General features: G+C 40.7%; 2 protein-coding genes across 8 annotated transcripts in view; one reads left to right on the top strand and one right to left on the bottom strand.

The window, feature by feature from the left end:
- Positions 1-13,748: 13,748 nt before the first annotated feature.
- Positions 13,749-56,903, top strand: COPS4 (COP9 signalosome subunit 4). 3 transcript variants are annotated; one of them, XM_055297155.2, is made up of 11 exons: positions 13,751-14,628; positions 26,191-26,270; positions 29,380-29,531; positions 30,095-30,198; positions 37,158-37,311; positions 37,487-37,637; positions 43,295-43,465; positions 46,966-47,081; positions 49,233-49,317; positions 54,299-54,446; positions 56,407-56,903. In XM_055297155.2, exons 1-11 carry the CDS (start codon positions 14,555-14,557, stop codon positions 56,465-56,467), a joined length of 1,296 nt encoding a protein of 431 aa, XP_055153130.1. In that variant the 5' UTR covers positions 13,751-14,554; the 3' UTR covers positions 56,468-56,903. The 3 variants fall into 3 exon arrangements, with proteins under 3 accessions (XP_055153131.1, XP_055153130.1, XP_055153132.1); XM_055297156.2 differs by lacking the exon at positions 54,299-54,446 and having other exon boundaries at positions 13,749-14,628; XM_055297157.2 differs by lacking the exons at positions 49,233-49,317; positions 54,299-54,446 and having other exon boundaries at positions 13,945-14,628.
- Positions 56,904-58,789: 1,886 nt separating this feature from the next.
- Positions 58,790-72,089, bottom strand: part of PLAC8 (placenta associated 8) — a 25,582-nt gene continuing 12,282 nt past the window's right edge. For all 5 annotated transcript variants that reach the window (XM_055297169.2, XM_063610335.1, XM_063610333.1 and 2 more), the window contains 2 exons: positions 62,814-62,927; positions 58,790-59,067 (listed from right to left, as the gene is read on the bottom strand). In XM_055297169.2, the coding sequence (XP_055153144.1) occupies positions 62,823-62,927 (105 nt within the window). In that variant the 3' untranslated portion in view covers positions 58,790-59,067; positions 62,814-62,822. The remainder of the gene's footprint in view (positions 59,068-62,813; positions 62,928-72,089) is intronic.

Raw genomic sequence — 72,089 nt, 5'->3', positions numbered from 1 at the left:
GCATGTGCCACCACACCTGGCTAATTTTCGTATTTTTAGTAGAGACGGGGTTTCACTGTGTTAGCCAGGATGGTCTTGATCTCCTGACCTCGTGTTCTGCCCGCCTCGGCCTCCCAAAGTGCTGGGATTACAGGTGTGAGCCACCGCACCCGGCCCGACATCTTAAACTCTCCATGAAAACACCCTTTTCTTTGACATAGAAAAGTAACTGTGGTCTTATGTAAATTGCTATGCCTATATAGCATTAACTTTCTTATCCAATCAAACTGCTGCTCTTTGCTCCTCCAGTGTAAAACTTCTGGGGCCTGGAACTCACAAAGCTACCCACAAAATTCTCTGCTACATAATTGCAGCTTACTATCTATAGTAACTAGGCTGCTTTCAGTAGCTTATACTTTATATCTCATAAAATGAATAGCATAGAAATAGGCTTTTCTAAGACAGTTCTACAGAGAAAAGATGTCATTAAAGACATCGACTTCCTTTTGCATGCTACCATCCTCAAGATTTTCCCTTTGTTCTTAGGGTTGCTTTCTCATGGTTGTCATCTAGGATCATACATAGAAATACCACACACAGCCAGGTGCGGTGGCTAACGCCTAGCACTTTGGGAGGCCGAGACGGGCAGATTGCCTAAGCTCAAGAGTTTGAGACCAGCCTGGGCAACATGGTGAAACCCCATCTCTACTAAAATGCAAAAAATCAACAGGGCATGGTGGCGGTCACCTGTAATCCCAGCTACTCAGGAGGCTGAGGTATGAGAATTGCTTGAACCTGGGAGGCAGAGGTTGCAGTGAGCCGAGATTGTACCATTGCACTCCAGCCTGGGCAACAAAGCAAACTCTGTCTCAAAAAAAGAAAGAAAGAAAAAATACTACACACAATACACAGATATCAGCCTCAGAGGAAGAGTATTCACCCCATGTGCTTCTTTCTATAAGCAAATTAAACCTGTTCCCCAGAAGGCTCTCCATCATGATGTGCTGGTCAAACCTGGACCATATATGTGTTCTCAAACCATTCACTAGCCAAAGAAAGTGGCCTAGGGCAGGGGTCAGCAAAGGAAGGCCCACAGTCCAAATCCAGCTCATTGCCTATTTTTGTCCAGACTGCACACTAAGAACGTATGTGTTTTACATTTTTAAAGGATTATAGAGGAAAAAGCAATCGCAGCAACTGCTGCAGCTGTTGCAGCACTAAAAAGACCATATGTGGTCTAAATAAAAATTTTAGATTTCTGTCCAGCCCATAAGCTAAGAACATTTTTGGTTTTGATTTTTACACTTTATAAGGATTGTAGAAGAAAAAGAAGCAGCAGCCACAGACACCACATGTGGCCTAAAGTCTACATTTTTTATTTGGCCCTTTATAGAAAATGTTTGCAGTCTCTGGCAGACTGTCATGATTCACCTGGGAGGTAAGGAAAGGCCATTACCAGCACTGGGTCAGCCACATCATATATGTGTAATTTCCTTTTGCTTTCCCCAACCCTGAGGAAAATCTTAACCATTGCTGAATGATCCTGTTTGATATGGTCAGGCTTTGTGTCCCCATCCAAATCTCATCTTGAATTGTAATCCCCATAATCCCCACATGTCAAGGGAGAGACCAGATGGAGGTAATTGAATCATGGGAGCAGTTCCCCCATGCTGTTCTCATAATAGTGAGTGAGATCTTATGAGATCTGATGGTTTCATAAGAGGCTCTTCCCCCTTTGCTCAGCATTTCTCCTTGCTGCTGCCTTGTGAAGTAGGTGCTTTGCTTCCCCTTTGCCTTTTGCCATGATTGTAATTCTCCTGAGGCCTCCCTAGTCATGCTGAACTGAGTAAATGAAACCTCTTTCCTTTATAAATAACCCAATCTCAGTCATTAGAGAAATGCAAATGAAAACCACAATGAGATACCATCTCATGCCAGTTAGAATGGTGATCGTTAAAAAGTCTGGAAACAAGAGATGCTGGTGAGGATGCAGAGCAAGAGGAATGCTTTTACGCTGTTGGTGGGAGTGTAAATTAGTTCAACCATTGTGGAAGACAGTGTGGTGATTCCTCAAGGATCTAGAACCAGAAATACCACTTGACCCAGCAATCCCATTACTGGGCATATACCCAAAGGATTATAAATCATTCTACTATAAAGACACATGCACACATATGTTTATTGCAGCACTATTTACAATAGCAAAGAGTTGGAACCAACCCAAATGCCCATCAATGTTAGACTGGATAAATAAAATGTGGCACATTTACACCATGGAATACTATGCAGCCATAAAAAAGAATGAGTTCATCTCCTTTGCAGGGACATGGATGAAGCTGGAAACCATCATCCTCAGCAAACTAACACACAAACAGAAAACCAAACACAGCATGTTCTCACTCATAGTGGGAGCTGAACAATGAAAACACATGGACACAGGGAGGGGAACATCACTGTGTGATGTGAGGGGCAAGGGGAAGGATAGCATTAGGAGAAATACCTAATTCATGTAGAGCTTAAAACATAGATGATGGGTTGATAGGTGCAGCAAACCACCATGGCACATGTATACCTATGTAACCAATCTGCACGTTCAGCACATGTATCCCAGAACTTAAAGTAAAATTTAAAAATAAATAAATAACCCAGTTTCAGGCAGTTCTTTATAGCAGTATGAAAATGGACTAATACACTGTTATTTACTGCTGCTTAGGTAAATTAAAGGAAAAGTTAATGTCCACATGTATGTCAGAATGTTATGAGAGAGCTGTGGCCATTAGTTTCTGTTTATGAGGGCAATAATGTTTAAGTGAATAATCCCTAAATGGAAGGGACATCTCAAGGGAGAACCATCAGAATGTAAGGTCCAGAAGCCTTCCCTTCCACTGCTAGCATGTCACTCCATTACCTTCTGAGGTGTATAATTTGTGACCAGAAGTCTGTTGTAATTCCTCTGTAAGTAATGTGCCTTTTTTTTTTTTTTTTCTGGCTGCCTTTAAGATTTTCTTTTTGGCTGGACACAGTGACTCATGCCTGTAATCCCAGCAATTTCGGAGGCTGAGGTGGGCGGATCACTTGAGGTCAGGAGTCCGAGACCAGCCTGGCCAACATGGTGAAACCCCATCTCTACTAAAAATACAAAAATTAGATAGGCATGCTGGTGGGCACCTGTAATCTCAGCTACTCAGGAGGCTGAGGCAGGAGAATCCCTTGGACCTGGGAGGCAGAGGTTGCAGTGAGACGAGATCATGCCTTTGCACTGCAGCCTGGGCAAAAAGGGCAAGACTCCATCTCAAAAAAAAAAAAAAAAAAAATTAACTGGGTGTGCTGGTGCACATCTGTAGTTAGTCCTGGCTACTCAGGAGGCTGAGGCAGGAAGATTGCTTGAACTCAGGTGTTTGAGGCTGCAGTGAGCTAAGAAGGTGCCACTGCATTCTCATCTGGGAGAAAGAGTGAGACTCCATCTCTTAGGAAAAAAAAAAAAAGATTTTCTCTTTATCTTTGGTTTTCAGCAATTTAAATATTATGTGCTTATGTGGGTGTGTATGCTTCATCCTTTTGGAGGTACTATGAGATTCCTGGATGTGTGGTTTGATATCTTTCATAATTTTTGGATAATTCTTTGCTACTATCTCTTCAAATCTTTTTTTCTGCATCATTTTTTCTCTCTTTTCCTTCTTGGATTCCAATTATATGTATGTTGAATCATTTTGTTCCACAGCTCTTGGAGATACTTTCTTTCTTAGTCTGTCTTAGTGTTGCTATAAAGAAATACCCAGCCAGGCACAGTGGCTCACACCTGTAATCCCAGCACTTTGGGAGGCTGAGGTGGGTGGATCACGAGGTCAGGAGATCGAGACCATCCTGGCTAACGCAGTGAAACCCCGTCTCTACTAAAAATACAAAAAATTAGCTGGGCATGGTGGTAGGCGCCTGTAGTCCCAGCTACTTGGGAGGCTGAGGCAGGAGAATGGTGTGAACCCGGGAGGCAGAGCTTGCAGTGAGCTGAGATTGTGCCACTGCACTCCAGCCTGGGCAACAGAGCGAAACTCCATCTCAAAAAATAAAAGAAATACCCAAGGCTGGGTAATTTATAAAGAAAAAAGGCTTATTTGGCTCACAGTTCTGCAGATCGTATAAGAAGCATGGCACCAGCATCTGCTCCTGGTAAGGGCTTCAGGCTGCTTCAGCTGATGGAAGAAAGGGGAGGGAAGCTAGCATGTGCACAGATCACATGGCAAGAGGAGACACAAGAGACTGAAGGGGGCAGGTGCCAGGTTCTTTTTTAACAACCAGCTCTAATGGGAACTACTAGAGCAAGAACTCACTCATTACCATGAGGACAACACCACACCAGTCATGAAGATCTGTTCCCATTAGGCCCCGCCTTCAACAATGGAGATCAGATTTCAACATGAAGTTTGAAGGGGTCAAATATCCAAACCACAGCACTCTCCCTTCTCTACCTGCTTTCACTTTTCTTTTTTTTTTACTTTAGTTCTTTTAGTTTGGGCTCTTTCTATTGACCTATCTTTAAGTTCCCTGATTCTTTCTTTGGCTGTGCTGAGTCTACTCATGAGCACATTGAAAACATTCTTTGTCTCACCGGGGGTGGTGGCTCAAGCCTGTAATCCCAGCACTTTGGGAGGCCGAGGCGGGCGGATCACGAGGTCAGGAGATCGAGACCATCCTGGCTAACACGGTGAAACCCCGTCTCTACTAAAAATAGAAAAAATTAGCCGGGCGTGTTGGCGGGTGCCTGTAGTCCCAGCTACTCAGGAGGCTGAGGCAGGAGAATGGCGTGAACCCAGGAGGTGGAGGTTGCGGTGAGCCGAGATTGCACCACTGCACTCCAGCCTGGGGGACAGAGAAAGACTCTGTCTCAAAAAAAAAAAAAAAAAAAAAAAGAAAACATTCTTAGTCTTTTTATTTTTAGCATTTCCTTTTTACATTTTCTTTTCATTTCTACCCTCTTTTTTTTGTTTGTTTTGAGACGGAATCTCGCTCTGTTGCCCAGGCAGTGGTGCGATCTTGGCTCACTGCAAGCTCCGCCTCCTGGGTTCACACCATTCTCCTGCCTCAGCCTCCCAGCAGCTGGGACTACAGGCGCCTGCCACCGTGCTCGGTTAATTTTTTGTATTTTTAGTAGAAACGGGGTTTCACTGTGGTCTTGATCTCCTGACCTTGTGATCTGCCTGCCTCGGCCTCCCAAAGTGCTGAGATTACAAGCATGAGCCACTGTGCCCAACCTCTTCCCTCTGTTTTAATTCCTCATCTGTTCATTCATGCTGTATACATTTTCTTTTCTTTTTTTTTTTGAGACATGGTCTCACTCTGTTGCCCAGGCTGGAGTACAGTGGCACAATCATGGCTCACTGCATCCTTGAACTTTCTGGGCTATGAGGGTCCTCTCACCTCAGCCTTCCAGTCCCAGCTGCTAGCTGGGACTACAGGCACATGCCACTACACTGACTAAATTTTTTGTGTGTATTTTTTGTAGAGATGGGGTTTTGCCATGTTTCCCAGGTTGGTCTCAAACTCCTGAGCTCAAGCAATTCACCTGCCTTGGCCTTCCAAAGTGCTGGAATTACTGGTGTGAGCCACCGCCCCGGCCTACATTTTTAATTGAAACTTTAACACAGTATCATAATTATCTTAAATTCCCTGTTGGATAGTTCCAACATCTTTGTTTTTTATTTTTAGAGACAGGGTCTCACTCTGTTGCCCAGGCTGGACTGCAGTGGCATGATCACAGCTCACTGCAGCCTCAACCTCCTGGGCTCAAGCTATCCTCCCACCTCAGCCTCCTGAGTAGCTGGGACTACAGGTGCATGCCACCATGCCTGGCTAATTTTTGTATTTTTTTTTGTAGAGACAGAATCTTGCCACATTGCCCAGGCTGGTCTCGACCTCCTGAAATCAAGCAATCTGCCTGCCTTAGCCTCCCAAAGTGCTGGGATTACAGGCACGAGAAAAAAAAACTTGGGACATCTAAGCAAAAAGAGTAAGTGACTTATAAGAGAAAGAAAATTGAGTGCAGTAGCTCATGACTGTAATCCCAGCACTTTGGGGGGCTGAGGTGGGAGAATTGCTTGAGCCCAAGAGTTCAAGGCCAGCCTGGGCACAAAACAAGACCCTATCCTTACAAAAAATTTAAAGAATTAGCTGGATATAGTGGCCAGTGTGCCTGTAGTCCCAGCTACTTGGAAGGCTGAGGTGGGAGGACCGCTTGAGCCCAGAAGTTCAAGGCTGCAGTGACTATGATCATGCCACTGCACTCATATAATGCTATTATTTGAATGTTTATCCCCTGCAAAACTCATATTGAACCTTAACCCCCAATGTGGTATTATTGAGAGGTGGGCCTTTAAGAGGTAACTGAGATCATGAGGGGTCTGTCCTCATGAATGGATTAATACATTAATGGGGTAATGCCTGGTGACAGAGTAAGACCCTGTCTCTTAAAAAACAGAGAGATAGAAAGTTAGACTCTCATCAGATATTTCTTAGTGATGCTTTATGCCAAAGTAAATGAAGAACCACACTTAAGATTCTTAAGAAAAGTGAATCAAAGTTTATTATATCCAAAAAAACTGATACAAACATAAAAGGCACAAGATGTTACCAATATTCAAGAACATGCAAGAATACGGATTCTGAGTCCTGCCTGAACAACCTATTAAAGAACTAGCTTCTTTAACAGACAATCAAAGACTAGAGATATATAAATAAAAGAGCTGATGGTGAACATTCAATATGTAGTGCTTACTGACCTAAGAATACATGAAGATTAGCTGGGCATGGTGGCTCACGCCTGTAATCCCAGCATTTTGGGAGGCTGAGGCGGGCAGATCACGAGGTCAAGATTGAGACCATCCTGGCCAACATGGTGAAATCCTGTCTCTACTAAAAATACAAAAACTAGCTCTGGGCGTGGTGGCACGTGCCTGTAGTCCCAGCTACTCAGGAGGCTGAGGCAGGAGAATTGATTGAACCTGGGAGGTGGAGGTTGCAGTGAGCCAAGATCACGCCACTGCACTGCACTCCAGCCTGGTGACAGAGTGAGACTCCGTCTCAAAAAAAAAAAAAAAAAAGAATACATGAAGATTAAAAGGAAGAAAATAAGGCCAGGTGTCATGGCTCACACCTGTAATCCCAGCATTTTGGGAGGAAAGGCAGGTGGATTGCTTGAGCTCAGGAGTTCGAGACCAGCCTGGGCAACATGGTGAAACCCTGTCTCTACAAAAAGTTGAAAAATTAGCTGGGCATGGTGATGGGTGAGGCATGCCTGTAGTCCCAGCTACTAAGGAGGCTGAGGTGGAAGGATCACTTGAGCCCAGGTGGTCAAGGCTACAGCGACCTGAGATCATGGCACTGCACTCCAGTTGGGACAACCGAGTGAGACCCTATCTCAAAAAATAAGAAAAAGGAAGACAATACAGTTTGTAATGGCTATATGTGTTTACAATATGGCTATTATAATAGGAAATGTGGGAAAATATTTAACTGTTATCAGTAATCATATTGGGGGTGGTAGTATAAGTATTGTTATTCTGAGGCTGTTGTGTGTATAATGTGGATGAATAAAATGAGTGATTATGGAATATTCCTTATGTGCTGTGAATCAGTATTCTGGGTGTGGAAATAAGGAGATATAGATGTAATATAGAAGAGGTTTAACTAAAACAACCTAAATTGGAATTATCAGTATGCCCTCATTAATCACTTCACCCTTAAAATATGTACATATTTCCTAGTTCTGTCCTACAAAAAAGGTCTCCAAATGACTGATATAGTAGCAACGAGCATCCTTAGCACTTGGACTGTTATTTATAATTATCATCCCCACTAAAAGGAAAAAGGCTTCTTGGAGAAATGACCGATTCTAGATCTAGGCAGGAAACACACCAGATGACTGTAAAGCCAACTGTCACACAGCACTAGCAACACATGGAGTAAGTATAGAGGAAGGATTCACGTGCAGAAAACAGCACAGTACCGTATGGACAATCACTTATGCTCTTTTCCCTTCTATAGTGAAGCATATTTGGGCTGGGCACAGTGGATGTAAAGTAGAATATGTGTCAGGAAAGAGGCTTCTGGATAACTTTCTTATCTTTGCAGGGAAGTTGTGAGAAGGTAGAGACCATCTAGTAGACTGCAACAACAGGAGATTCCTGGCCAAGGACATGGCCTTGTTAGTGGGGGTAATTTATACAATGCTATTGTTTGAATGTTTATCCCCTTCAAAACTCATGTTGAAAGTGATTCCCTAATGTGACATTATTGAGAGGTGGACCTTTAAGAGGTGACTGGATCATAAAGGGTCTGTCCTCATGAATGGATTAATCCATTAATGAATTAATGGATTTATGGATTAAGGGGTTCCCATGAGAGTTGAAATGGTGGCTTTATAAGAAGAGAAAGAGAGACCAGAGCAAGTATGCTTAGCCCCCTCACCATGTGATGCCCTGTACATCAGCAAGGAGGCCCTGATCAGATATGGCCCCTTTACCTTGGACTTCTCAGCCTCCATAACTGTAAGACATAAATTCCTTTTCTTTATAAGTTACCCAGTTTCAGGCATTCTGTTATAAGCAACAGAAAACAGACTAAGACATACACCAATGGTGTTGACATCTGCTAGATCTTCTCAAACTTTAACACGCAAGGATTGCTAGGATTTTGTTAACATGACAGTTTCTATTCAGTTTGGGCTAGAATTGAAGATTTTGCATGGTAAAAGAAGAGCTGGGATTTGTGCAGTTCCCTTGAGTTCATTAAGATGTGCCTTGCTAACCTCTTGCTAAATAACTGAAAAGGAGAGAATAAGCCTCCAGGGCCATCCAGGTTTGCTTTTCTTCACTGCTGTAAGTAAAATCTAAAAATATGTAATATTTTTTTAGAGTCAGGGCAAGCGGAATGAGCAGTCTGGAAAGAGAAGTCCTTTTTAGGTCAAAATATTTAGTAAAATTGCTGCTCCAACAATTAGGAAAGCAGGAAATCTTCCCCAGCTTGTAGCTAGTGGAAATATCTGAAAAGAGCCAGCTTGTGTATGTGGCTGCTTTTTGTTACCTTGGGTAAGGTGTTGCAAGTCAAGTGTGAAGTCAAGTTAAAAAGGGAATGAAATGTCCAGAAATTCTGAGCCTTCACTAAGTTGAAAAAGCCAACTGTTTATGTATCTTGAAATAGCAGAAGAAAAGACTTGGCTTAGAGATTTTTCATAGCCCTTTAAGACTTCTTGGCAAACACAACCAACCAACCAAACAAACAAACAAAAACAACAGAAAATAAAAATAAGCTAAAGCCAGATCAAACTGATAGAGTTCGCTTCCCATTTAAGCCTACCGTTTCAGATTATTTCACAGCTGCCACCGTTACAAAGAGGGCATTAAAAATGGGTTGACCAAAGAAGCTAGGATTTAAGGCAAGTTTGATAACTACTTCGAGAAATAACTTTGGGTGTGTTTACTGGCATCTGAAACTGTCTGGAAGCACGTAGAACTTATTGAATATTCAATGGAATTATTTAAAAAAAAAAAAAAGCAAACCCAAAAAGCCTGGCCTACAAAAGCCCTCAAGTGTTCAAGCACTAAGGCATTCTCAAAAAGGAAATATACTCAACATCCAGTTAAATTGTATTCAGAAGGTAAAGCCTGCACCCACACAATACAACAAACAATAGAAATCCTCTCAGCAGAACCAACGACTGACCAAGGAACTTATTCCACTATCAGGGCAGTGAGTATCCATACTTCCTTCCCAGGATTCTGCCACTGTCATGGATCAGTAACTGCTGTGTTTCCCATTCTTCCTTTGTCTGAGTTTTAACTGTGATTGGCCTGTTTCTGCTCCACTGTTGGTTTTTATTGGATGTATGGGCATAGGACACATCAGTTGTTTTACAGTGTATACATCTCTGGACCATGAAACACCACATCCCAATGTGATAGGTGTCTGCATCACCAGATATCCTGAATTTTTAGCTGATGTAGAAATTGAATGGGAAATTGAGCTTTCTTCCCTAGGGAAGGAAGAAGGAGGCTCTACTGTGAGAAGAAGCTATATTATTCAGGGTTCTCCAGAGAGACAGAACCAACAGGAGATATATATATATATATATATAAATATATATATATTTATAAATATATATATATTTATATATATATTTATATATAAATATATATATTTATAAATATATATATATTTATATATATATTTATATATAAATATATATATTTATAAATATATATATTTATATATGTATTTATATATAAATATATATATATTTATATATAAATATATACATATTTATATATAAATATATACATATTTATATATATAAATATATATATATATATAAAAAATACGAGAGGGGAATTATTAGGGAAATTTGATCATGTGATATGTGATTGTGGGGGCTGAGAAGTCCCGCATCAAGCAGTCTGCAAGTCAGAGACCCTGGGATGCTGGCAGCATGGCTTAATCCAAGTCCGAAAGCTTGAGAACCCAGGGCGCTGCTGGTATGAGTCCTGGAGTCCAAAGGTCAGACAGCCTGATGCCCAAGGCCAGGAGAAGAAGTGTGTTTCCCAGCTTCAGGGGAGAGAGACCAATTCACCTTTTCTCTGTTTTTGTTTTATCTGGGCCCAGCTAACTGGATGGTGCCTGCCCACACTAAGGGCAGATCTTCTTCACTTGGTCCACTCGGACTCACAAGGCAATCTCCTCTGGAAACACCCTCACAGACACACACTAATATATGCTGTAACAGTTAGTTTTCTTGGTATTCCTTAATCCAATCAAGTTGATACCTAAAATTACCATCAGAGGACATGTGGATATTCAGGTGGTCAGAGGAACATATTGTAGTAGAGACTGCTGATTGTCCCTCTAAACTCATTCTTTCCTATTTCTGGGCACAAGGCTGCCCAACTGGAAATTAAATTTCTAGTCTCATTGGTGGTCATATGATTAAGTTCTTGTCAATGGAACATGATCTGAATTGATGTGGGCAATCTCCTAACTTTCTGATATGGTTTGGCTCTGTACCCCCACTCAAATCTCATGTTGAATTGTAATCCCCGATGTTGGGGAAGGGACCTGGTAGGAGGTGATTGGATCATGGCGGCAGATTTCCCTCTTGTGTTCTGGTGATAGTGAATGAGTTCTCATTGAGATGTGGTTGTTTGAAAGTCTGTAGCACCTCCCCCTTTGTGTTCTCTCTCTCTCCTGTCGTCATGTGATGACATACTTTCTTCCCCTTTGCCCTTCCACCATGATTGTAAATTTCCTCAGGCTTCCCCAGCCATGTCTCCTGTAAGGATGTGGAACTATGAGTCATTTAAATATCTTTTCTTTTTTTTTTTTTTTTGAGAAGGAGTCTCGCTCTGTCACCCAGGCTGGAGTGCAGTGGCACGATCTTGGCTCACTGCAAGCTCCGCCTCCCGGGTTCACGCCATTCTCCTGCCTCAGCCTCCCAAGTAGCTGGGACTACAGACGCTCGCCACCACGCCTGGCTAATTTTTTTGTATTTTTAGTAGAGACAGGGTTTCACTGACGGTCTCGATCTCCTGACCTCGTGATCCACCCGCCTCGGCCTCCCAGAGTGCTGGGATTACAGGCATGAGCCACCATGCCCGGCCTAAATCTCTTTTCTTTATAAATTGCCCAGTCTTAGGTAGTTCTTTTTTTTTTTTTTTTTTGAGACAGAGTCTCGCTCTGTCGCCCAGGCTGGAGTGCAGTGGCGCAATCTCGGCTCACTGCAAGCTCAGCTTCCCGGGTTCACGCCATTCTCCTGCCTCAGCCTCTCTGAGTAGCTGGGACTACAGGCGCCCGCCACCACGCCCAGCTAATTTTTTGTATTTTTAGTAGAGATGGGGTTTCACCATGGTCTCGATCTCCTGACCTCGTGATCCGCCCGCCTCGGCCTCCCAAAGTGCTGGGATTACAAGCGTGAGCCACCGCGCCCGGCTCAGGTAGTTCTTTATAGCAGTGTGAGAACAGACTAATATACATTCTTTTTTAATTTATTTATTTATTTTTTTGAGACTTCACTCTGCCACCCAGGCTGGAGTGCAGTGGCGCGATCTCGGCTCACTGCAGCCTCTGCCTCCCGTGTTCAAGCAATTCTCCTGCCTCAGCCTCCAGAGTAGCTGGGACTACAGGCACCCGCCACCATGCCTGGTTAATCTTTTGTGTTTTTAATAGAGAAAGAGTTTCACCATGTTGACCAGGCTGGTCTCGAACTCCTGACCTCAGGTGATCCACCTGCCTTGGCCTCTTAAAGTGGTGGGATTACAGGCATGAGCCACCACACCTGGCTGAGAACAGACTAATACACATTCTTAAAAGGGATTCCTTCTTCAGTATTCTTCTGTTTCTCTTTTCCAATAGAGGGAATATGCCATTTATCACACATCAAGATGGCAAAAATCCAAAAGTTTGACATCCTTTGTAGGCAAGGCTGTAGGAAGCTGCACCCCTATATATTTCTGGTAGGAAGGCAAAATGATACCATTCCTATAAAGTGCAATTTGGCAATATCTACCAAAATTGTATGTCTATCCTTTGCCTCATTTCTGGTAATGTTTTCTACCTGTACATATATAATGTATGTAAAGGTTATTCATCGCATTGATTAAAAATAACATGTCCTATAAGGATTAAATAAACTAAGGCATACCCTCACTATGTAATATCCTCTAGCTCTAAAAAGAGTGATTTTGAAAGACTGGACAGCTGGTAAGACAGTTGTTGCTTTTACCAGAATACCTGAAACTGGGTAATTTATAAAGAAAAGGAATTTATATCTTAGAGTTATGAAGGCCAAGAAGTCTAAGGTCAAGGGGCCACATCTAGTGAGACCCTTCTTGCTGGTGGGGACTTGCTAGAGTTCAGAAGCAGTACAGGGTATCACATGGCAAGGCAGTGACCTTCCTAACATGCTAGCTCAGGTCTCTTCCTCTTCTAATAAAGCCACATGTTCTCTCCCATGATAACCCATTAATCCATGAATGGATCAACGGTTTTGCCCTCATGATCCAATCACCTATTTAAGGCCCACCTCTAAATACTGCCACATTAAAGATTAAGTTTCAACATGAGTTGTTTGTTTCTCTCTTTTTTTTTTTTTTTGAGACGGAGTTTCACTCTTGTTGCTCAGGCTGGAGTGCAGTGGTGCAATCTTGGCTCACCGCAACCTTCGCCTCCCAGCTTCAAGGGGTTCTCCTGCCTCAGCCTCCTGAGTAGCTGGGATTACAGGCATGCGCCACCACGCCCGGCTAATTTTTGTATTTTTAGTTGAGACGGGGTTTCTCAATGTTGGTCAGGCTGGTCTCGAACTCCCGACCTCAGGTGATCCATCCACCTCGGCCTCCCGAAGTGCTGGGATTACAGACGTGAGCCACGGCGCCAGCCCTCAACATGAGTTTTGGAGAAGACAATTATTTTAAACCATAGTACCAGGAAAAGTGCAAAAAAAAAAAAAAAACAAAAAACAAAAAAAACAAGGCAGAACAATTATGTGGTGTTAACTTGTGAAAGGAGAGGTAAAATTTTATATTTATTAATAGTTGCTTGTATTTGCAGAAATTCTGTAAGAATACATGAGTATTGAATGTTATACAAACGCAGGCGACCATATAATCTTCCATTGAAATGGAACGGTTTCTAGAATGAAAGGGAGGATGTTATTATTATTATTATTATTATTTTTCGAGACCGAGTCTCGCTGTGTCTCCCAGGCTGGAGTGCAGTGGCGCGATCTCGGCTCACTGCAAACTCCGCCTCCCGGGTTCACGCCATTCTCCTGCCCCAGCCTCCCGAGTAGCTGGGACTACAGAGGTGCACCACCTACGCCCGGCTAATTTTTTTGTATTTTTATTAGAGACGGGGTTTAACCGTGTTAGCCAGGATGGCCTCGATCTCCTGATCTCGTGATCCGCCCGCCTCGGCCTCCCAAAGTGCTGGGATTACCAGCGTGAGCCACCGCGCCCGGCCGAAAGGGGGGATATTAATCATTACTCCAGGACGACAGAGGGAAAATCGCTGTGTACTGGACAAACTGGAATGTCTGATCAACCATTATAAAGTGCACGGAGTGGGAGGAGGAATGGGGACTTTTTAATTGCATTTCTAAAATATCGTCTGTGGTGAATCGGAAACAAAACTGGTTCTTTACCACAGAGTGTTTAAGCGCTGCCTGAAAGATCGAAGGACGGTAAACCACAGACGTGAGAAACGGAACTTTGCGAAAACGCAGTCGTTTTATGTAGCGGCTACTTATTGGAGTTACACCAGAGACTCACTACTGGAGTTCATCAGCCAATCCAAAGTCCGAGCGTGAGAGCCAGAGCCCGTAGGAGAGGCCTGGGCAGGCCTCAGACCTGAGGAGTGGAGCTCCGCATCACTCAACCCTGGGGGCGGAGCTAGCCCAGGCTCCCACACCCGACGCTCTGGCCCACACAGACGCTACTCTGTAGCATCTCAGGTTCCCTCTGGGGGCACTCTGGAGGACCACACTCGTTTTCTTTTTGGCTGCGAGAGGCCCCGCATCCACCGCTGAGCTGGGAGAAAGATGGCGGCATCCGTGCGACAGGATTTGGCCCAGCTCATGAATTCGAGCGGCTCTCATAAAGATCTGGCTGGCAAGTGAGTATTTCCCAGGAACGCGGGAGTACAGAGGTGGGGAAAGAAAGCCACAGCCTTAATCTCCTTAGGTTGGCCACGGCTCTTGGGCGTGAAGCTAGGAGCCGGCCTGACGTCCAAGGGGGCGGGCCTGAGGTCGGCTGGGGAGGCAAATGTTGGGAGAAGCAGAAAGCTGGAGGGGACCTTGTTCAGGGGCCTTCGAGGCCATAGACTTGAGATGATTGTCAGCTTGTTCAGTTCTTGTTAGAATCCTTCTGGTCCCTTAGGATTTTGGAAGAGCGGTCTGAGAGACGACTGCTACCCTGGCCTTAGTAGCCTTTCCTGGTACTTCTTCCCATCGCTGGCCGGCCTCACACCGAATCTGGCCTCTCTTTGGACCTTCCTCCTCCTTTCTTTTGATTCAGAGAAATGTATATTCTTGGGCCTTGATGCTGCGTTTTTCGGGGAGATGGCTTCTTGGGGCTGGCTGAGGTTGAAGAGGTATGGCCGCTGTCATGTCGTCCAGACCACTCAGACTGTCTTCTGTGGGTCCTTGTGTTTCGGGTATTTCTCCGCCACCAACTCTGAAGGCACATAGGCGGAATGTGCTCATATCGTGGGTCAGGATGTCTAGAGTAGTGATGTTTGCAGGAATCTGAATTTTGTCGAAATTTATATAGAATGCTTAGGTTCACTCCAAGTTAAAATGTGTGACGTGCCTGTTCTGCAAGCAGTTGTTCAACAGTATTAAGCATAGGTAGGTAGACGTATATTGTTTATTTTCTTTTTGTAGATGTCACAGCATTGCTCTTTTGTAATGAACATGCTTTCTGCTTAAAGTATGCCTCTCTAGGCCGGGTGCAGTGGCTCACGCCTGTAATCCCAGCACTCTGAGAGGCTGAGGTGGGAGGATCATTTGAGGGCAGGAGTTCTAGACCAGCCTGGGCAACATAGTGAGATTCCCGTCTCCATAAATAAATAAATAAGTAAATAAAGTATGCCTCTCAAGTTGATCTTAATATTTACATCCTGACAGCTGAAATTACTTTGATGTATATTAATGGGATACACCTGTTCTAACCTGGTCATTGAAATTCTGATTGTTTCAAGTAGGCTAGGCTGCCTTTTCCCTGGTGGCAAGTGTAATCTACTTTTATCAGTGGGAAATTCAGCCGTATATTTTGGGCTTAACTACTTTGTGCTGCATTTTCCCACTCAGGAAAATGAAGATAATAATAGGACTTATTCTTGTCTGACATTATCTGAGGACAAGATGAGTATGTGTGTGCATATATACTTACCACACTTATATCACCTAGAACAGTACCTGACATATAGAAAGTGCAGTAAGATTGTTGTTGTTACTATTAAGCTGTCAGTAAATATATATTCACTTATTGTATGGGTTGGAAATAAGTTAAATATGTCTTCATGGCTCAATCCTTTTTGCTTGTAATTTTTATAGATATGGATGAAAGTAAAACCAGCTTATATTTTTTCCCCATGCTTCCTTTACTTTTTATTTTGTAAAAGAAAAATAAGTGCATTAGTTATCAAAAGAAATAGAGCTTTTCAAGTATTTGCAGAATTCTGAAACTTAAATATTTACTTCTTCAGGTCTGAATTGGAGATAAACAATAGTACTTAAAGGGTGCTTCAGTTATCTGTTGCTTTGTAACAAACAGAAAACTTACCAGTGTAAAACAACTATGATTTCTCAGGATTCTGTGGGTTGACTGGACTGCTTTGCTGGTCTCGTCTGGGCTCACTAATGCAGATATAGTCAGCTGGCAACTCACCTGAGGCTGGACTCACATGCATATGTTGCTCTTGGCTAGATCTCTCTCTCTATGCACATAGTCTCTCATCAGTAGTTTAGCTTGGACTTTCTTAGGTGCCTGTGAGAGGGGAAGTCGCAAGACCTCTTAAGGATAGCTTAGGAAGTCTCACATCAGTTCTCTAGTACTGGTCAAAGTAAATCAGAAGACCAGCCCAGATTCAAGGGGAGGGGAAATGGAGCTTACTGCTACCTCTTTAGTGGCAAAGTTACATTGCAAAGGAGCCTGGACAGAGAGAGACACGATTCATTGGAAGCCATTACTGTCGCAGTCTACCACATGGTGTTATTGTGAAGATTAAATGAAATAATGTGCTTGATAACTGATAGCCAGTGCAGTGTTAGCCAGTAACTCCTTCAGAGCTACTTTCTGAGAAAAGTCTTGGCCTTGCCTGCAGTTCCTATGTGGGCAAGAATGTAGCAGGGTATTTATCCTTACAACATCATCAGTTTTACCAGCTATATGCTTTAAGAGAAATACCCTTGAAGTATATCAGTGTTGTTTTTTTTTAATGTATTTTTTCTTGTATGTACTTTTTATTTTTTTTTATTTTATTTTATTTTTTTATTATTATACTTTAGGTTTTAGGGTACATGTGCACAATGTGCAGTTTTGTTACATACGTATCCATGTGCCATGTTGATTTCCTGCACCCATTAACTCGTCATTTAGCATTAGGTATATCTCCTAATGCTGTCCCTCCCCCCTCCCCCAACCCCACAACAGTCCCCGGAGTGTGATGTTCCCCTTCCTGTGTCCATGAGTTCTCATTGTTCAATTCCCACCTATGAGTGAGAACATACGGTGTTTGGTTTTTTGTCCTTGCGATAGTTTACTGAGAATGATGTTTTCCAGTTTCATCCATGTCCCTACCAAGGACGTGAACTCATCATTTTTTATGGCTGCATAGTATTCCATGGTGTATATGTGCCACATTTTCTTTTCTTTTTTTTTTTTTTTGAGACGGAGTCTCGCTCTGTCGCCCAGGCTGGAGTGCAGTGGCGCAATCTCGGCTCACTGCAAGCTCCGCCTCCCGGGTTCACGCCATTCTCCTGCCTCAGCCTCCAGAGTAGCTGGGACTACAGGCGCCCGCCAACACGCCCGGCTAATTTTTTTTGTATTTTTAGTAGAGACGGGGTTTCACTGTGGTCTCAATCTCCTGACCTCGTGATCCACCCGCCTCGGCCTCCCAAAGTGCTGGGATTACAGGCGTGAGCCACCGCGCCCGGCCTATGTGCCACATTTTCTTAATCCAGTCTATCGTTGTTGGACATTTGGGTTGGTTCCAACTCTTTGCTATTGTGAATAGTGCCGCAATAAACATACATGTGCATGTGTCTTTATAGCAGCATGATTTATAGTCCTTTGGGTATATACCCAGTAATGGGATGGCTGGGTCAAATGGTATTTCTAGTTCTAGATCCCTGAGGAATTGCCACACTGACTTCCACAATGGTTGAACTAGTTTACAGTCCCACCAACAGTGTAAAAGTGTTCCTATTTCTCCACACCCTCTCCAGCACCTGTAATCTTGTATGTACTTTTAATGAAGGTTTTTGGGTTTTTTTTTTAGGAGCGGAGTAACAAAGGATTCCATATTAAAGAATAATGGAATACATTGTTTCTAAAACATCAATACTGTGTATTCCTAGCAATTGGGATATCTATAACAGTAGTTGTTCAATAAATGTGGTTGAATTAATGAATAGCTAGAAAGGCGCAGCGCTTGTATTTGAATCCAGGTTCATCTACTTTAAAAAGCTCATTTTAAACCTACCAGACTATGCTCGTTTTCTTGTTAAAAACTCAATTAGAAATGCTTTCCCGTAACTGTGAATTAACACAGCTGTCTAAAGTTTATATAAGAAATTAGCCAGAGGAAAAGCATTTCCTCCATTTTATAGGCTGTTTTTGTGCTTATTATGCGTTGTGTTTATTATCTCACATAAAGCTTTAGAATAGGAGAGCCACAACGGAGGATAGACTATATTGAGGATAGACCTCAAAGGCCCCTTCTAACTCAGATTCTGATTCTCTCTTTGTTGTCCCAAACACAAGTTTTAGTGGTTTTCATCTCTAGAGTGAAAGTTGGTAACATCTAGAGTTTACTGTGCGAAGCACAACATTACTTACATTTAAAAATCCTTAACAAGTAGGAGTAGGTGACAGTAGGTGATATTATTTACATTATAATAAGAGAAAACCAAAGTACAGAGTTGAAATACCTTGCCCTGAGGTCACACAGCTAGTGGTGAAGCTAGAAGACAGTCCATGTCTGCTTGCCTATGAGCCCTTAACTCTAAACAAACACATCTACCTTTTTGGCCTTATTTTCACACAAAAAAATTGACTACACTTCAGATAGTGATTATTTTTGCCTAGAATGCCTGTCTTCCTACTGTTATTAAATTGAAATACTTAGAATGTTTAAAGATCAACCCCATCCAATGATTTCTCTCTCCTAAAAATTATATTAGCACTTACCTGTTTTTGTTTGTTTGTTTTGTTTTGTTTTGAGACGGAATTTCACTCTTGTTGCCTAGGCTGGAGTGCAGTGGCGTGATCTCGGCTCACTGCAACCTCTGCCTCCCGGGTTCAACCGATTCTCCTGCCTCAGCCTCCCAAGTAGCTGGGACTACAGGTGCATGCCACCACACCCGACTACTTTTTTTTTTGTATTTTTAGTAGAGACAGGGTTTCACCATGTTGGCCAGGATGGTCTCGATCTCTTGACCTTGTGATCCACCTGCCTCGGCCTCCCAAAGTGCTGGGATTACAGGCGTGAGCCACTGCGCCTGGCCAGTACTTACCTGTTTTTAAGATTTTGTCTTGAATTTTGTGTAGCTTCATTATGATATGTCTGTGGATTTGTTTTTACTTTTCTATGTCAGTTACCCTTTGCTGTGAAATAAACCCCAAAACTTAGGGCTTAAAACAAGTCACTTATTTAGCTTATAATTCTGTAGGTTGGTAGTTTGGATTGGGCCCAGCTGTATGGTTCTTTTCTGCTCCACATGGTCTTGGTTCCTCATGGGCTCCCATGTGGGTCTATAGTTAGCTGCCGGCCAAGCCAGGTAGGCAGCTCTGCTTCTGTGGATTGGCTGGCTTGTTGGCTGGGGCAATATAGTTGACTGGGCTACATATCTCATTAGCCAGTAAGTTAGTCTGGGCCTGTTCATGTGACAGCAGCAGGGTTCCAAAAGACAAACACATACAAGGCCTCTCAAGGTCTAGGCTTAGAACTAGCACTTCATTTCTACCATGTTTTATTGGTTAACCGCAGATTCAAGGGGTAGGGAAATAAACTCTACCTGTTGATATGAAGAACTACAAAGTTATATAGTAAAGGAACGTGGGTACTGGGAGTGAAATTATTGTGGCCGTTTTTTGTAAGCACTCTGTCACATTATCCTGGTTAAGCTTCACTGGGTTTCCTGAATCAATGGATTAAATTGTTTCATCAGTCTTGAGATGTCTTCAGTTATATCTCTTTATTTTATTTTAGAGACAGGGTCTTGCTCTGTTGCCCTGGCTTGAGTGCAGTAGAGAGATCATGGCTCACTGCAGCCTTAACATGCTTGGCTCAAGCAATCTTCTCGCCTTAGCCTCCTGAGTAGCTGGGACTATAGGCACAGGACACCATGCCTGGCTAATTTAAAAACTTTTTTTTGGTAGAGATGGGGTCTCCCTATGTTGCCCAGGCAGGTCTTGAACTCCTGGGCTCAAGGGATTCTCCTCCCTCGGCCTACAAAAGTGTTGGGATTACAGGTGTGGGCTACTGTGCTTGGCCTGTATCTCTTTAAATGTTGCCTCTGCCCCATTCTGTTTCTCCTCTAGGCTCCAGTGAAATCCCTGTCAGGCCCACTGACTGTAACCTCTAGGCCTCTTACTCTGTCTTTTCCATTTCAATGCTTTATTCTGGATTAGTTCTTCAGGACGACCTTCTAGTTTATCACTTCTTCAACTGTGTTTAATCTGCTAAGTACTCCATTGAGTTTCTCAGTTGGGTTGTATTTTTTAGCTCTGTAATTTCTGGTGGTTCTTTTTTCCAGTGATACTTTTTATGGTTCCTGGTCTGTTGCTGAAACTTTAAAGCTTGTCTTTATCCCCATGAACATTGTAAGCATAATTGTATCATGCTCTTTCTGATAACTCCAGTCAGTATTTGACGTCGTTGGTTGTTGCGATTGTCTGTTGCTTTTGTTGATTCTAGAGAGAAATTTCGTTACCTGAGGGTGCTAACAGTGTAGAATCAAGGCTTCAGAATTTTTTTGGTTTACCTGGATGGTCTTGGGATAGAATTTGTAACCTTACTTCCAAAGTATGTGTCTCCTCCTTTGGCAGAATATGGAACTTCCATTCTGATTTGTGCAGCTCTATTAGTCTGCCAGAAATGGCAGCTTGCTTCTCAGTGCTTCCAGCAGATTTGCAGCGAGCCTGCCTTCTCCTCCCTACAAGAAGTGCCACTCTACCTCTCAGCCATCTTTCCACAGTCAGCAAATGCCTTTAGACAGAATATATGGTTTATCTTATTTTCCTCATTTTCCCTTTCTTGTTAAGATTTTATGCAATTAAATTTTTTTTTTTCATTTCTTTCAGCTTTTTATGTTGGCTTTTTTTTTTTTTTTGAGGGAGGGTTGGTCCAGTCATTTGGTTCACCATTACTGTAAGTGGAAGATCTGTTAATACCTACCTTTACCACCCATTGTGATCTTAAATGATGACTGTGGTACATTTTCATGCTTTATTTATGCTTTATTTACCTCCAGATTCAAGTGCCAAGAAATTAGGAATCAACATACTTAACTTTGGTTTATATATGTAAAAGATGCTCAATTCGCTGATGATAAATGAATAGGAGAGATGTACGATGCCTTAGTAATAAAACTTATTTTCCTCCATAAATTTCTTTTTTTTTTGAGATGGAATCTCACTCTGTCGCCCAGGCTGGAGTGCAGTGGCACGATCTCGGCTTACTACAACCTCCACCTCCCGGGTTCAAGTGATTCTTCTGCCTCAGCCTCCCGAGTAGCTGGGACTACAGGCACACGCCACCACGCCCGGCTAATTTGTGTGTTTTTAGTAGAGACGGGGTTTCGCCATGTTGGGCAGGCTGGTCTTGAACTCCTGACCTCAGGTGATCTGCCCACCTCAGCCTCCCAAAGTGCTGAGCTTACAGGCGTGAGCCACTGCGCCTGGCCAAATTTTTTTAAGGAAGAAAATATTTGGCACTTGTCACATTCTCCATATCAGTCACATTTCTCTTTGTATACTGAGTACTCATATAAAAAGCTATTATTATCTATGAAGCCTTCTTTGACAAATCTAGTCCATTTTTGTTTTACTCTCTGTCACAGGCTGGAGTACAGTGGCTCACTGCAGCCTCCACCTCCTGGGTTCAAGTGATTTTCCTGCCTCAGCCTCCCATGCAGCTGGGACTTACAGGGGTGCACCATCACATTCGGCTAATTTTTGTATTTTTAGTAGAGATGGGGTTTCTCCATGTTGGCCAGGCTGGTCTTGAACTCCTGGCCTCAAGCGATCATCTTCCTTGGCCTCCCAAACTGCTGGGATTACAGGTGTGAGCCACTTCGCCTGGCCTTACTCTCTTTTGAGTTAGTATATTACCTCTTCATTTGTCATATTGCTTATATTGTTCAGTTTTATTGTAACTTTTGTTTTTGTATTATTGTAATTTAATACTTTTTTTTTTTTTTTTGAGATAGAATTTCGCTCTGTCACCCAGGCTGAAGTGCAGCAGCGGGATCTCAGCTCACTGCAACTTCTGCTTCCCAGGTTCAAGTGATTCTCGTGCCTCAGCCTCCCAAGTAGCTGAGACTATAGGCACGTGCCACCACACCCAGCTAATTTTTGTATTTTTAGTAGGGACAGGGTTTCACCATGTTGGCCAGGCTGGTCTCGAACTCTTGACCTCAAGTGATCTGTCCACCTCAGCCTCCTAAAGTGCTGGGATTACAGGCGTGAGCCACCGCACCTGGCCGTATTGTAATTTAACACTTGACATATTAACTTTTTATTTTTAATCTTCCCCTTTGTCTTCTCAGCCATGCGATCTTCAAATACTAAGGTCATTTAAAAACTTTTTAGCATGATACACAGAATCTCATATAGCATCTTAAAATGCCTAAGGACTCAAATAACACTTTGGGATGATTTTATATGGCAGTATTAAATTTCTGTTTAAGTTCCTGGTTTAAAACAGGTTTGTTAGTCATTTTATGTTATTGTGAAAAAGTAATCTCTGTTCTTAGATATTAGAATTTACATATTAGAGGAGCAAGGGAGCATGTAATGTAGCCACAGTGCTGTACCTCACTTTTTTTTTTTTTGAGACGGGGTCTTGCTCTGTCCAGGCACACGCCATCACACCTGGCTAATTTTTGTATTTTTTTTTATTTTTAAAATTTTTATTTTTGAGACGAGATATCACTCTGTTGCCCAGGTTGGAGTTGCAGTGGCAAGATCTCAGCTCACTGCAGCCTCCACCTCCTGGGCTCAGGCGATCCTCCCACCTCAGCCTCCCAAGTAGCTGGCACCACAGGTGCGTGCCACTGTGCCTGGCTAATTTTTTATATTTTTGGTAGAGATGAGGTTTTACTATGTTGTTCAGACTGGTCTCGAACTCCTGAGCTCAAGCCATCTGCCTGCCTTGGCCTCCCAAAGTGCTGGGATTACAGGCATGAGCCACCACGCCCAACCAATTTTTGTGTTTTTTTTGTAGAGATGGGGTTTCACCACGTTGCCCAGGCTGGTCTTGAACTCCTGCACTCAAGTGATCTACCTGCCTTGGCCTCTCAAAGTGCTAGGATTACAGGCATGAGCCACTGTGACTGGCCCTCAATTTATTCATTTATAAAATTGGGAATTTATGTAGGCAATTTCTAAGGCCTCTATAAGTTATATAATTTGATGAGTGTAAAACTTTGATCACTTTTGAGGTTGATTGGTTTTCGTTTTTTCTTCCTATTCCCAATACAGATTAGTTGATTGATTATGAAACTATCTGTTAAAACTTAGGTTAGGCCAGGCACAGTGGCTCAAGCCTGTAATCCCAGCACTTGGGGAGACCTGAGTTGGGAGGATTGCTTGAGTCCAGAAGTTGGAGACCAGTTTGGGCAATGTAGTGAGACCCCATCTCTACAAAAAGAAAAGAACAGTTAACCAGGGGTGGTGGCACATGTGTGTAGTCCTAGCTACTCAGGAGGCAGAAGCAGGAAGATTGTTTGAGCCCAGGAATTGGAGGTTACAGTGAGCTATGATCATGTCACTGCACTCTAGCCTGGACGACAGAGTGAGACCCTGTCTCAAAAAAAAAAAACACAAAAACAAAACCATAACAACCACAAAACAACTTAGGTTAATTAGCAAATTTATATAATTGAGACACTATTACCTTTGAATATAATGTTGTTAGTATAAAATAATCTAAGAGGATATAAATGTAAGAGATCTTAGCCATAACCCTTTATTTAATATAAAAAAAATAAAAAATAACAAACCATTGAATGTATAACTTATCTGAAAGCATGCCCAGGGCCATAAAGTAATTTATCTTTTAAGGACCCTCAAACTTAGCAATATTGAAAATATAATTTTCTAAAAGCTTAATATTTCCTTGCTTTCTTAGAATAATTTATTTCTTCTTTTGGAATTTGCTATCTTTTCTATCAGTATATCTGCTTTCTTAAAGTCACTTTGATTCATTGTGGTTTTGAGAAATCAGATAACCAAGGCTGTGGGAATTTTGTATGAGTTGAGAGTCAGTAATGCTGAGTGGTGGCTTGAGGGTGTGCCCTACAAAATAAAAGTCATAAGTCTGAATGAGTTCAGGCTCTATTTTTGTATATTTATTTCGTAACTCTATTCTGGATGACTTTCCGAATAATTGCAATGCTATGAGGTTTGTAAAATGTATTTAATGCTTTTAAAAAATATTACAATTGGCTGGGTGTGGCGGCTTACGCCTGTAATCCCAGCACTGTGGGAGCCCGAGGTGGGCAGATCACCTGAGGTCAGGAGTTCGAGACCAGCCTGGCCAACATGGGGAAACCCCATCTCTACAAAAAATACAAAAATTAGCCACACGTGTTGGTGCGTGCCTGTAGTCCTTGCTACTCCGGAGGCTGAGGCAGGAGAATTGCTTGAACCTGGGAGGCGGAGGTTGCAGTGAGCCGAGATCGTGCCAGTGCACTCCAGCCTGGGTGACAGAGCAAGACTCCATCTCAAAAAAAAAAAAAAAAAAAAAGATTAAGACAAAAGAGATAAAGAATAGTATAGGCTGGGCACGGTGGCTCACGCCTGTAATCCCAGCACTTTGGGAGGCCAAGGTGGGCGGATCATGAGGTCGGGAGTTTGAGACCAGCCTGACCAACATGGTGAAACCCTGTCTTTACTAAAAATAAAAAAATTAGCCGGGTGTGGTGGTGCATGCCTGTAATCCCAGCTACTCAGGAGGCTGAGGCAGGAGAATCGCTTGAACCTGGGAGGCGGAGGTTGCAGTGAGCCAAGATTGTGCCACTGCACTCCAGCCTGGGTGACAGAGCAAGACTCTGTCTTCAACAACAACAACAACAAAAACAGAAGAATAGTTTAACACTCATATACTAACCTCTCATTAAGAAATAAAATATTACTAATACCGTTGAATATTTGAGTGTTTATGATGTGCCAAGAATTGTTTGAGATAATTGTCTACATAGCAGAGAACAAAACACAAAAATTCCTGTCCTCGTGGAGCTTGTGTGGTCACAGATATTAGGTAGAATAGTTATTAGATCTGAATGCAAATAAAGAATAAATAGGTACTGTCTGACAGCATAAATGGTATTCTATCAGTGCATTTGGCTTGGTGAAGTTTATTTTGTACAGACTAAGACATTCAGTCTTTAATGTTTGGTTTTGTTGCCTGGTCAACATTATCCTATTGTTGGTGACCCTACATACATTAGGCCTGTAAGAGGAAAAGATTCAGGTCACCTCAAATAATGTTTTTGTGTGTCTGTGTATTGCACAGTTGAAGGAAATATAGCTTGTCTTTTTTTTTTTTTTTTTTTTTTTTGAGACAGAGTCTGTCTGTCGCCCAGGCTGGAGAGTGCAGTGGTGCGATCTTGGCTCACTGCAGGCTCTGCCCCCCGGGGGTTCATTCCGTTTTCCTGCCTCAGCCTCCCGAGTAGCTGGGACTACAGGCGCCCACCACGTCGCCCGGCTAATTTTTTGTATTTTTAGTAGAGACGGGGTTTCACTGTGTTAGCCAGGATGGTCTCGATCTCCTGACCTCGTGATCCGCCCGCCTCGGCCTCCCAAAGTGCTGGGATTACAGGTGTGAGCCACTGCGCCCGGCCTATAGCTTATCTTTTAAGGCATTTGAAAGGAAATTGACTTTGTAGTTTAAATTCAAAAATAAAACCTTCAAGAAAAAGTGACACCTTAGATTCAGTAACAGAATTACAGATTCACTCTTTCTTGTGATGAGCTTGAAAACTTAAAAACTTCTGGTATACTATACTGAAAACTAGATGAAGTGGTACCTTATATAATTATAGATTTAATATTTCTTGTGATAGACTAGAAACTTTAAAAAAAAATTTGTGGTATACTATAAAGAAAACCACAAACTATAGTACTATGAAAGAAACCAGGGTAAGTAGAAATGAATAAATACACGTCAAAGTTTGCATTAGAAAATATAGTACCCTCAGAACATTATTTTCATTTGGTACTGTTGTAGGTATCGTCAGATCCTGGAAAAAGCCATTCAGTTATCTGGAGCAGAACAACTAGAAGCTTTGAAAGCCTTTGTGGAAGCAAGTAAGTGAAATGGAAATTTCATGCTTGCCTTGTATTACTGAGCTAGGACTTTAAAGTTCTCTCAAGCCTTGTTTTATATCAAATTATCAATATTAAATATGCATTGAGATTGATTGATTTTAGAATTTAAAATATTTACAACTTGATTAATTTTCAGTGAATTATCTTCAGAATTACAATCCTAATTAAAGTTTTGTATGGTTATTGTTATACTAGCTGATAAGGGACAATATAGCATAATAGTAAAGAGAATAGTTTGGATTCAAATCCTGGTATGCTATTTTATGAGCTGTGTGATCTTGGGTCAATTATTTAACCTCTCTGTGCCTCCTTTTCCTCTTTAAAATGTACTCTGTAGTACATCTAATATACCTAAAATGTACTCTGTAGTACATTACTGTAGTACAGTAAAATTCTACTCTGTAGAATTATTGGGACATTAAATGAGTTAATATACATAGTAAAGTGCTTAGAATAGGACCTGGCATATAATAAATGTTATATAAGAATTAGCTGTTATTAATGTTTATGTTTGTTGAATTGGGAACTAGAAATTTTCATTCTTCCAGAAACTTTTCCACACTACCTGACTTCAAACATATCCAGTTATCTTGAAAATTACTCAAAATTCAGGCCGGAATTTTATAGTGAGTTCACATCATTAATGATATCCGATAGTGCTTTACAGTGTGTTTTCACACACATTACCTGTCACATAGGCTCCTTTTAATAACCCTGTGACTAGAACATATAGGTACAGGTATCCCTGTATACTATATTGTAAGACAAGTCTCAGGATTAAGTAACTTTTTTTCAAGGACATTTAGCTGGCAGAGCCCAGATCAGAAACTAGGTTTTCTGATACACTGCTCTTACTTGCTTATATTTCCCTCAGTAATACCAGCTTGTATGGTAACTTAAATGTCTAATAACACTTGTAATGAAACTGTTTTCTCAGTCACATCCAGTATTACCCAATAATGAATTCCAATTAATATGTGATTAATTAATTACAACTGCCTTAAAAAAATACTGCCTTAAAAAGTTACTGCCTTAAAACTTAAAAGGTTACTGCCTTAAAAAATCGTGGCCTCTGATGTGAGATAAACTAGCAATGGTTTCAAAAAAACTGTTAGGAGTGGTTTATTAAGAACTTTGCACTGTAGTAGCAGAAGAATAATGCTTTTTATAACTTTGATCTTGGCTGGGCACGGTGGCTCATGCCTGTAATCCCAACACTTTGCGATTACAGGTATGAGTCATGGCACCCAGCCAAGGGATCACTTGAGCTCAGGAGTTCAAAACCAGCTTGGGCAATGTGGAGAAATCTCGTCTCTACAAAAAAATACGAAAATTAGTCTGGCATGGTGTACATGCCTGTAGTCCCAGCTACTTGGGAAGCTGAGGTGGGAAGACTGCTTGAGCCCCGGTGGTCGAGACTGAAGTGAGCTGAGGTTGCATCACTGCACTCCAGCCTAGGCAACAGTAAGACTGTTTCAAAAAAACAATTAAAAAACATATATATATATTTTGATCTTTGTATAAGCTTTGAATCCAGTGAACCACCAGGAAAAGCAGTCTACTGTTAAAATCATTTAAATCAACTGAACAGTTTTTGAATCACTTGTTTTCATATTAACTGCTGCTTTAAGACTTGAATAATTGGCCGGGGCTGTGGCTTACGCCTGTAATCCCAGCACTTTGGGACACCAAGATGGGCGGATCACGAGGTCAGGAGATCGAGACCATTTTGGCTAACACGGTGAAACCCCGTCTCTACTAAAAATATAAAAAAATTAGCCGGGCATGGTGGTGGGTGCCTGTAGTCCCAGCTACTCGGGAGGCTGAGGCAGGAGAATGGCATGAACCCGGGAGGTGGAGCTTGCAGTGAGCCGAGATCATGCCACTGCACTCCAGCCTGGGGGACAGAGCGAGACTCTGTCTCAAAAAAAAAAAAAAAATAATAATAATAATAAAAGACTTGAATAATTTATCTAAGCAATAGTTTACAAGAATGATGCATTTAAAATGATAGTTATAATAGTAACATTTGTTGAGTGCTATGTGCCAGGTATTGTTTAAAGTGCTTTGTGTATATTATTGCATTTAAGCTTCATAACAACCTTATGAAATAGATGTTACACATAAGGAAACAGAAGCACAGAGAAGTTAAGTTTCTTGTCTGAAGTCATATAATCAGTAGTGGTAAAAGCAGTGTGGCTCCAGAGCTTAATCACATAAAATAATACCTTGTAAATGTTTGTAAATAATGTCAGTACATCTAGTGCTCACTGAAGTTCTTATTTATTGTTTTTATTGGGAAAGTATAAGTGGCAATAACTGCACTGGCAGCACTTGCTTTATTTAAATTTCATGAAAATTATTTTACTGTTTTCTTTTTTAACTCCTTTTTGGAACAAGGTAGGATATAAGCACATAAATAAAAATATAGGTGTTTTTGTGCCTTCACTTTGTAGAAAAATGAGATAAAATTATCAACTTTTAAAACTTTTTTCAATTATTTCTGTTTCTTAGAAAAGTTGTGTTATTTTTACTGTTTTTTAAAAATTTTTAATTAATTAATGAATTAATTAATTTTGAGACAGAGTCTAGCTCTGTTGCCCAGGCTGGAATACAGTGCTGCGATCTCGGCTCACTGCAACCTCAGCATCCCAGGTTCAAGTGATTCTCTTGCCTTAGCCTCCTGAGTAGCTGGGACTACAGGTGCCTGCCACCATGCCTGACTAATTTTTTTTTTTTTTTGTATTTTTAGTAGAGACAGGGTTTCACCACATTGGTCAGGCTGGTCTTGAACTCCTGACATCGTGATCCGCCTGCCTCGGCCTCCCAAAGTGCTGAGATTACAGGCGTGAGCCACCAGACCAGCCTATTTTTACTGTTTTTGTATAGTCATTGTGCAATCAAGTATTTCAGCATAAGGAAAACTGATGATGTAATATAAAATGATAGGGGTATGGAAATCCTTGAATAATGCATTGAAGGCTGCACTAATATAGATTGTTGTTAGTATTAATTTTAAGTAAAGGTTGATTGTTTAATGACAATTTATCAGCTCATGTTTTCTTATCTTTTTTTTTTTTTAAACAAGTGGTAAATGAGAATGTCAGTCTCGTGATCTCGCGGCAGTTGCTGACTGATTTTTGCACACATCTTCCTAACTTGCCTGATAGCACAGCCAAAGAAATCTATCACTTCACCTTGGAAAAGATCCAGCCTAGAGTCATTTCATTTGAGGAGCAGGTAAAAATCTAGAGCAGTGGTTTTTTAACTTGAGATAGCAGCAGTTATTTTGAGAATCTGATATTATTAAATTCTTAAAGGAGATAATCATCCAATTTCATTTTTGACAAAACAGTGTGCCAAACAGCATTTTATGATGCAAAATCAAGTAAATCTTAGGTTGTTACAACTCCAACTGACATTTGCTTATAAAGTAAAATTTGATTTTGTGAACCAAATATTGCTCTCTAGACAATTTTTTAAAATCAGTAAAATTGATATTTCAGCTGAAAACACAGGAAAACTCCAGCATCGTGTATGCAGGAACATACAAGCTAAATTTAACGTTTAAACTATAATAGTTTGCCATAATCCACATTGCAGAAATGTTTTGCTTCCGTTCACTACTTTGATATTCTGTAAATGCAAAATTCATAGGAAAACTTGGGTGGTCTTGATAAACTTTTACTGTTTACTTGGCAGCTTAGTATGTTGAATTGCCACTTTAGAATAACTTTCCTATTTATTTTAATTAGTTACTAATGTCAGTTGAAATAATTTGACATGTATACCTATTATTCCAGGTTGCTTCCATAAGACAGCATCTTGCATCTATATATGAGAAAGAAGAAGACTGGAGAAATGCAGCCCAAGTGTTGGTGGGAATTCCTTTGGAAACAGGACAAAAGTATAGTAAATAGTGGATATTGGATGACTATATATAGGATGTATATAATTGCTCACTTATATTTTTTCTTACATTCTAGTACACGAAACAGATAAATAAATACAAAATTGTGTAGTATGTTAGAAGATGATAAGTGCTGTGGAGAAAAGTAATGGGGCAAAGCGGGGACAGGTTGTATGTATATTTAAATAGGGTGATTGGGGTAGTAGGGTGGCCCTGATGTCACTTTATCAAAGACTTGAAGGAGATAAGGGAGTAGCTATGAGTGATCTGAGGAAAGAATATCACCAGATACTTTTTGTTTGTTTGTTTGTTTTGTTTTTTGAGACGGAGTCTTGCTCTGTTGCCCAGGCTGGAGTGTAGTGGCATGATCTTGGCTCACTGCAACCTCTGCCGAGGTTGGGTTCAAGCGATTCTCCTGCCTCAGCCTCCCAAGTAGCTGGGACTACAGGCACGCACCACCACACCTGGCTAATTTTTGTATTTTTACTAGATTTTCAACATGTGTTTACTAGGTTTCACCGTGTTAGCCAGACTGGTCTCAAACTCCTGACCTCAAGTGATCCGCCTACCTCAGCCTCTTTAAGTGCTGGGATTACAGGTGTGTGAGCCACTGCACCTGGCTGAATATCATCACTAGATACTCTTAGAGGGGATGGCTAGTGCAAAGGCCCTAAGATGGGAGCAAGCTTGAAGTGTTTTCTTAATAAGAGCAAGGAGGCCAGTGTGGATAGAGTAGAGTGAGCAAAGGGGCAAGAGATCAGGGATGAGAGCAGAGAGTACTAGGGACCAGGTTATGTGGAGTTTTATAAGCCATTGTAAGGAATTTGGCTTTTCACTAAGTGAAATGAGGGGGCGCCATTGGAGAATTGTGAACAAACAGTGAAATGGTCTGACTTCTGTTTTAAATAATTACTCTCACTACTGGGTTGAGAATAAACTGTAGGCAAGCAATGATACAAGTAGGGATATTGGTTAAGAGGCTTATGAGACCAGGTACGGTGGCTCACGCCTATGGTCCAAGCACTTTGGGAGGCTGAGGTGGGAGAAGATTGCTTGAACCCAGGAGTTTGAGACCGGCTTGGGCAGCATAGCTAGACCCTATCTCCACCAAAAAAAAAAAAAAAAAATGCTGGGCATGGTGGCACATGCCTGTAGTCCTAGCTACTTGGGAGGCTGAGGCAGGAGGATCGCTTGAGCCCAGGAGTTTGAGACCAACTTGGACAACATAGTGAGACCACCCCCTATCCCTACAAAAAAATTTTTTTTGTTTTAAATTAGCTGGGCCTGGTGATATGCATCTATACTCCCAGGTACTTGGGAAGCTGAGGCGAGAGGATTGTGTGAACCCGGTAATTTGAGGCTGCAGTGGGCCATGATTGCACCACTGTACTCCCACCTGGGGCACAAAGCAAGACCCTGTCTTTTTTAAAAAAGGCTTATACAGTATCACAGATAAGGTGGATGTTGTGAGAAGTATTGAATTCTAGATATGTTTTTTAAGGTAGAGTAAGGATTTCCTGATGGCTTGTATGTAGAGTGTGCAAAAAAGAGTCAAGATAAGTCCTGATTTTTGGCCTGAGCAATTGGAAAGTTGGAGTGGGGAAGAATAGGTTTGTAGGGAATATCAAGAGTTTCATTTTGGACATATGATATCCAAGTAGAAATATGTAGTGAGGAGTTGAATATATTAGTCTGGAGATTAGAAGAGATATCTTGACTAGATATACATATTTGGGAGTCATTGACATATAGATGGAATTTAAAGCCATTAGATTGGATGAGATGCCCAAAGGAGAGAACATAGATAGACAAAAGGACTGAGTATACTGAGGCCTGGAGCACTTCAACGTTAAGAGGTCAGGGACCAGGGGAAGATGTAGCAAATGAGAAGGATGTCCATTGAGGTAAGAAGGAAATCAGAATAATGTGGAGGGTGGTGTCCTAGAAGCCAAATTAGGGAAATGTATCAAGGGGCATGTGATGAGCTATGGCACTGATAGGTCAAGTAAGATAAGGAGTACAGGTTAACTGTTGGCATTAGTAGTGTAGAGGCCACTGATAACCTTAAGCAGCTGATTTTTGTGAAATGATAGTGTTTGTGAAATGATAGCCTGATTGCATGGTTTAAGAGAGAATGGGAAGAGAAGATTTGGAGATAGTGAGTATGGGCTACGCTGTGGTGGAGTTTTCAAAAAAGGTAGCAAAAAAAAACAGGGTAGAAGATGACAGCAGACGTTAGGCTAAGGGATTACTTTTTCTTTTATGATCCAGTAGAAAGCAAAAATTTGATATAGGGGAATTGGGGAGAGGATTCTTGCAGGAGTAGACGAGAGGAAGGAATCTAGCAGAGGGATAGGCTTTAGATAGGAATATGGGTAGTTAATCTGTGTCAGTTTCTCAGCCTCAGCACTACTGGCGTTTTCGGCTAGATACTTTGTTGTGGGGGCTGTCTTGTGTATTGCAGGAGGTTTTAGCAGCACCACTACTCTGCTTGCTGGATGCCAATAGTACTGCTGTTCCTAGTTGTGACAATAAAAATGTCTGTAGATATATTGGTGATATAGTGGTGGAATTTGTGCAAGTGCTCTTTCATTGCATTGCTATAGTATTCTTTTTCTGTTGGCTTTTTGGTTTTGAGAGAGGGTCTGGCTCTGTCAACCAAGCTGTAGTGCAGTGGTGTGATCTCAGCTCACTTCAACGTCCATCTCCTAGCCTCCCAAGTAGTTGGGACTACAGGTGCACGCCACTACGCCTGGCTAATTTTTGTATTTTTAGTAGAGACGGGGTTTCACCGTGTTGCCCAGGCTGGTCTCAAAGTCCAGGGCTCAAGCAATCCACCTGCCTTGGCCTCCCAAAGTGCTGGGATTACAGGTGTGAGCCACCATGCCCAGCCTTGCTTCAGTATTCTTAAGGAAGTTGAAATCAGAGACATCAGCTGGAAGAATGGATGGGGGTGGAGTGTGAGGTTGAGGAGAGACAGTAATGTGAGAAGTAATCCCCTTAGGAGAGTGGGACAATGAATGGACTCAGCATGTAAACTTGGCAATATTAAGGACTTGTTGAAGGTCATAATGATTAAAATTAGATCAGTCATGTTGGGCACAGTGGCTTCATGCTTGCAGTCCCGGCTACAAGCCTCAGTCCCGGCAGAGGTGGGAGGATCCTGTGAGCCCAGAAATTTGAGCCCAGACTGGGCAACACACTGAGACCCCATCTCTAAAGAAAATTTGATTTGGTGCTTTTTCCCATCACATTTCAGCTACATGAGTGCAGGAAAGGAGTGAGCAAACAATTAGGTTTAACCACAGTTGCGATTTTTGCCCAACAAGTATGACAGCAAGAGAGGGACAAGGGAGATGAGTGCCTATGCAATTCAATGATTATAAGTGATTACAATGAGTGACCATAGGAGTTAGGCTAGGTAAAGGGGGAAGTGAGGCCTTTATGGAGAAAGGCAGTGGCATGTAAGGGATAAGTGGTTTGGAGGGCACAGTGGGTTCACGGATTGTTGGGTTTGAGATACTAGAGAAAATGAGGTAGAAAAACAATTTAAAAAAATTAAGATGGCAGGGCGTGGTAGCTCACGCCTGTAATCCTAGCACTTTGGGAGGCTGAGGTGGGCAGATCACCTGAGGTCGGGAGCTTGAGATCAGCCTGGCCAACATGGTGAAACCTCGTTTCTACTAAAAATACAAAAATTAGCCTGGTGTGGTGGCGTGTGCCTGTAATCCCAGCTACTGGGGAGGCTGAAGCACAAGAATCGTTTGAACCCAGGAGGTGGAGGTTGCAGTGAGCCAAGATAGCACCACTGCACTCCAGCCTGGGTGACAGAGTGAGAGACTCTGTCTCAAAAAAATAAAATAAAAATAAAAATAAATTAAAATGGTTTATAACTCTTATTCAACCAGTCTTGCCTCTTGATGTATATGTTTTTTAAAATTTATAGTTCTTTATGAAACATTTCTTCTAAGTATATTGCATGAGAAGGATGAAAGGTGTGAGACTATTAGTTATTATACTGAGAACACTTCCTCTTCCAGTTGGCAAGTATAAAACGGTACCAACTATGAAGGACTTAAAAATATCTTTGGCCAGGCGTGGTGGCTCACGCCTGTAATCCCAGCACTTTGGGAGGCCGAGGTGGGTGGATCACAAGGTCAGGAGATGGAGACCATCCTGGCTAACACGGTGAAACCCCGTCTGTACTAAAAATATAAAAAATTAGCCGGGTGTGGTGGCAGGCGCCTGTAGTCCCAGCTACTTGGGAGGCTGAGGCAGGAGAATGACATGAACCCGGGAGGCGGAGCTTGCAGTGAGCCAAGATCACGCCACTGCACTCCAGCCAGGGCGACAGAGCAAGACTCTGTCTCAAAAAAAACAAAAAAACAAAAAAAAACTTCATCTGCCTTTCTACTCCTTTACCAGGTGAACAAGGGATTCTTTTTTTGTTCTTCATTAATATTTGCAATAGTGAGGCAGACACTGCTTCAGACATCTTGCCTTTTGTGCATTATTTATGAAATTACTTGGCAATGATGCTCCTTGAAAAAGCAGCCAGTTTGCAAAAAAGCCTTCATATGTAGATGTTGAATTTTGCATTTCAAGGTCCCTTGATAATTTGGTAGTTCGAAAAAGCTGGGCTTTCTTAATTGCTTTGGTCTTATTCTTTACCTAGCATTTTCTCCCTAGCACAGGGCAATTGATTTATTTTCAGTGGTAGCTGAAACAAATATAAAATTAGTTACTGTTTTTTGCAGTGGTCATAATTATCATTTTATAGTACTGTAGCATTATCTTTATCTGTGAGGAAACCAAAGAGATAAAAATGTCATTGGTTTTCTAAACGAGTTAAAGTGACTAAATGTAGACTTTGGACAAATAGGAACTTTTTCTTTCAAAAAATGATTCATTCTGATTATGAAAGTAATCGACATAATAGTTACACTTGGCAAAAAATTGGAAAATTCAACAGTATAGTGCTATGCATAGCAAGCAATGTAAATTTGAATTGTGAATGGAAAAAAGTACAGAATATTAATATATGCAAAAAATAAATTTGCATAAATTTCTCCTCCCATTCTCCTTTGCCCCCAAATCAATAAAGTATAGAATTATTTTCAAAGCTGGGGCCAAGTGAATTATAAACTCTGTGTTCTTGCCACATGGTGGCACCACTTTTACAGGTAAATAGGATTAATTTTTCTGTTAGGATTAATCTTTCATGTGAGTTTTGAATTATGTGAGGTCTTTAATTATGCATTCCTGGCATAAAATGTGACCACTGAGATGAAGACGAAAATGAAAACCACCTATAATCTGACTACCCACAGATAATTGCTATTAGTATTTTGATATATGTGTACAGAAATGCATTTTAATAGTGTTTTGCATACTGTTTTATCCAGTTTCTTTCATTTAGGAAAAATATATGGTGACTAGATTATAATTATACAGTATTCTACCTTTTTTTTTTTTTTTGAGATGGAGTCTCGCTCTGTTGCCCAGGCTGGAGTGCAGTGGCATGATCTCGGCTTACTGCAACCTCCACCCCCCGGGTTCAAGCTATTCTCTTGCCTCAGCCTCCCGAGTAGCTGGGACTGCAGGCGTGTGCCACCATGCCCGGCTAATTTTTGTATTTTAGTAGAGACGGGGTTTCACCATGTTGGTCAGGCTGGTCTTGAACTCCTGACCTCGTGATCTGCCCGCCTCGGGCTCCCAAAGTGCTGGGATTACAGGTGTGAGCCACCGCGCCCTGCCTTGTATTCTACTATTTTTACGCACCACAACTTGATCACCAATAATATCATAATGGGTGATTTCCAATTTTTTTTCTAGCATAGATATTTATAAATAAATAATTTTACAAATGAATATCCTTTTAGATGCATATGTGTGCACATCCCTGGCTATCTTTTTAGGATTTCTTTTCTTTTCTTTTTTTCTTTTTCTTTTTTTTTTTTTTTGAGACAAAGTCTCACTCTGTCACCCAGGCCAGAGTGCAATGTCACGATCTTGGCTCACTGCAACCTCTGCCTCCTGGGTTCAAGCGATTCTCTTGTCTCAGCCTCCTGTGTAGCTGTGTGCCAACCACGCCTGGCAAGTGTGTGCCAACCATGCCTGGCTAATTTTTTGTATTTTTAGTAGAGACAGGGTTTTACCATGTTGGTCAGGGAGGTCTTGAACTCCTGACCTCAGCTGATCCACCCGCCTAGGCATCCCAAATTGCTGGAAATACAGGCATGAGCCACCACGCCCAGCCTTAGGATTTGTTTTCTAAAGGTAAATGTATAGTGGGTTAAGGGTATATGCATTTTAAACGATTCAAAGGATGGTTGGAGAGCATATTTCCCAGTTATTTTCTAGGAAGGTTGTCCCACTAGTCATATATGATATACCCCTAAACTGGGCAGTTGTTCTTTTAAGATCTTTGGCTTGTGAGATTATCTGAGGATTAAAAGCAGCTAAGATATAATGTGATTAATGATAGTAAAAATTCAATAAAACTTTTTAGTTTTTGTGTAATGCAGTAAAAAGTTTGATTCCCTGCCGGGTGCGGTGGCTCACGCCTGTAATCCCAGCACTTTGGGAGGCTGAGGCGGGAGGATCACAAGGTCAGGAGATCGAGACCATCCTGGCTAACACAGTGAAACCCTGTCTCTACTAAAAAGTACAAAAAATTAGCCAGGCGTAGTGGCTGGCGCCTATAGTCCCAGCTACTTGGGAGGCTGAGCCAGGAGAATGGTGTGAACCCGGGAGGCGGAGCTTGCAGTGAGCCAATATTGCACCACTGCACTCCAGCCTGGGCGACCGAGCAATACTCCATCTCAAAAAAAAAAAAAAAGTTTGATTCCCTTACGGTACCAGAATATATATCAGGAAAGAACAACATATCTTCTATTCCTAAAATTTTCTTGACAAAATGTTGAGTCATTATGTGTTTTTCTGTTACATTCTAGACAGTACAATGTAGATTATAAACTGGAGACTTACTTGAAGATTGCTAGGCTATATCTGGAGGATGATGATCCAGTCCAGGCGGAGGCTTACATAAATCGAGCATCATTGCTTCAGAATGAATCAACCAATGAACAATTACAGATACATTATAAGGTAACAGATGAGTTGATTTGGAATTAATTTTGTATTGGAGAATTGTAACATACTAAGATGTTCCAGGACGTCTGATAGATGCTCTTAAATATTAGAAATTGTTTCTCTGTTTTGTTTCTTTTTTTAACTCTTGCTTTTTAATTTGTCCCCTAATTGAAACATTTTCCCTCTGTAGGTATGCTATGCACGTGTTCTTGATTATAGAAGGAAATTCATTGAAGCTGCACAAAGGTACAATGAGCTCTCTTACAAGACAATAGTCCACGAAAGTGAAAGACTAGAGGCCTTAAAACATGCTTTGCACTGTACGATCTTAGCATCAGCAGGTAAACACATAATAATTTATACTTAAATGAACAGTTATCTTTGCTTAATAACTTTAGGTTGGTTACTGTTGGAAAATTTAGCAAGGAACTATTCTTCAAAAGGATGTCTTTGTAATGCAGTTATGGTAAATGTTTTAAGTGTTCAAATAAAAACAAAATGATTTGTTAAAATAATTTAATATGCTCATATCAGCCTATTATGCATATGTGTTAAGAATAGTTAAAAGAGGGCCGGGCACAGTGGCTCACGCCTGTAATCCCAGCACTTTGGGAGGCCAAGGCGGGCAGATCATGAGGTCAGGAGATCGAGACCATCCTGGCTAACACGGTGAAACCCCATCTCTACTAAAAATATAAAAAATTAGCTGGGCGTGGTGGCTGGCACCTGTAGTCCCAGCTGTGGGGGAGGCTGAGGCAGGAGAATGGCGTGAACCCGGAAGATGGAGCTTGCAGTGAGCCGAGATTGCACCACTGCACTCCAGCCAGGGTGACAGAGTGAGACTGTCTCAAAAAAAAAAAAAAGGATAGTTAAAAGAGATAATGTAAAGTTCTAAAATTTCACTAAAGAAGTGGATATCAACTTAAGTGAGAATTATGCAGAGTGAAACAAAAATTAAAATCTATAGATTGATGAAATGATAATTAATGCACTACTTTTGGGTTTTTTTTTTTTTAACCTTTAAGCCTCGGTTTTAGACCTGGCATTTATCCTTTTCTTCAATACATGTAACAAATATTGTTTGTTCTTTTTACTGAATTATAGCATGTAAATCACTTATGAAGTAAAATGGGCATTAAGAGGAAATGCTAATTCTAAACCATAGCTTTTCTTCAATCGCTCTATCACCCAGGCTGGAGTGCAGTGGCGCAGTCACTGCTCACTACAGCCTCAACCTCCTGGGCTCAAGTGATCCTCCCACCTCAACCTCCCAAGTAGCTGGGACTACAGGTGCATATCACCATGCCTGGCTAATTTTTTTGTGTTTTTCTAGAGATGGGGTTTCTCCATGTTGCCCAGTCTGGTCTTGAGCTCCTGGGCTCAAGAGATCCACTTGCTTTGGCCTCCCAAAGTGCTGGGATTACAGGTGTGAGCCACCATGCCCATCCCATTTTATTCTTTCTAGACTAGTTATTTATTTTATTTTTTGTTACTGAAAAGGCAGTACATGAACATGGTACTGCTTCTTTTTCTAAAGAACTTTTTCTGGTTTCTTACCTTTCTTTCAATACAAATGGTAGCATATACACACTTCTGCAACTTGCCTTTTTATTGTAACTGTATACATCATAGTGATCTTTACATGTCAGTACATATAACTCATTCCTTTTGATTTTCTATTGTCTGGCTTTATCATAATTCATTTAGTCAATCACAACACTATAGTGATTATGCACATGTATGAGTACATGTATAGGTTAACTTTCTGGATCCAAAGGTACATACTTCTGAATTTTTGATAGACGTTCCACATTGCCCTATACTATTACACTCCAAACAGAAACATTCATGAGCACCTGATTTCTTACACAGGTATTACCACATTCTTTTATCTTTTCTGATCTGGTAGATGAAATACAGAATCTCACTTTAGTTTTAATTTGTATTTATGAATGCTCTTGAGCATTTTTTGTATGTTTAAAAAAATTGTTGAAAAATCTATATTTCTTTATTGAGTGAATTATACATTTATGTCGACTGGCCATTTTTTGAGTTGTTTGTCCTTTCTTGGTGGCTTGTGGAAGATCTTTAGATATAAAGGAAAATTAAAAATTTTCCTAACTTGTCATCTTTTTGGTTTTGTTTATGACATTTTTGCCATGCAGAACCTTTTAGTGTTTACTTAATTACATCTATTAATCTTTCTTTAATGGCTTCTAGGTTTTGTTGACTTGCTTAGAAAAGTCTTCCCTACTCTGAAATTATATGTAGTTTTAAATCCCCCCATGTTTTCTTTCAGTACTTTAGGTTCTCAAATTTCTTGGTGTCAGGACCCCTTTACACTCTGAAAAAGTATTGAGAACCCAAAAGCTCCTGTTTATGTAGATTCTATCTACTGATTATTAGAAATTAAATGAGTAATTTAAGACAATTCATTAATTTATTTTAAAGTAACAATAATAGACCCATTACATATAAAAATAAATGACATACTTTTATGAAAAACAATTATATTTTTCCAAAGCAAAAAATGTTACTGGGAATGGAATTGTTTTACATTAAAAATTTTTTTTCAATGTCTAGCTTAATAGGAAACAGCTCAATTCTTTTTTTTGTTTTGTTTTTGTTTTTGTTTTTGTTTTGAAACGAGTCTCACTCTGTTGCCCAGGCTGGAGTGCAGTGGCGTGATCTCGGCTCACTGCAAGCTCAGCTTCCTGGGTTCATGCCATTCTCCTGCCTCAGCCTCCCGAGTAGCTGGGACTGCAGGCGCCCGCCACCGCACCTGGCTAATTTTTTGTATTTTTTAGTAGAGGCGGGGTTTCACCATGTTAGCCAGGATGGTCTCGATCTCCTGACCTTGTGATCCGCCCGCCTCCGCCTCCCAAAGTGCTGGGATTACAGGTGTGAGCCACTGCACCCGGCCAAAACAGCTCCATTCTTATAGGTACTTCCGCATTCACTCCGTTTTAATAGGTTGTTTTAGTTAAAGTATATGAAGAAAATTCAGCCTCACACAGATGTGTAGCTGGAAAAGACAAGCACATTTTAATCGCATTTTCAGGTAATTGTGGATATTCTTTGATAGTATACTTGACAGATGGTATAGTTCTTTTTTTTTTTTTTTTTTTTTTTTTGAGATGGAGTCTCGCTCTTTTGCCCAGGCTGGAGTGCAGTGGCGCTATCTCGGCTCACTGCAAGCTCTGCCTCCTGGGTTCATGCCATTCTCCTGCCTCAGCCTCCCTAGTAGCTGGGACTGCAGGCGCCTGCCACCACGCCCAGCTAATTTTTTTTTTTTTTTTTTGAGACGGAGTCTTGCTCTGTCGCCCAGGCTGGAGTGCAGTGGCACGATCTCGGCTCACTGCAAGCTCCGTCTCCCAGGTTCAGCCATTCTCCTGACGCCAGGCTAATTTTTTGTATTTTTAGTAGAGATGGGGTTTCACCACGTTAGCCAGGATGGTGTCGATCTCCTGACCTCGTGATGCGCCCACCTCGGCCTCCCAAAGTGCTGGGATTACAGGCGTGAGCCACTGCGCCCGGCCGACAGATGGTATTGTTTCTTACAGATTATTTGCAATGTGGAATCTGAAACCATATCAATAAGCTTTTTGCATTCCATGACACTAAAAATTCTGTTCTCTACTTTCTTTCACATAATAAGTTAGCAGCCATTAAGAATCCTTGCTTGAGGCCAGGCACGGTGGCTCACGCCTGTAATCCCAGCACTTTTGGGAGGCCAAGGTGGGCGGATCACCTGAGGTCGGGAGTTTGAGACCAGCCTGACTAACATAGAGAAACCTCATTTCTACTAAAAATACAAAATTAGCCGGGCGTGGTGGCATATGCCTGTAATCCCAGCTACTTGGGAGGCTGAGGCAGGAGACTCATTTGAACCCGGGAGGCGGAGGTTGCGGTGAGCCGAGATCGCGCCATTGCACTCCAGCCTGGGTAACAAGAGCGAAACTCTGTCTCAAAAAAAAAAATAATAATAATCCTTGCTTGGGTCATTCATTACATTCTATGTTACAAAATGGCGATTTGCTCATTCTATTCTTCTGCATGAATTTTTTTTTCCTTTTTTGTACTTTTATTTTGAACTTTTTACTTTGTACTTTTTTTTCTGCATATTTTCTGTTGGTATGATATATACACAGGAAAAGTACACATATGAAAAGTATACAGCTTGATGAATTTTCACAAACTGAACACCTCCATGTAACCAGCATCCAGAACAAGAAACGAAATATTACCAACACCCCGCCTTCTTCATGCTTTCTTCCAGTTACTAGCCCGAACTCCTAACCCTACAAGAATAATCACTAGTATATATTAGCCTTCTTATTTTTTTATAAATGAAATCATATACTGTATTCATTCTTGTCTTCTTTTGCTCAAATTTATGAAATTTATCAATATGGCTATGTGTATTTGTACTTTCTTCATTTTCCTTGTTATTTAGTATTCCATTGTATGAATATACCACATTCATTTATCCTAATTTCTTATTGGCTGCTAGGAATAGTACTGCTATGAACATTCTTGTATATTTGACACAACTTTTTATTTATTCAGGGTATGACAATTACAGTTGTTACTCTTTTTGATGTTTAAATTGTTCCAAACATGACTAGATTATGTCTTTTTTTTTTTTTTTAAATGGAGATGAGATCTTGCTATGTTGGCCAGAGTAGTCTGGCCTCAAGTAGTCCCTCCATCTTGGTCTCTCAAAATCACGCCTGGGATTATAGGCATGAGCCACTGTGCCTGGCCAGTTATGTCCTTTTGACATGGCCCCATTAATCTTTGAATACTTCCCTGGGAATTAGCAGAAAAGGAGACTTGGATTTATCTTGTATTTTGCCTGCCTCAGACTTGAAATCAGCTATTTTTCAAGGATCCCTAGTTCCTTTTAATGGGCTACCAAGATATGGACAGTAGATATGCTCATTGCTTCTGGGTGTCATTGTGTTTAGGCTCTTTTGGTATAAAGAGCTAGAAATACATTTAGAAAGAAAACGGTTGTTGATAGGATCATTTTCATGAGTTTGTTTTTTTAATGTTATCAGTTGTCACTAAAGTTCCTTAAAAATATAAATTGAGACTATGAATATTAAGTCTCCTATCAGATAAATATTTTTTCATCTTTTATAAATTTTTATTAATGAAATCATTAATGTTTATTGTAGAAGTACAAATAAGAAAAGGAAAATAGAAATCACCTGTTCTTCCAACCGCTTGTAACATTTTGGCTCGAAATTCTTCATGTATGACTGTATAGTTGCTCTTCTTTATCTGTGGATTCCCTGTTTCTGAATTATCCTCCTTGATAAAATTTATTCATAACCCCAAAGTCAATACTTGCGGCACTTCCAATGTCGTTTGCAGATATGTGCAGGGTGGAAAAACATTTGAATGTCTTGACACATGTTTCCACCCGAGGTCGAACATGTAGATTCCCTGCTTGTTTTTTTACTTTTATACTGTACACAAATGTCCTTTTCATGGTCCATTTAAGATCATGTTTTTCACACTTTCGTTCTGTTACCAGTGATTTTGCTGTTTAAAATGGCACCCAGCCATAGTGCTGAAGTGCTGTCTGGAGGGTGTTCTTAAGTGCCCTATGGAGAAAATACGTGTGTTAGATAGCTTCATTTAAGTATGATTTATAGTGTTGGCTGTGAGTTCAATGTTAATGAATCAACAATATATATTAAATAGGATGTCTCTAAACAGAAACACACATAAAACAAAGTTAGATTAATTCATTGACAAAAATGTTGTGACCAGATGCTCACAGGAACCTAGCTTTGTGTTCCCATAGGAGCAGCAGTTTAGTGTTTGATAATTCAGCATCGGCAGTGACTGCAGACCATAATTACCATGAATAATGAGTACTGGCTGTATATTTAGTAGACAAAAATGAGGTCATAAGATAGATTTTTTTTCCTAAAGAAACATTGTGAAAATAACGTGAAATTTGATGCTCATTTATTTCTCTTAGGACAGCAGCGTTCTCGGATGCTAGCTACTCTTTTTAAGGATGAAAGGTGCCAACAACTTGCTGCCTATGGGATCCTAGAGAAAATGTATCTAGATAGGATCATCAGAGGAAATCAGCTTCAAGAATTTGCTGCCATGCTGATGCCTCACCAAAAAGCAACTACAGCTGATGGTAATGATCCTGTCTTATGTGTATATGGTAGTCAATATTTAGGTACAGACTAGTGAAAATTATGTTAAGTTAGAAGTATCTTGCTATCTTTTAATAATAATTCTATATAACACTTCCTCATAAAAAAGAGGAATTATTTTTATTTTTTTATTTTTATTTTTTTAATTTTTTTTAATTAAAAAAATTTTTTTGGAGACAGAGTCTCGCTCTGTCACCCAGGCTGGAGTGCAGTGGCACAATGGCATGATCTCGGCTCGCTGCAAACTCTGCCTCCCGGGTTCATGCCATTCTCCTGCCTCAGCCTCCCGAGTAGCTGGGACTACAGGCACCCACCACCACACTGGGCTAATTTTTTGTACTTTTAGTAGAGACGGGGTTTCACCGTGTTAGCCAGGATGGTCTCGATCTCCTGACCTCGTGATCCGCCTGCCTCGGCCTCCCAAAGTGCTGGGATTACAGGCGTGAGCCACCATGCTGGGCCTATTTTTTATTTTTTTGAAACAGAGTTTTACTCTTGTCGCCCAGGCTGGAGTGCAATGGCGCAATCTCGGTTCACCACAACCTCTGCCTCCCGGGTTCAAGTGATTCTCCTACTTCAGCCTCCCAAGTAGCTGGGATTACAGGCATGTGCCACGATGCCCAGCTAATTTTGTAATTTTAGTAGAGACAGATGTTGCTTAGGCTGATCTCGGACTCCCAACCTCAGGTGATTCGCCCCCCTCAGCCTCCCAAAGTGATGAGATTACAGGCATGTGCCACAGTGCCTGGCAATACAATCCTTTTAATTGGGTATACTGCTGTACCACTTAAAAAAACATGTATTATGGCTGGGCATGGTGGCTCATTCCTGTAATCCCAGCACTCTGGGAGGCTAAGGCGGGAGGATCTCTTGAGCCTGGGAGTTTCAGACCAACCTGTGCAACATAGTGAGGCCTCATCTCTACAAAATATAAAGAAAAACAGCTAGGGGCCAGGCGCGGTGGCTCACGCTTGTAATCCCAGCACTTTGGGAGGCCGAGGCGGGCGGATCACGAGGTCAGGAGATCGAGACCACGGTGAAACCCCGTCTCTACTAAAAATACAAAAAATTAGTCAGGCGCGGTGGCGGGCGCCTGTAGTCCCAGCTACTCGGAGAGGCTGAGGCAGGAGAATGGCGTGAACCCGGGAGGCGGAGCTTGCAGTGAGCCGAGATCGCGCCACTGCACTCTAGCCTGGGCGACAGAGCGAGACTCCGTCTCAAAAAAAAAAAAAAAAAAACAGCTAGGCATGGTGGTACATGCCTGTGGTTCTAGCTACTCGGGAGGCTGAGGTGGGAGGATTGCTTGAGCCCAGGAGGTCAAGGCTACAGTGAGCTGTGATTGCCCCACTGCACTCCGGTTTCAGTGACAGTGTAAGACCTTGTTTAAAAAAAATTGTAATAAAAATATAAAACATGAAAATTACCATTTTAACCATTTTTAGGTGTGCAGTTCTGTGGCATTAAGTACTTTCACATTGTTGTGCAAACATCACCAACATCCATCTCCAGAACTTTAACATTTTCCCAAACTGAACTCTGTACCTATTAAACAATAACTCCTTATTTTTGCCTCCCCTCTGCCTGCTGTACTACTTTTTGACATGGGATAGATTGGGAGAGGAACAGACTGAGAAGAGAAGTTTTTCTTTTTTCTTTTTTTTTTTGTTAATTACAGTCGTGTTCTGTTGTCCAGGTTAGAGTGCACTGGTGCAATCATGGCCCACTGCAGCCTGGAACAAAGTAACTGGGACTACAGGTGCACCCACCATGCCTGGTTAATATTTTAATTTTTTGTAGAGTTGAGGTCTCACTATGTTGCCCAGGCTAGTCTTGAACTCCTGGCCTCAAAGAATCTTCCCACCTCAGCCTTCCAAAGCACTGGGATTACAGACATGAGCCACTGTGCCTGGCTAAGCAGTCCCTTTTTTTTTTTTTTTTTTTTACTTTTTGAGACAAGGTCTCACTCTTTTGCCCAGACTGGGGCTGGCATGATGCCATAGCTCACTGCAGCCTCGACCTCTTGGGGATCCTTCCACCTCCACCTCCCCAGAAGCTTAGGCATGTGCCACCACACCCTGCTAATTTTTAAATTTTTTTGTAGAGACAGGGTCTCTCCATGTTGCCCAGGCTGGTCTTAAACTCTTGGGCTCAAGCAGTCCTCCCGTCTTGGCTTCCCAAAGTGCTGGGATGATAGGGGTAAGCCACTGCACCTGCCTGCTTTTTTGAACATATTAAATTTGAGATATTTATAAAATTACTGTATTGGATATTTAATTTAGGCAGTTGGCTGTGTAAGTCTGAATTCAAAAGGAAGATTTAGATTAGAGATATGTGTCTGATCATTATCAGCATTTTGATGGTATTGAGACAATGTAGGATAAAAAGAGACGAAGGTGCAAAATTAAGCCCTCTGATATTTGAGAGAAGGAAAAGAAGGAGGAAGCAGCAAGGTGGACTGGGAGATAGGAGTTAAGTGAAAAACTAGCAGATCGCAGGTGGAATTCTGGAAAAGGAGAAGTGAGGCATTGTAAGAAAAAGAGGTTCTCAGAATACTTCCCTTGAAGTCTCCAAGTATATTTTGTCCCCTGCACTCATTACAGTAGTTAAATGTTCAACAGAAATATGTAAGCACTGGGTGAACCCAGTGGTCTAATACATTCAAAGTAGGACCTTGGGTCCAGAACATTATCAGATACTGTATGATCTCACTTAAAAGAGGATTCTATGCCTGATCTCTCAGGAAGATTAGCCTGATCCTGGATCTGGATCTGGATATTTCTCACATTTGCCTTGGTTTGATGCTCGTGGAGTGCCCAAAAGAATAGAGATCACTTTATCAAGCTTGCAGAACAGGTTGCATGATTGTTGTGCTGCTGCTTGCTAGTAAAAGTTTATGCTTGTAGAAAGAAAAGTTAATGGGCTGGTGCCACGCTCATGCCTGTAATCGCAGCACATTGGGAGGCCCAGGTAGGCGCGTCACTTGAGGGTCGGTGAGACCTGCCTGGCCAACATGACGAAACCCCGTCCCTACTAAAAATACAAAAAATTAGCCGGGTGTGGTGGTGCACACCTGTAGTCCCAGCTACTCAGGATACTTAGGCATGAGAATCGCTTGAACCTGGGAGGCAGAGGTTGCAGTGAGCAGAGATTGTGCCACTACACTCCAGTCTGGGCAACAGAATGAAACTCTGTCTCAAAAAAAAAAGTTAATTTGATAGCCTAAAGAAGCAAGATTCCAAACCCAAAGGAGTTAGATCTATTTGCTTAATAATTACTTGCCAATCACTCATTTGCTAAATGTTATTTTTATTTAATTGTACATTAATGAAACTACATCATATATTGGTTACTTTTAAAATTTTGATCAGAGGAGTTAAAGAGGATGAGTTATTACGTGCCTAGACATTTTCAGAAAAAATGATGCATCTTTTTAGAGTATAAAACTAGTTTCAAACTTGTAACTGTCTTATTTATGTTTAAGGTTCTAGCATCTTGGACAGAGCTGTTATTGAACACAATTTGTTGTCTGCAAGCAAATTATATAATAATATTACCTTCGAAGAACTTGGAGCTCTTTTAGAGATCCCTGCAGCTAAGGTATCTTCTTGATTCCAATACATTTAAAAAAAAGTTAAGAGATGAAACTATTAAAATAATGAGAAAATAAAATAAATGTTGGAAACAGCAACAGAATACATGTTGGAAACAACATTTATTATCTTCCAACAAGATAAATGTTGGAAACAACAACAGAATTACACCTAAAAAGCCACAAGTAAATACATTCTTTAGAAGTTAAAATAGGCCTAGTGTTTATTAGTGGAATTGTCTTAGTGTTTTTGGTGTTTTAAATTGTGTTTTGTGATAAAGTGACCTAGAATAGAAATCTTGCAGGAGTTTCAGGTTATGACACCCATTTTCTGAGAATATCTTTGTTTGGTGTCTGTTTAAATCTACTTTATAGTGGTTTTTGACTTCTGACTAAGATTTTGATATGTCTTTTTTGTGCTCTAGATTGACTCAAAGTTTAAATATTTCATCTTTTTGAGAGAATGATATGGTAATGATATAGTACTCCAGGCTATTCTGTTGTAGCTTCTATGCTTGGATTTAACTTAAGAAGTTGACTGACTTACTAGGGAATTTAATTTTATTGTTTGTTTTAGGGTTTGGTTGGCTATGTATAAATTCCAACAAAGTACCAATGACATTCAGAGAGTATTGCAGGTATCATTTACAAAATATTCTCTTAACTTTAAATAAAATTAAGCAACCTTACTTTTAGCTAATTTGTAAACCTTAAAAGTCATGCAGTTATGGGTCGCATCCCCTTTTCTCTGGCAGTGAAATTTTTTGTCTGTTTATTTGGGTTTGTTTTGTTTTGTTTTTAGAGACAAGGTCTTGCTCTATCACCCAGGCTGGAGTGCAGTGGCACAATCATAGCTTACTGCTGCTTCAGACTGATGGGTTCAAGCAGTCTTCCTGCCTCAGACTCCCAAGTAGCTGGTACTACAAGTACGCATCACCACGCCTGGCTAATTTTTTGTTTGTTTGTTTTCTCCCGAGACAGACTCTAGCTCTGTGTTGCTCAGGCTGGAGTGCAGTGGTGCAATCTCGGTTCACTGCAACCTCTGCCTCCCAGGTTCAGGCGATTCTCCTACCTCAGCCTCCTGAGTAGCTGAGATTACACCACCACGCCCAGCTAATTTTTGTATTTTTAGTAGAGAAACTGTGTTGGCCAGGCTGGTTTCGAATTCCTGCCCTTGTGATCCACCTGCCTCAGACTCCCAAAGTGCTGGGATTACAAGTGTGAGTCACCACACCCAGCCCCCCCCGCTTTTTTTTTTTTTTTAAAGAAACAGGGTCTTGCTATGTTGCCCAGGCTAGTCTTGAACTCCTGGTCCCAAGTGATCCTCCTGCCTCGGCCTCCCAAAGTGCTGGGATTACAGGCATGAGCCATTGTGCGTGGCCTGGCAATGAAATTTTAATTAGAATTTTCTAACAATTCCTTTACTTGTACACATTCAATACACAGTAAAGGAAGAACAATTTGGGAGTCAAGGTTTAAGTTACCATTAAAAGAGACTTTCTTCTTGAGGCTTTAAGGTATGATCTCTTGCTGAGACTATTGGAGGTGAATATATTTTTAACAATAAATGCTAGTCACAGTCTATTCAGGACTGATAGGACTGATTGTGAAGATGGTCAAAATTAATAAATGACCAGGTCACAATCCAGTTTGCTTATTCATAGTAAACATTAAGTATGTCTTCAGGAGTTAGGTAGTAGACCTTTTGCTTTCTTTTAATTGTCTTTTAAACTCTTTCAATTTCTTTTTGAATTTCACCATCTACCTTTCAATTTTTAAAGAGTTTCTGGAGTAGCAAATACTGTGGAAATTGAAATAAAATAAGAAAAACTAGTTTGTTTGGGTTTTTTTGAGGTGTGGATCCCAGTAAGAAGAAAAATTGATAGTTTGCTTTTGAGCAGAGGAGAAAATGGTAAAGTTATATTCTTGTTCAGAATCTCACAAGAAAACCAGATCCCAGTTAACTTAAAATAATGGCTTATGCACAGCAAGAATTGGGAAATAGCCAGATTTACAAGATTTACTCGTCTAGTGGCAGATTAGTATATATGTAAAGTTTAGTGATGGTAGTTAAACCAGAAGCTTTCAGTTCTCTTTTCATACGTGAATAACTAACAGATATGATAAAGTTTCTGAGAGTTTTTTTTTTTCCCCAATAGGCGGAAAAGATAGCATCTCAAATGATAACCGAAGGACGTATGAATGGATTTATTGACCAGATTGATGGAATAGTTCATTTTGAAAGTAAGAGGTTTTGTGTATTTCTGTCATAAAGAAATAGCAGTGAACTGTTATATTTATGATTAAAACATGTTGGACAGTGTCCTTTGACTCAGAATCTTACTACTGGAATGAGCTTATTTCCCAAAGAAATAATTTAAAATAATTTTTAAGAAGTTGTATTCATGAGGCTGGGCATGGTGGCTCATGCCTGTAATCCCAGAACTTTGGGAGGCCGAGACAGGTGGATCACTTGAGGTCAGGAGTTTGAGATCAGCCTGGCCAACACGATGAAACCCTGTCTCTACTAAAAATATAAAAATTAGCCAGGTGTGGTGGCGGGCACCTGTAGTCCCAGCTACTCAGGAGGCTGAGACAGGAGAATCACTTGAACCTAGGAGGCAGAAGTTGCAGTGAGCCGAAATTACAGCACTGCACTCCAACCTGGGTGACAAAGCGAGAGACTGTCTCAAAAAAAAAAAAAAATTATATTCATGAATCTACTTACTGCAGGATTTTCTATGTTAAGGAAAAATTTGAAACTCAAATTGTTGTATCAGTTCATTCATTTATGCACCAAATATTTATTGACCACATACCATGTATCAGGCATATGGAAATGACAGTTGCATTTCCTGTTCAGCAACTCATTAAACTAATGGAGGCAGACGGGTAAGTGGATCCCTTGACTTTTTCATTGTCTAATACCTTCCCAACTCCTTATTCCCACCTCATTTACACCCTGGACCTTGCTGTACCCAGAACTTTTCCACTTGTAAAATTTTTATTTGAAATATCTCACTCTGGCCATAACCTTTTTCTTGTTTCTATAGTGGTCTGTGGTCTGTCTCCGTTACTCCCAGTTCAATTCTTCCTTGACCTTATTGGAGTTTCTGGTCCATTGACTCTTCTGTTTTCTTCCAGTTAGCATAATCTTTTTTTGTGCTGGAGAAGAGTCAGGCATCAGACAGGCTGATACTACCTCTCTAAATTCAAGGTCACAGGTCCTCAGCACTACATAGGATTCATGGTACATTTCTCTAGTCCACTCTTTTTTCTTTTTTTTTTTTTTTTTTTGAGACGGAGTCTGGCTCTGTCGCCCAGGCTGGAGTGCAGTGGCGCGCTCTCGGCTCACTGCAAGCTCCGCCTCCCGGGTTCACGCCATTCTCCTGCCTCAGTCTCTCCGAGTAGCTGGGACTACAGGCGCCCGCCACCACGCCCGGCTAATTTTTTTGTATTTTTAGTAGAGACGGGGTTTCACCGTGGTCTCGATCTCCTGACCTCGTGATCCGCCCGCCTCGGCCTCCCAAAGTGCTGGGATTACAAGCGTGAGCCACCGCGCCCGGCCAATCCACTCTTTTTTCTACTTTGCAATGACTATTTCAGGTTTGGTTTTTCTTAAATCTCTGACTTTTCTCCCCACTTACCCTCAGTAGAAAACTTTGTTTCCTATTTCAAAGGGGAAAAAAGCCATCAGTATGAAATATTTTAATTTCCTTTTTTAGTTTTTTTTTTCTCTCATTCAATTTGATATTTTAACTTCTTTATCAGATGTAGAAACACTGTAATTTTAGATGTAGATGTGAATCTTTTTCTTCCTTCGTGTTTTACTGCAGATGGTTTCCGTCACCCTGTCTGGCTCTTCCACTCGGCCTTTGGACCTTTTCTCTGATCCTTTCCCTTTCTCCTCCCACCAAAAAACACTGGTTTAGGAGCCTGAGGTTAGCAGTTATTTTTGTATGGTTTTATCCTTTTTTTCTACTGGCTTCTTTCCATCAATATTTACACATCCTCAGGACTCCTCCATTTTAATGAAAATCCTTATATCTTCCAAATCTCATCTTGACTTTTGAACATATCAAATAGTGTTGATCTCTCACTACTTTTTGAAGCTTCTCCCCACCACCACAGCCTTGACTTTTGTCATCTCTTCCATCCGATTCTACTTTTCCTCTTACATCTCCAGTTTGTAGAATCTGTAGTACCTTTAAATTTAAATACTAGTTACTTAGGGCTTGATCCTAGACCTTTCCCCACTTATGCTACTGAGTTTCCATGGGTAATCTCATCTATTTTCCTTTGATTCAGTTACCGTCTCTGCATAGACAGTGCCTACATTTACCTTTCTAGAGTGAATCTTCTAAGTCCCAGCCCCATGGTTCTAGTTTACTACTAAGGTGTTTCTACCTGATTGCTTCATGGGCATCTTAGCATGAACATATCAAAAACTGAATTTATCTTCCCTTGCTGTGTGTCCCCCACGACTAACCAACCAGCCACCCCAAAACTGTATTGTTAGCTTTCTCCAATATTCCTTATCCTTGGGCTCAAACCATCCTCCCACCTCAACCTCCAAAATCCCTGAAGTGCTGGGACTACAGGTGTGAGCCACTGTACCGGGTCCTTTACTTCATTTCTTACTATCACCAACCTATTCTGAACCCTACTGTTATAACCTCTTCAGGTGTTGAGAAATAACCTCTTTCTTTCTTTCTCATATCTACAATTGCTCCTTTATAGTCCAATTCCCTAGTACAGCTGGAGTGATTATTTTCTTTTAAAAAATGCAAGCATAAAAAAGAAATAGTTAAATCATGTTATTCTTTTGTTTACACTGTAATGAATGTCTTCCCCACTGCTTGTAGAACAAAGTTCTACAAAGTCTCCCAAAAGCTGGTCCTGGTCCTTTCTAGCTTTCTCTTGCATAAGTCTTCTTTTTATTTTTTTCAGCATTGCAAATTCTTCCCCCATCAAACATTCTGAAATATTTACCCCTTTCCAGCCATCTTCTCTTTGTCCCATGTCTCAATTTGAATATCCTTAATCAGTAATGATTTTCCTGACTCTCCAGATTAGATATGGCTTTAAATTATATGTTCCCATGTCAGCCTGAATTTCTTCCTAGCATTTATCTTAGTTATTTTCAGTTGTGTAACTATTTGTCTAAATGTCTGTTTCTGTTTCCAAGTTAAGCTTCCTGGTGATAGGTATTAAGTCTGTCTTATTTTCCATGGTACATCTAACATCTGTTCCAGTGTCTGCCACGTTGTAAATGAGAAATAAGTGTTGAATAAACAAACACAGCATATGATGAGTAATGTAGCATTTCCCCTTCTGTGCATTAATGTTGCTTGTCTATTTCCTCCCTTCCCTCACAATTCTCCTTCTGGCCTTCCAGTATCAATTTGCTGTAGCTTTTGTTATAGTGATTTTTTTTTTTTGAGAGACAAGGTCTTGCTCTGTTGCCCAGGCTGAGGTGCAGTGGTATGATCATAGCTCACTGTTGCCTCAACTCCTGAGCTCAAGCTGTCCTCCTGCTTCAGCCTCCCTAGTAGCTAGGACTACAGGTGTACACACCGCACCTGGCTAGTTGTTTTTCTTCTTGAGATGGGGTCTTGTGGTGTTGCCTAGGCTGGTCTTGAGCACCTGGCCTCGAGTGATCCTCCTGCCTCAGCCTCCTAAAGTGCTAGGATTATAAGTATGAGCTACTGTGCCTGGCTTTTTTTTTTTTTTTTTTTTTTTTTTTTTTTTTTTTTTTGAGATAGAGTCTTGCTCTGTTGCCAGACTGGAGTGCAGTGGCGCAATCTCGGCTCACTGCAACCTCCGCCTCTCGGGTTCAAGGGATTCCCCTGCCTCAGCCTCCTGAATGGCCGGGACTACAGGCACACGCCACCATACCCAGCTAATTTTTTGTATTTTAATAGAGACGGAGTTTCACCATGTTGGCCAGGATGGTCTTGATCTCCTGACCTCGTGATCTGTCCGCCTCGGCCTCCCAAAGTACCGGGATTACAGACGTGAGCTACCGCTCCTGGCTGCCTGGCTGATAATTTTAACTTTATCTGTAATATGTGTCACAAATATTTTTTTCCATTCTGTCAAGTTTTCTTTTTCTTTTTCTTTTTGAGATGGAGTTTCTTTCACTCTTGTTGCCCCGGCTGGAGTGCGATGGCTCAATCTCGGTTCACCGCAACCTCCACCTCCTGGGTCCAAGTGATTCTCCTGCCTCAGTCTCCCAAGTAGCTGGGACAACAGGCACGCACCACCATGCTCATGCACCACCATGCCCGGCTAATTTTGTATTTTTAGTAGAGACGGGGTTTCTCTGTGTTGGTCAGCCTGGTCTTGAACTCCCAACCTCAGGTGATCAGCCCGCCTCGGCCTCCCAAAGTGCTGGGATTACAGGCGTGCGCCACTGCACTGCACCCGGCCGAATTCTGTCAGATTTTCTTCTGGAAGACAATGCATAACATAAACACATTTTTAAATTTTTTTGCACTCAAATAGGTCAGTGTTTTATTTTATGGCTTTTGAATTTCCTGTATTGATTAAGAAAGTCTCTTCTATCTTGGAATAAAACTAGTGTTTTCCTAAATTTTTCTAATATTATTTTACATTTAGGAATTTAATCCATCTACAGTTCATTTTTGTGGATAATTTTAGGTTATGGTCTGGTTGTTTTTTTCTAGGTGAATAGCCAATTATCCAAGTATCATTTATTAAATAAAACATCCTTTGTGATTAAATTGTGATCTTTGACATATCTGATTAGGTTCCACATATATGTTTGGATCTATTTCTGTACTCTAGTTCCACTGATCTGCAAAAATATGGTAATAAATTTATAATAAATTTTAGTATTGGTGAAGCAACTCCTGCTTCCCACTACTTTTTTTTGTTAAAATTGAAATTCACATGGGCTGGGCACAGTGGCTTATGATTGTGACCCCAATGCTTTGGGAGGTTGAGGTGGAAGAATTGCTTGAGCTCAAGAGTTCAAGACTAGCCTAGACAACATAGCGAGACCCCATTTCTACAGGAAGAAAGAAAAAAAGAAGGAAATTCACCTAACAGAACAGTAGCCATTTTAAAGTAAACACTTCAGTGGCCTGTAGTATATTTACAATGTTGTACAACCTCTATGTCTAGTTTCACAACATTTTCATCTTTCCAAAGGAAGCCCTTGCCCTTTAAGCAGTTACTTTCCATTCCTTCCTTCCCCCAGCTTCTGGCAACCACCAACCCATCTTCTGTCTCTGGATTTACCTAGTCTGGATAGTTCACATAAATGGAATCATACAATATGTGACATGTGACCTTTTGGCTGATTTCACTCAGCATAGTATCTTTAGGGTTCATCCATGTCATGGCAGGTAATCAGTGCTTCATTCGTTTTTATAGCTGAATAGCATTTCATTGGATGTATATACCTCAATTCCACCACTGGTTTTCATTTTCAGAATTATCTTGGCCATTCTCAAACATCAATTTTTTTATGTTAACTTTAATAATTTTGGCCTGGTTAGAAAGCAAAATAGAAAAAAAAAAAAGGAGATCGTCTTTGGGATTTCTTTAAATTTATTTATTAAAGGAGAAGGATTGATATTTTTATGTTATTGTATATTTCCACCTGGGAATGTGATTTGTGTCTACTCAAGTTATCTTTTGCCCTTTATTAAGATTTTATAGGTTGCGGCTGGGCGTGGTGGCTCACGCCTGTAATCCCAGCACTTTGGGAGGCTGAGGCGGGTGGATCACGAGGTCAAGAGATCGAGACCGTCCTGGCCAACCAACATGGTGAAACCCCATCTCTACTAAAAATACAAAAATTAGCTGGGCATAGTGGTGCATGCCTGTAGTCCCAGCTACTTGGGAGGCTGAGGCAGGAGAATCCCTTGAACCCGGGAGTGGAGGTTGCAGTGAGCTGAGATCGCGCCACTGCACTCCAGCCCAGGTGACAGAGACTCCATCCCCCCCCAAAAAAAAAAAGATTTTATAGGTTGCTTTTTCACTAAATCTGTGCCCTTTTTTTTGTAAATTTTGGTGCTGTTTTGAATGGGACATTCCTCTCAATTTTTTATTTCTAACTATATAGTGTTGGTATAGAGAAAACCCTGGTGGATTCAAGATGACTTATTTTGAGGGATTTAAATGTTATGGTATTTATCCTTCAGTCAAGTACAGATTTGAATGTGTAAACAGACTTGCTTTCCCCAGTAGGTGGCAGTGTCTTATGAATCTGCAAGCCTTGGTGATGAAAAGACAGCCTCAGTCTTTTTTTGTTGTGGTTGAGGTTGTTGGGTTAGTCGGTTTTATTTTGTTTTCACTAGTAGTAGTAATAACATGCATCTGTATGTATTTGTTTTGTTTTGTTTTATACCTTGTGCCAGTAATTTGGGTACTTTTGAAATGCTAGAAATTTAAAAAAGAAAACACACTTTTCTTAACTGCTGTTTAAATAGCTTAGTTTTCTTAGCCAAGATTTTTTAGAGGTTTTTTTTTTTTTTGAGATGGAGTTTCACTCTTGTTGCCCAGGCTGGAGTGCAGTGGTACGATCTTGGCCCACTGCAACCTCTACCTCCTGGGTTCAAGCAATTCTCCTGTCTCAGCCTTCCGAGTAGCTGGAATTACAGGTGCCCGCCACCACGCCCAGCTAATTTTTGTATTTTTACTTTTCTTTTTTTTTTTAATTCTTTAATTTTTGTATTTTTAGTAGAGACAGGATTTTGCCATGTTGGCCGGGCTGGTCTCAAACTCCTGACCTCAGGTGATCCGCCTGCCTTGGCCTCCCAAAGTGCTGGGATTACAGGTGTGAGCCACCATGCCTGGCCTGAGTTTTAGACTTTTAAAAGCTAATAAAAGTATTGGCTGGACGCAATGGCTCATGCTTGTAATCCCAGCACTTTGGCAGGCCAAGGCGGGTGGATCAAGAGGTCAGGAGTTCGAGACCAGCCTGGCCAAGATGGTGAAACCCCATCTCTACTAAAAATACAAAAATTAGTCAGGTGCGGTGGCAGGTGCCTGTAATCTCAGCTGCTTGGGAGGCTGAGTCAGGAGAATCACTTGAACTCAGGAGGTGGAGGTTGTAGTAAGCTGAGATCATGCCACTGCAGTCTAGCCTGAGTGACAGAGCAAGACTCCATCTCAAAAAAAAAAAAAGTATTTATTATCTTTATTATTTTTTTTTTGAATAGCTTTTTTCTCTTTTTTAGGTATTTAAAAGGAACATGCCTATTCCAAGAATAGGCATGTAAAAAGTATATATCTTTTAACTCACAGTTGCTGTGAATACAAAGGAATAATTTTAATTTTGTACACTTTTTTTCCCCTTAGCACGAGAAGCCCTGCCAACGTGGGACAAGCAGATCCAATCACTTTGTTTCCAAGTGAATAACCTTTTGGAGAAAATTAGTCAAACAGCACCAGAATGGACAGCACAAGCCATGGAAGCCCAGATGGCTCAGTGAATCCTTGCAGAACTTCTGTGCACATGACATCTTTTTCCATGTTGTGCAGATCAGTTTCACTATCTCCAAAGCATTTGCATCATGACCTTATACATTTCAATCCCTTTTATGCTGGATTCCGTTTAAAGAAGACATTATTAGAGCAGGAAGTACAAGCATTTAAAAATATGTAGTTCCCGTATATTTCAGGGTCTCTGTGTATTAAGCTAACTCAGATGTTTTGAAAGCTTTTTCTTTAAACAGAGATGAAATATCTGTGGCTAAAAAGTTTGAGATTTGTGATAACTTTGTAGTCATGTAAAACTTAAGTGCTTCATGCCTCTCCAAATGTGGTTATTCTAATAAATGGAGAAATGAGCCAAATCAAAGTAGTACTTTGTTTTTAGTTAGCGAAGAGTATTTTCTTCCCTTTTCCTTCGGTTCAGCAGACATTGATTTATGCCGTATGCTAGAAATACAAAGATGAGTCATAATGCCTGTTCTCCAGGCATCCAGAGTCAAAGAGCCAAGAGACGGTAAGTATAATACTTGTATTTGCTCCAGCTACTAGAGCACACAGAGAGTAGCTCTTCGGTTAGGAGAGAGAAGTCAGGGAAGGCTCTACAGAGGGTTATTTTAGCTGAGCTTTATAGAAAAACCTGGGGAAAGGACTTGAAAAAGTATGTAGGTGACTTTTAGTATCAGCTCCAACATGTAAAGAGCTTGGAAGTCATTACATCCCTCCTCACAGCAAAAACAAAAAACTGTACAGATTGGAGTATCAATGGCTTTTCTTAGATCCATGAAAGAATTAAAGTCTTAGGGCAAACCACCACTCAAAACCCTGGAGAGACAGGCAAATACAGAGAATCACAGTTGGGATCAGCTTACTGGGAGAAGAAGCTGCTGGTCAATGACTGGTAGGAACACTAAAATGGTAATTATTTAGATATTAAACGGTAAAAATAAATATATACAAAAAAGTAAAATGGTAACAATGACAGCTACAGTAAACCTCAAATACAGCCCAGCTCCTATCCAAATTAATACAAAGCCTCATATTAAAAGCCTAGTTAATGGCTGGGTGCGGTGGCTCATGCCTGTAATCCCAGCACTTTGAGAGGCTCAGGTGGGCGGATCACTGACACCAGGAGTTCAAAACCAGCCTGGGCAACATGGCAAAACCCCATCTCTACTAAAAACAGAAAAATTAGCCAGGTGTGGTGGTGCATGCCTGTAATCCCAGCTATTCGGGAGGCTGAGGCAGGAGAATCGCTTGAACCTGGGAGGCAGAGGTTGCAGTGAGCCGAGATTGTGCCACTGCACTCCAGCTGTGGACACAGAGCAAGACTCTGTCTCAAAAAAAAAAAAAAAAAAAAGCTTTATTACCTATTACTTGATGCATCATGTCTGGCTTTCAACCAAAAAATTATAAAGCGTGCCAAAAGGTTAGAAAAAACACAATCTGAAGAGCCATACCAGCAACTGAACCAGACGAAGATCTGGCAGGAGTGCTGGAATGATCAGACCAGGAAATTAAAACAACTATGATTAACATGCTGAGGACTCTAATGGAAAAAAATAGACAACATTCAAGAACAGATAGATAATATAAGCAGAGAGATGGGAATTCTTAAGATTTGAAATGCTAGAAATAAAGAAAAAAACACTCTCACAGAAATGAATGCCTTTGATGGGCTTATCATTCGTCTACTTGGCCAAGGAAAGAAACAGCCTGATAATATGTCAATAGAAACTTCCTAAACTGAAATGCAAAGAGAAAAAGGAATGAAAAAAAAAATTGGGACAGAATATCCAAGAACTGGAGAACAATATAAAAAGTGTCACATGTGGCCAGGTGCGGTGGCTCATGCCTGTAATCCCAGTACTTCGGGAGGCCGAGGCGGGCACATCATGAGGTCAGGAGATTGAGACCAGCCTGGCTAACATGGTGAAACCCCATCTCAACTAAAAAATACAAAAAATTAGCCAGTGGTGGTGGGTGCCTGTAGTCCCAGCTACTTGGTAGGCTGAGGCAGGAGAATGGTGTGAACCCGGGAGGCAGAGCTTGCAGTGAGTCAAGATCGCGCCACTGCACTCCAGCCTGGGCAACAGAGCGAGACTCTATCTCAAAAAAAAAAAAGAAAGACCCCCAACTTTATTAAAAAAGAAAAAAGAAACCAAAGTATAAGAACAAAATTATGAGACTGACCCTTGGAATTAACTAGTGAAAAAGACATTTTAAGGAGAGCAAAGAAGCATGAAGAATCTTATCAGTAAAATCTTTTATTTGGTTTATATTTCAAATGTAATTTAAAAAGTTTATAAGCCAGGAAATTCAATAATATGAAAGCAAGGAGAAACTAAGTTGCACCATTTAGCTAAGCTCAGCGACAACATTCATTTATAATAAATCAAAAATTTGATTTTTTTCATGCCATCAGTTGTACTTAAACATATTCATCATATTTCAGTTGCAAAAGATGGTGAAGAACTCAAGCTGAAGAGGTGTCTGCTGAATTTTGTTGCTTCGGTAACAGCTTTTCACCTATAAAGGACACACAAAGAAGAGTTTTGAATTTTCTTAATGTACTTTTATAATTTTTAATACACTTTTAATTGCAGAATTATTTTTGATTGACGGAAAGGTTGCAAAGATAGTACAGCGAGCTCTCATGTATCCAGCACCCAATTTTCCTGTTGGTTAACATCTTACATTACTATGGGAGGTTTGTCAAAACTAATGAACCCATACTGATGCATTATTACTAATCAAAGCCCATACTATCTTCAGATTACTCAGTTTTTACCTACTTTAATTTTCTGTTCCAGCATCTCATCCAGCATACCACATTACATTTAATTGTCATCTTCTCTTAGGCTCCTCCAAACTGTGACTGTTTCTCAGCCTTTCCTTGTTTTTGATGACCTCGACAGTTTTCAGGAGGAATAGTCAGGTATTTTGTGGAATGTGCCTCAGTTTAGGTTTGTCTGATGTTTTTCTCACGGTTAGACTGGAGTTAAGAGGTTTCGGGAGGAAGACCACAAAGGTAAAGTGCCATTCTCATCACATCAAATCAGGGGTGCAAACTGTCAATATGACTTATTACCAATGATGGTGACATTGATTACCTGGCTCAGGTCATTGTGTCAGGTTTCTCCATTGTGGAGTTACTCCATACAGTATAGAGAGTGTACTTGTATGCTGTACTTTTCATGCTGTACTTTTTGGAAGGAAGTCACTATGCAAACCCCCACTTCAGGGTGGGGAATCATGCCGCTCTCCTTGAGGAAGGAGTATCTACCTAAATATCTGGAGTTCTGTATGGGAGATGTGTCTCTCCCCCCATACAGAAATTCTCCTGCCGCTTCTTCGCTCTTAAAATTCCCAGTTTTCCCTGCTTTCAACATACATACTTTTTTTTTTTCAATTTTCAAATTTTATTCAATCATTTATGTCAGTATAAACTCATAGATATTTTACACTTTGGGTTATAATCTAACATGACCTTATTTTGTTCCTCAAAGTGTTCCAGTTTGGACTATGCGGAGCTTTTCCAGTGGATTCCTATGTCCTTCGTCTCAATCTATTTTAACAAAAATCATGTTGTTATTCCTTGCTCTTTCTCTCTTGTTTCTCCCCATTTTGATATCTGTATGTCTAAAGTTTTATTGCCAGTGAGTGATGTAGGGTCCAAGTTGATGAGGAGGAGTCAGGACCGCCAGGGTATTTTACTTCAAACCCATCTAAAGATTCAGTGAGATATTTTCCCTGAGGTTAAAGAAAACACTTGAGCTATCAGGACTCATTACTATGAATGTGTGGGTAGATATTTGATCCAAATTATTTCATGTATTTATTTAAGTAAACAGTGTTGGAATGGTCTAACTCCCCATCTTTGCTTCTGGCCTCATCCTGTACAGTCTGTACTATATACTACTATTAAATTAATATTTATTATTTTTAAATTTTATTTATTTTTATTTTTACTTTTTAGTAGAGATGAGGTCTTGCTATGTTGCCCAGGCTGATCGCTGGTGGTGAACTCCTGAGCTCAAGTGATCCTCCCACCTCGGCCTCCCAAAGTGTTGGGATTATAGGCATGAGCCACCATGCCCAGCCTTAGATTCATATTTCTAAAGAGTAGTTCTATTCATTTACTTCAAGCCTGCAATAATTTCCCAATTCCTACCAAGTCATTAGCTTAGTATTCAGACATTGCATGCTAAGGCCCCAGCTCACTTTTTAAAATCTCTTATTTTTACATTATTTTTCTATTTATGCCATATGTTCTAGCCAAGTTGCACCTAAGCTCATAAAGATATTTTCTCTCTTTTTGCCTCTCTAGTTTCATTAATATTGCTGATTAGAAGCAACATTCCATTTCTTTTCTTTTCTTTTTCTTTTCCTTTTTTTTTTTTTTTTTTTTTTCTGAGACAGGGTCTTGTTCTGTTGCCCAGGCTGGAGTGCAGTGGTGTGATCATAGCTCACTGCAGCTTCTACCTCCCAGGCTCAAGTGATCCTCCCACCTCAGCCTCCCAAGTAGCTAGGACTATAGGTGTGCATCACCACATCTAGCTAATTTTTGTATTTTTTGAAGAGACAGGGTTTCAACATGTTCCCCAGGCTGGTCTCGAACTCCTGGGTTCAAGCAATCCTCTTGCCTTGGCCTCCCAAAGTGCTGGGATCACAGGCGTGAGCCACTGCACTCAGCCTCCATTTCTATTAATTAAAACCACATCTTGAGTCAGTGATCCTCTGTTTGCCCCTATCTGATTTACTTACTCCCTTGACCATCTTGCTGTGTGCCCTGGGAGGCGACCTGTGGACTACAGTGACACTTTGCTGCCCTCTGCCTTTCTGGTGGGTTCAGCCAATGGGAAACCCAGAAGGACATCCGAAAGTGAGGTCAGGGTACTTTTTCAGTTCTGTAGGTTGCCTCGGGCTGCTCACAACCCTCTCTTAAGAGGATACTGTTTCTTTCAGGGCAGGCTTCTTCACAGGGCTCCCTCCTTAAGGATTCAGTTCACTGCTCCCTCTTCTCCCTGGGGCTGTTGCCAGACAGGTTATTACACCATCCCTTGTCATTTCCCTACAATGCCCCATCCACACCTTTATAATTAGTCTTCATTAAATCCTTGAACTATCACAGTTTGAGTGCCATCTGTTTCTTGTTGTGAACTAATACGCACTTTCCGTTTAGAATTAAAAATCACTGCTTTCAAGTAACTTTCACTTATACATCTTACAAGACGTGATATTTTCCTCCTCTGAACATAAAATACTGCTTTGTCTATAGGCATTAATTGAATTCTGCATTTCAGCTAGGGGTTTGTCTAATCCCCCTTTTTTAGTATAAATTCTATAATGACAGAGGGACTAGCTTATTTATCTTGCTCCCCGACCCTACCACAATACCTAACAGTATCTTACCTAGTCTTAGATATTGATACATTGATACATTACTTGCTAAGATAATATATACTTGATCCTAGATCCTTGATACATTACTTGCTAAGTAAATGAACATTTGTTTACGTATCTCCCTAGAGTTATTTTTATTAACCTATACAGAGCGCTTATCACTTCAGGAAGGAAACTGCATATTACAAAGAGCAGAAAAATTGTGTTCTTCCCATAGTCAAGATATATTCTACAGGGGATGGAGTAAATCATGTTGATTTCTACTTAACTACATCCTCAATAGATAGTCCTGAGAAAAATTAGTTGAAAATGACTTGATTGAATTTCAGATGGTGAATTCTATATAACATTTCCAAACATTCTAAATTCTATGTTCACCTCTTTCGAAGTTCAACTTCTCCAATAGGAGTTTCTATTTAACCTCACCTTGCTATAATAGATGCTTTATGCCACAATCAATCCAAATATCATACAGTATGTTATTTTCATTGCTCTTCTATTTTATAATTATTTACCAATTCCATTTGTCAACTTGTTTGTCTTAGCAGGGAACATGTTTTCTAATTCTTTTGTATCTCACCATACTCTGGTATTTTACAAGTGGTAAGTGCTTCCTTAATAGATCACCAGAATTCTGAGAAGTTTAGAAAATTCACCATTCCTTTATTTACTAAAATATGGTTTCGAAGTATAGAGCTATCTTCTTCATAAGAAGAAAATTAAAGCCAATCTTGATATTATGATAGCACTTCAGGAGACTTAAGAAATAGTTATTGCTGAATTATTCAAAACAATGAATAATTGACGAAGTCTTTAGTGATATTTCTAAAAACCCACATATTCTGAGAGGCATGTTTGCATTAACTCACCATCAGTTTTTAGAAAGTACGCATGGCTCTCCTTCTGTTGATATCTCTCTTGATTTGGCAAAGAGTACAAGGAGGACAGCAAAGGGTTGCCATATAGTCATCACAAATAGATCCCTGTTTGAAAACCAAAAAGAAATAAAAATATAAAATTCACCTATTTGGAATTAAGACTTGCCACATCTTGAAGAGAAGCAGAAGGCACTGATCTTTCAGATTCGGAGTTTGGATGAATACACTTAGGAAAATGTTACCTCGCTTTTTCATATAAATGTTGTCTCATTTTATGACAGAAAATATTTTTCTATAATTTACGTTTCTGAAAACGTAAGGAGACGTCCAACCAAACTATCAAGTATGAGAGTTAAATATCTTTAGGAAGTAGAATTTCAAAACTCTTTTCTCCTGGACCTCCTCTCTGTCATAGGAAGTTAGTAGAGGATGTGCTCCACCAAAATACAGGTGTAAACCAAGAAAGAGGAAGATAAGAAGAAGGAGTCTAATACAGGAGAGAAGCTAATGGAATCTCCAGGGTCATGGTGAAGGGAGATCCCAGGATGAGAGCTAAGCACTAGGAGTAATGGGCAACTAGTTTAAAAGGTAGTAAGACTGGAAGTGATTTCATCATGAAGATGAAAATGATAAAACATCTATGTGTTGAAGGTGTTGGGAAGAAATTTAGAAAACTGGTGAACAATTTGGGGTTAAAGGACACACAAGTAAATGGAGGAAAAATACTAACAAAAACTCAATAATTACCGATACCAGGAAAAACAAAATTGAGCAGAAAAAGCAATCATATTTACTACACGACTCAGCTTTGAAGTTGAATAAAACAAATATAAGTATCATAATGTAAACACTGAATATGGAATTAACCATATAACTATATCGGAAAGAATGGGGTAGGGGGAGAGGGCACATGTGTGTGGTGGGGGAGGAGGAGAAAACAGAACTAAATTCACATCTTCCCTAGTGGGAGGTTAACAGATAATGCCTCTAACTAAAAGTCAAGAAGTAGCAATACAAGTGTGTGATTTGGAGCTATGGAGGAAAATTCCCAAGACGTCAGCTCTAGGGAAGAAGTAAGGAAGAAACTTTTGGGGACTACTTTGTAAAATTAGATGATTTTAAAAACACTTTGTTTCAGGGTTTTGATAAATAAAAAAATTAAAGCTACATTAGAAAACAGTGGCATTTACATTCCTGGCATTTAATAGACTTGAAACTGAACACAGTCATGGGCAGGGCACTAGATGAACCCTCACCTCCATCAAGTGCAGGGTCTGCAAACTATATCAAGCACTGATCTTAGGAGCAGTTTAGGGAGGGTCGGAACCTTGTAGCCTCCAGCTCCATGACTTCTAAACTATAATTTCTAATCTTGTGGCCAGTGTTAGTCCTACAAAGGCAATCTAGTCCCCAGGCAAAAGGGAGGTCTGCTTTGGGAAAGGGCTATTACCATGTTTGTTTAAACTATAAACTACGTTTCTCCCAAAGTTAGTTCAGCCTACACCCCGGAATGAACAAGGACAGCTTGGCAGTTAGAAGTAAGATGGAGTCAGTTAAGTTAGATCTCTTTCACTGTCTCAGTCATAATTTCGCACAGGCAGTTTCACAGCCTCAGCCTCCTGAAAAAGAGTTTCAGGCTAGGACTACAGGCGTGCTCAACTGCACCTAGCTGAAACTATTTTATATTTTCACTTAAAAATATTTATCATTTTGTGAATTACAAAAAAGAAATGCTTATTGACAGCACTTGTGAACAAAATTTAAATAAAAATTAAAACAATTTTAAATGCATGCTATAGATAATTTTAATGACAAATTGAAACACAGAACAATATTAAGTGAAAATAACAATCTAATCCCTTTCTACCCAATGTTACCACCAGAGATAAACTATTAATAATTTGCTGTGTATCCTCTTTCCTTAGATTTTGTTCTATGCCCATGACTCATATAAATATAGATGAGATGAAGATACAGCTATGGACATAGACATATAGAGTTTGGCATTTCAGGAGTTCTTTTGTTTTTTAAAAATGAGGTCATACTATCCTGTAACTTATTTTTCCTACTTGATATATGATAGCCAATACTGTAAGAAATTTCTATGTCTTGTTTTGTGTCCTTAAGAGCTAAATCTTGTGACCATATGGGGATACTTTCTTTTGGTTTCCACCATCCAGAGGACAGGAATTTGGGGGTTCATGTCATAGTCCAAAAAATTTTTCTTGAGCAGATAAAAGCCTTGTAAGCTTGAAATTGGCTTCTTTAGGCTCCTTCTGGAAAAAGCAGTAGAAACTGCACAATGCTATATAGCTCAGCAGCTAAGGCTTTATCTTTTTGACAGCAGTGGCCTGGGTTCAATTGTTGGCTTCTGGAATGATTCCTTTCTGGTTTGTTATTTGTGTGACTTTGCCATTTATTGAGGTGTTTTTCCACCAAAGGAGAGCTTCTGATTTCCCCTCTTGAATTTTCCTTTCTCTGAACTACCTTGTAGAGATTGTAAATCTCGTAAAAAAGAAACTGTTCACCATGTCCTTGAGGAACCTAGGAGGTTACCTTCGGTAACGTTCAGAAACCAGAAATATTGGCCGCTTGGCATGGCTAAATTCGGGTAATAAGGTATCTGAAAGGATTTATTTTTTAAAGAGTACTGTGATTAAAAATCAGCTTAATTAAAAGTGGATAAATAAGCTATAGGTATATTTAAAAGGCCTTTATGTTTTTCTCTTCTTAGAACTTGTTTTTCTGAAACAAGATTTTTTTCTTCTCAGTTGACCGAATTATTTTTCTCCATTTTTTTTTTTTTGTCATCCTTAAGGCACATGAGAGGCCCTAAGATAACTTCTGGTAGCCTAGGACTCATTGGGAAAAACAGAGGAGGCACCAGAGACCACGTTTTGGAAAAAAAACACTTTTCCTCATGAAACCCCAGGAACTGGATAGACCCAAAGTGGATAGATCCTTCTCAAAATCAAAGGCTCTGTTCTGTCTTGCACTGCGTTATGTGACGGTTTTGAGTTTGCGGGGGGGGGGGTGGGGGCGGGGGGCGGTGCAGGTGGGAGGTATCAGCAATTACTTTGCATTATGAGAGAGCTTTGGTGTATAATAACTAGGTAGGAAATGTACCTTTAAGGGGTGGCTAATAGTAGTTATGGACGGATACTTGACTCTGCACACTTGGATCAGAGAAGCATGCTCTTGGCCACCTGGAAGATAAGGCAACATCCTCACCCCTCACTGGGAGATGAGACTCTCATGAGGATGGGCTGATTACAAAATGGGCTGATTGGCTTTAGGTTGCCTTGCAATGAAAGGCACAGTCGGTAAAAGCACTGCATTGTCTTCTCCCGTAGTGTTTCCCTCCTTTTGGGGATCGAGAAACCAGTATAAAACGGCACCTTTAACTTTGGAGATCTGTCTTGCCTTCAGCTGTTTATTTGCTACTTATTTGGTCCTAGAAACGCATGCTGTCCCAGCCCTGTTCCTCCAAGGGCTCCACCCTGAAGCCAGTCATCCAATTAAGAAACTGGCAAATGGCCGGGCGCGTGGCTCACGCTTGTAATCCCAGCACTTTGGGAGGCCGAGGCGGGCGGATCACGAGGTCAGGAGATCGAGACCACGGTGAAACCCTGTCTCTACCAAAAATACAAAAAATTAGCCGGGCGTGGTGGCGGGCGCCTGTAGTCCCAGCTACTCGGAGAGGCTGAGGCAGGAGAATGGCGTGAACCCGGGAGGCGGAGCTTTCAGTGAGCCGAGATCGCGCCACTGCACTCCAGCCTGGGTGACAGAGCAAGACTCCGTCTCAAAAAAAAAAAAAAAAAAAAAAAGAAACTGGCAAATGAAAAATCTTACAAGTGCCCAATCTTCTGTCTGTCTGTATTTACATGTGGGGTGTGTGTGTGTGTGGGTGTGTATGTGTGTGTGTGTGATGTTTATATATAAAAGAGCTCTGATTAATTGGCTTAGAAAAAAGCGCTTAAATAAAATATTTTGTCAGAAAAATAGAAACTTTAATGCCTTTTTGTTCACGTGGCTTTAGTAATCTTTTGGAAATAAGGACAGTTTTAAAGATTATTGGTAAAATAAGTTGTCTTGAAAATGTAGACATTTGCCCTAAATTAAGGTCAGATTTGCTAAATGCTTTAAGGTCAAACTGTTCCTTTGACTTTTGAAAATTGTTTGATTTACCTACTTTGGAGGCTTAGATAATATATAAGGCCTGGGGACATATGGAGAGCCATGCCCGCTAGCTATGCTAAAAAGAGTCTGACCTTATCTTCATTTCTGTCTAATGTCCTAGGCTCCACCCCTAATACATAATTAAAATCTCTTACTTATCAGAGTTTTCACTAAAAATGAAAGTTGCTAAGAATTAATATTGTAACATGTAATTGAGACCACTGGAGAAACAGTTTTACATACGAGGTGTGTAGGCAATGTGTTTTTGGTAAAAGATTATAAGAAGGCATAGGAATATGGCTTTTGTTGAAGGGAATGTAATTTTGTCTAGTTTTGAGGGTTTTTTTTTTTTTTTTTTGAGATGGAGTCTTGCTCTGTCACCAGGCTAGAGTGCAGTGGCGTGATCTCGGCTTACCACAACCTCCGCCTCCTGGGTTCAAGCGATTCTCCTATCTCAGCCTCCCGAGTAGCTGGGACTACAGGTGCGCGCCATCGTGTTCAGCTAATTTTTGTATTTTTAGTAGAGATGGGGTTTCACCATGTTGGGCAGGATGGTCTCAATGTCCTGACCTTGTGATCTGCCCACCTTGGCCTCCCAAAGTGCTGAGATTACAGGCGTGAGCCACCGAGCCGGGTCTGAGGGTTTTAAAGATTGTCTTAACCTAAAAGAGTAACGGGACGAAACTGAAGGTTTAAGCAAAGTGAAAAGGGTTCGTAAAGGGTTGATCTTGTAAAAAATTCTGTGGGTATAAACAAGTTGGCCAAGAGCTAAAAAAAATTATTTAGCATTTTTCCATAGGTTAAAACATTAAAATCACACTGATGTGGGGCCAGAATCTGGGCCCATGTGTCCAAATAACAGGGTTTTCTTAGAAAATGGATTTTCTGTTTGATGGAAAATTATAAAGCATTCTAAAAAGTTTATGAAAATCTTACCTTACAGTCAAACTAATTAAAACTGGATAGATATATACAATTTCATGTAAAAACTAGCTTTAGCATTAAAGATGCACTAATGCAAACATGAAATTTGGTTTTCTCTTTCAAAGATGATTTTTATGTATGTTAAAAGATAATGAAAGAGTTTTGTTTTCTCCTTTGGGTAAATGGCAGGCAAAAAAAGCAGGACAGAAAGAAGAGACAGATTCAGCTGGCTTCATGCTATCTTCATTGAGTCTTATTTGGAAAGCTAAGTCTCCTCTATCAGAATAAAGGTTTTTTTTTTTTTTAAATTTTTTGAGTTATTTTTGCCAAATGAATGACTTATGGTGACTTGGGATTCTATTTTGTGATATCTGGTGTTTTAAACCTTTGATATTTGACAAACTTTCCAAAATCAAATTATAAATTATGTCTGTTTCTAACCTAATATTTAGATATTAGGTCCTCTAAAGTCTCAAAATGGCTTATTTGGTACAAAAATCACACAGGAAGCATTGTCAAATACCAAATGACTTTCTTTGGTCTGTATTTGTGTAAATGTGTTATTGGTGTATGTTCCAAAATTATATAAAACTGCTATAATTCTACATGTTAACAATAATAATTATAATTATTATGTTAAATGACTGTGTGCCACAGAAGTAAATTTCCTTGTCAATTGTGCCTTTAACTGAGGCTGCCCTAAAATGTTTTTGTCATCCACAGACAATTGTTTTCTCACTTTGGGTAGGCTGCCCTAAAATGTTTTTGTCATCCACAGACAATTGTTTTCTCACTTTGGGTAGGCTGCCCTAAAATGTTTTTGTCATCCACAGACAATTGTTTTCTCACTTTGGGTAGGCTGCCCTAAAATGTTTTTGTCATCCACAGACAATTGTTTTCTCACTTTGGGTCCTCTTTAAAACATGATTTTATAATCAGCTATAACTTTTTTTTTTTTTTGAGATAGAGTTTCATTCTTGTCCAGGCTGGAGTACAATGATGCAATCTCGGCTCACTGCAATTTACAAATTGAAGGTTTGTGGCAACCCTGCATCAAGCAAGTCTAAGGGTGCCATTTTTTCCAGTAGCATGTGCTCACTTTGTGTCTCTGTGTCACAGTTTGGAAATTCTTGCAATATTTCAATTTTTTTCATTCTTATTATATCTGTTATGGCCACCTGTGATCATTAAGAGTTTGATGTTACTATTTATTTTGGGGCACCATGAACTGCACCCATCCATATAAGATGGTGATAGAGTTTGGATGTTGTCCCCACCCAAATCTCACATCAAATGTAATCCCCAATGTTGGAGGTGGGGCCTGGTGGAAGGTGACTGGATCATAGCAGCAGATTTTCCCCTTAGTACTGTGTTCCAGTAGTGAGTGAGTTCTCATGAGATCTGGTTGTTTTAAAGTGTGTAGCAGAGGCTGGGCATGGTGGCTCACACCTGTAATCCCAGCACTTTGGAAGGCCAAGGCAGGCAGATCACAAGGTCAAGAGATCTAGACCATCCTGGCCAACATGGTGAAACCCCATCTCTACTAAAAATACAAAAAAAAAAAAAAAAGTTAGATGGGTGTGGTGGTGCACGCCCGTACTCCCAGCTACTCAGGAGGGTGAGGCAGGAGAATCGCTTGAACCTGGGAGGCAGAGGTTGCAGTGAGACGAGATCACACCACTGCACTCCAGCCTGGTGACAGAGCGAGACTCCATCTCAAAAAAAAAAAAAAAAAAATGTGCAGCACCTCTGTCCCCCTTCCTCCTGCTCCAGTCATGTGAAGTGCTGGCTCCCCCTTTGCTTTCTGCCATAATTGTAAGCTTCCAGAGGTCTCCCTAGAAGCAGATGCCACCATGCTTCCTATGCAGCCTGTGGAACCATGAGCCAATTAAACCTCTTTTCTTTATAAATTACCCAGTCTCAGGTACTTCTTTATAGCAATGAGAGAACGGACTAATACCGACAGCAAATTTAATTGATAAATGTGTGTATTCTGACTGCTCCACTGACCAGCTGTTCTGTTCTCCTATCTCTCTTCCTCTCCTTGGGCCTCTCTATTCCCTGAGACACAACAATACCGAAATTAGGTCAACCAATAACCCTACAATGGCCTCCTAAATGTTCAAATGAAAGGAAGAGTCACATATCTCCTACTTAAATCAAAAGCTAGAAATAATTAAGCTTAGTGAGAAAATCATATTGAAACCAGAGAGAGGCTGGAAGTTAGTCCTCTTGTGCCAAATGGTTAGCCAAGTTGTGAATGCAGTGGAAAATCTCTTGAAGGAAATTAAACATGCTACTCCAGTGAACATACAAATGATAGGAAAGCAAAACAACCTTACTGCTGATCTGGAGAAAGTTTGAGTGGTCTGGATAGGAGATCAAACCAGCCACAACATTCCCATAAGTCAAAGCCTAATCCACAGCAAGGCCCCAATGCTCTTCGGGTTCTATGAAGGATAAGAGAGACAAAGCTGCAGAAGAAGCTGGGCGCGGTGGCTCACGCCTATAATCCCAGCACTTTGGGAGGCCGAGGTGGGCAGATCACGAAGTCAGGAGATTGAGACCATCCTGGCCAACATGGTGAAATCCTGTCTCTACTAAAAATACAAAAAAAATTAGCTGGGTGTGGCGGCACATGCCTGTAATCCCACCTACTGGGGAGGCTGAGGCAGGAGAATCGCTTGAACCCGGGAGGCACAGTTTGCAGTGAGCCAAGATCATGCCCCACTGCACTCCAGCCTGGCGACAGAGCGAGAGTCCATCTCAAAACAAAAACAAAAACAACAAAAAAAAGAAAGCTGCAGAAGAAAAGTCTGAAGCTAAAAGAGGTTGGTTCATGAGGTTTAAGGAACAATGTCTTCTCCATAACATAAAATCACAAGGTGAAGCAGCAAGTGCTGATGGAGAAGGTGTACCAAGTTATCCAGAAGGTGTAGCTAAGATAATTGATGAAGGTGGCTACACTAAAAAACAGATTTTCAACGAAAAAGAAACAGCCTTATTGGAAGAAGATGCCATCAAGGAAATTCAAAGTTAGAGAGGAGAAGTCCGTGCCTGTATTCAAAGCTGCCAAAGACAGGCTGACTCTCTTGTTAGGAGATACTGCAACTGGTGACTTTAAGTTGAAGCCAATGCTCATTTACTATTTGCAAAATCCTAGAGCCCTTAAGAATTATTCTAATCACTTTTCTTTCCCCCACCCCATGAGAAAAAAAATATTATGCTAAATCTGCCTGTGCTCTATAAATGGAACCACAAAACCTGATGACAGCTCATGTGTTGGCAGCACTGTTTACCAAATATTAAGCCCAGTATTGAAACCTATACTCACAAAGAAAGATTATTTTCAAAATATTACTGTTCACTAACAATGTACCTAGACATCCAAGAACTCTGATGAAGACATACAAAGAGATTAATGTTGCATTCATGCCTTCTAAAAGAACACCTATTCTGCAGCCAATCAAGGAGTAATTTTGATTTTCAAGTCTTATTATTTAAAAAAAAAAACTTTTGAAGGCTGTAGCTGCCATAGACAGTGATACCTCTGATGGATCTAGGGAAAGTAAATTGAAAATCTTGTGGAAATGATTAATAATTTTAGGTTTCATTAAGAACATTCATGATTCCTGGCTAGGCGTGGTGGCTTACAGCTGTAATCCCAGCACTTAGGGAGGCCAAGGCAGGTGGATCACTTGAGGTCAGATCAGCCTGGTCAACATGGTAAAAACCCATCTCTACCAAAAAATAAAAATAAAAAATTAACTGGGTGTGATGGTGCACATCTATAGCCCCAGGTACTCGGGAGGCTGAGGTGGCAGAATCACTTGAACCTGGGAGGGGAAGGCTGCAGTGAGCCTAGACGGCGCCACCGCACTCCAGCCTGGGTGACAGAGTGAGACCCTGTCTCAAAAAACAAAACAGAAAAACATTCATGATTCCTGGGGGGAGATCAAAATATCAACATTAACAGGAGATTGGAAGAAGTTGATTCTATCCCTCATGGATGACTTTGAGGTGTTCAAGACTTCAGTAGAGAAAGTAACTACAGATGTGGTAGAAATAGCAAGAGAACTAGAATTAGAAATGGATCCTAAAGATGTCACTGAATTGCTGCAATCTCGTGATAAAACTTGAGGAGTTACTTCTTATGGATGAGCA

This window comes from Symphalangus syndactylus, chromosome 10, assembly GCF_028878055.3.
Source record: "Symphalangus syndactylus isolate Jambi chromosome 10, NHGRI_mSymSyn1-v2.1_pri, whole genome shotgun sequence".
Taxonomy (NCBI): Eukaryota; Metazoa; Chordata; class Mammalia; order Primates; family Hylobatidae; genus Symphalangus; species Symphalangus syndactylus.
This window is presented reverse-complemented; position numbering and strand designations above follow the sequence as displayed.

Coding starts and splice junctions, on each gene's coding strand:
- COPS4 (XM_055297155.2), top strand. CDS start 14,555: ATGGCGGCATCCGTGCGACAGGATTTGGCCCAGCTCATGAATTCGAGC. Junction 26,271..29,379: donor GAAAGCCTTTGTGGAAGCAA/GTAAGTGAAATG, acceptor TTTTTAAACAAG/TGGTAAATGAGAATGTCAGT. Junction 47,082..49,232: donor TAGAGATCCCTGCAGCTAAG/GTATCTTCTTGA, acceptor TTTCCCCAATAG/GCGGAAAAGATAGCATCTCA.